This window comes from Ranitomeya imitator, chromosome 3, assembly GCF_032444005.1.
Source record: "Ranitomeya imitator isolate aRanImi1 chromosome 3, aRanImi1.pri, whole genome shotgun sequence".
Lineage (NCBI taxonomy): Eukaryota > Metazoa > Chordata > Amphibia > Anura > Dendrobatidae > Ranitomeya > Ranitomeya imitator.
The window spans coordinates 824655932-824728020 of NC_091284.1; the positions used below are offsets into that span (position 1 = coordinate 824655932).

A 72089-nucleotide genomic window follows, 5' to 3' on the forward strand; every position below is an offset into this window, starting at 1 on the left:
CATCCACAGTTCCCGCCAAACAGTGTCATCCACAGTGCCCTACAAACTGTCATCCAGAGTGCCCGCCAAACAGTGTCATGAACAATGTACCCAATAACAGTGCCATCCACAGTGCCCACCAAACAGTGCCATCCACTGTGCCTGCCAAACAGTGTTATCCACAGTGCCCGCCAGTGTCATCCACAGTGCCCGCCAAACAGTGTCATCCACGGTGCCCGCCAAACAGTGTCATCCACAGTGCCCGCCAAACAGTGCCATCCATGGTGCCTGCCAAACAGTGTCATCCATGGTGCCCGCCAGTGCCATCCACAGTGCCCTCCAAACAGTGTCATCCAGAGTGCCCGCCAAACTGTGTCATGAACAATGTACCCAATAACAGTGCCATCCACAGTGCCCACCAAACAGTGCCATCCACGGTGCCTGCCAAACAGTGCCATCCACAGTTCCCAAACAGTGCCATCCACAGTGCCCACGAAACAGTGTCATCCACAGTGCCCACCAGTGTCATCCACAGTGCTCGCCAAACAGTGCCATCCATGGTGCCCGTCAGTGCCATCCACAGTGCCCTCCAAACAGTGTCATCCAGAGTGCCTGCCAAACAGTGTCATGAACAATGTACCCAATAACAGTGCCATCCACGGTGCCTGCTAAACAGTGTTATCCACAGTGCCCGCCAAACAGTGCCATCCATGGTGCCCGTCAGTGCCATCCACAGTGCCCTCCAAACAGTGTCATCCAGAGTGCCTGCCAAACAGTGTCATGAACAATGTACCCAATAACAGTGCCATCTACAATATACCCGATAACAGTGCCATCCACAGTTCCCGACAATGTTATCCACAGTGCCCGCCAGTGCCATCCATGGTGCCCGCCAAACAGTGCCCTCCATGGTGCCCACCAAACAGTGCCATCCACAGTGCCCACCATTGTCATCCACAGTGCTCACCAAACAGTACCCTCCATGGTGCCCACCAAACACGGGTTCATTACAAGTGGTGGCAGCGGTGGGATTCTGCGTGATCTCTCAGCCTTCACAGTCCAACCATTGAACCCATAACATGCCAGCAGCAGCACAGACCCCCATGTAGAGGCAGCCCGGACCCCACATACAGCGCCCGCCATATCTAGCAAGCTGCGCCAATGTGGTATAACGTGCGGCATACAGACACATTATATCATCATTATTACATGATGATGCATTATATTATTACTACATCAGGGCCAGAAAGGGCCCCCGCTGCGCCATGAAGGGGTCGCATTCATCTCCCCACCCTGCGGTTCTCTGCACAGAGTGGCCCCTTGTTCTCGACGCCGTCCTGTGGGAAATTCAGAGGGGCTGCGCTACATCACCAACTCCACTCTGCTACACCGCGCAGCCTCGGCTCTGCTGCACCAGGATATCTGCGTTCCAACTTCAGCTTTTCAACTTTTGACAAACTCAGCTCTGCTACATTTAAGCAGTGGCGTAACATGAAGCTCATTAGCGCCAATGCAAACTCCCCACCAGGGCCCGAATATCATGAGTCTTTAATAGTATTGGTTCTCATGTCTCCAATGGGACCTATCGGGCCCCCAGACACCGGGGCCCCAGTGTGACCGCAACCCCTGCACCCACGATAGTTACACCCCTCTGTACTGGATCTTACAGTCTTGGCCCTGCAACATGCGACCACTTCAGCTCCCCCAAATCCTATATTGCATCTATCAAACTCGGCTCTGCTGCATCTGACAATCACAGCCTGGCATTCTCATAAAGCCTATGTGCCCTTTAATCAAACTCAGCTCTGCTGCATCTCGCTGACTCTTCTCTGGCATGGTACAGGCCCAGCTCTGCTACATCTTACAGCTTCTTCTCCTGCATTTTACAACCCCAGCTCTGCTACATCTTACTATTCTCTTGCATCTAACAATCTCAGCTCTGCTACATCTCATGGATTATTTTCCTGCGTCTTACAGCTCCAGATCTGCTTTATATTCTCACTTCTTTTGCATCAGTTATAATTTAGATACATGTTACAACCTCAGCTCCACTATATCTGACATACTCTGCTCTGCTACATCTATCGTTTTGGTTCATTTTCAAATATAATCTTGCATTTTACAGAAACAAATACAAATGATCATTTTGCTTCTTTTCCTGAGTTCAGACAAAGTTTTTTGGCATCTGGAAGGAGGAGGAGGAGAATTTCGAGGGCTCTGCTGCTTCCCCCTCCAAGCAGAGACGACATGGCAATGTGGGGGGAGGAAAGGCCAAAACTTCTAGAATGTGTCCTCAATCCCAGGGGGAGGGCAGTGAATGATGAAATCTCCTGCACTCACAGATGTAGCAGAGCTGAGATTGTCAGATGTACAGTACTAGACCATCTTTTCATCTTCAACATGGTATTGACACTGCAAAATGTAGCAGAGCTGAGTGGCAGATGGAGCAGAGTTGGCTTTGTCATGTGTTGCAAGGATTATATTGTTGAATATCTGAGATATTTAGAAATACCGAGATAATAACAATAATTTTATTTCACATAACACTGCAGGATCCGGTCAACCGGCTGCTATGTGTATAAGAACAAATATTAAGTGCATGGATGGAATGTGGAGATTGTATTTCAGATGTAGCAGAGCTCAGTATGTTACATCTATTAGATACGGGATCATGGGGCTTATTCCTTCATCTCCATTGTCCCCAGTATATAACTTCGGCACTCCACCATGCCCTCTGCCAGGGGTATAATGACCACGGTCGCAGAGGTCGTAACCACGACTGAGCCCCTGAGGGTCCCGCCGACACCAGCACAAAACTCAACTGGATGTGTATCCTCGGACGCACATTCAGCTGAAGTGTATTGCTGCGTAGAGACCCATCGGGTCCATGCTCGGCAATAATACGCGCTGACGGCGTGCACGTGACTGCGGGCGAATAGCACTGACATCATGCGCTCCCATCACATGCCAAAGTCAAGTCCGCTATCGGCTTCAGAATGCGGGGGAGCCGAGGGTAGGTGAGTAAAATGGCTTATTTTTTCTATGCATTATAGAACAGCGGCAGAATGTGGATATACCTGTATGGAGCTCAGGATAAGGGACATATATGCAGAGCTGCCTCTAGGAATTTCGGGGCTCCATACTGGCAACATTTTTTGGGCCCCTTGAGACTCCACCCAGGCTCCACCCCAGCCCCGCCTCCAGGCCCCACCCCTCGAACTGTCCACAGTCCCACCGCTCTCTCTTGGAAAAACTCCACTTCTCACTAATCACACATTAACAGCTCCCATCACCAGATCACACATATAGCCGGCAGCATTTATTTTGGTCAAAAGATTTTTTTAAGCCGCCACCACGACAAGGTAGACTCTTTTGGACGAGCATTACTCTAGCCTATTAGACATTTGTTAAATTATACAATACAATTTAGGTATATTTTTTATTTATTTTTAAATTTTTAAAACGACCAATAATATCACATACAAGGGACAAATACCGCCACACCATGACCAGACAACATATTACCACCACATAGTGACCTGTAATACCACATACAAGGAACAAGTACCGCCACACCATGACCAGACAACATATTACCACCACATAGTGACCTGTAATACCACATACAAGGAACAAATACCACCACACCATGACCAGACCTCATATTACCACCACATAGTGACCTGTAATACCACATACAAGGAACAAATACCACCACACCATGACCAGACCACATATTACCACCACATAGTGACCTGTAATACCACATACAAGGAACAAATACCACCACACCATGACCAGACCACATATTACCACCACATATTACCACCACATAGTGACTGAATACTACAATACTGATCATTAATAAAAACGCAATACTAATATCACCTTAAGTTCCATTATACGCAGGGGATCTGTACAGGTAATACAGTGATCACTGGTGACATTATACACAGGAGCTCTGTAATATAGTGTATAGTGCAAGTGTACAGGTAATAAATGTTACCCTATACATCTATAGTGCCTGTATAGGGCCAGGTGTCAGCTGTGTTACCCTATATGTCTATAGTGCCTGTATAGGGTCAGGTGTCGGCCATGTTACCCTTTATGTCTATAGTGCCTGTATAGGGCAGGTGTCGGCCATGTTATCCTATACGTCTATAGTGCCAGTATAGGGTCAGGTGTCGGCCATGTTATCCTATACATCTATAGTGCCAGTATAGGGTCAGGTGTCGGCCATGTTACCCTATAGGTCTACAGTGCCTGTACAGGGCAGGTGTCGGCCATGTTACCCTATACGTCTATAGTGCCTGTACAGGGCAGGTGTCGGCCATGTTACTCTATATGTCTATAGTGCCTGTATAGAGCAGGTGTTGGCCATGTTACCCTATACGTCTATAGTGTCAGTATAGGGTCAGGTGTCGGCCATGTTACTCTATACGTCTATAGTGCCTGTATAGGGCAGGTGTCGGCCATGTTACTCTGTACGTCTATAGTGCCTGTATAGGGCAGGTGTCGGCCATGTTACCCTATACGTCTATAGTGCCTGTATAGGGCAGGTGTCGGCCATGTTACTCTATATGTCTATAGTGCCTGTATAGGACCAGCTGTCGGCCATGTTACCCTATACGTCTATAGTGCCTGTATAGGGCAGGTGTCGGCCATGTTACCCTATACGTCTATAGTGCCTGTATAGGGTCAGGTGTCGGCCATGTTATCCTATACGTCTATAGTGCCTGTATAGGGCAGGTGTCGGCCATGTTACCCTATACGTCTATAGTGCCTGTATAGGGCCAGGTGTCGGCCATGTTACCCTATACGTCTATAGTGCCTGTATAGGGCAGGTGTCAGCCATGTTACCCTGTACGTCTATAGTGCCTGTATAAGGCCAGCTGTCGGCCATGTTACCCTATACGTCTATAGTGCCAGTATAGGGTCAGGTGTCGGCCATGTTATCCTATACGTCTATAGTGCCTGTATAGGGCAGGTGTCGGCCATGTTACCCTATACGTCTATAGTGCCTGTATAGGCCAGGTGTCGGCCATGTTACCCTATACGTCCATAGTGCCTGTATAGGGCAGGTGTCGGCCATGTTATCCTATACGTCTATAGTGCCTGTATAGGGCAGGTGTCGGCCATGTTACCCTATACGTCCATAGTGCCTGTATAGGCCAGGTGTCGGCCATGTTACCCTATACGTCTATAGTGCCTGTATAGGCCAGGTGTCGGCCATGTTACCCTATACGTCTATAGTGCCTGTATAGGGCAGGTGTCAGCCATGTTACCCTGTACGTCTATAGTGCCTGTATAAGGCCAGCTGTCGGCCATGTTACCCTATACGTCTATAGTGCCTGTATAGGGCAGGTGTCGGCCATGTTACCCTATACGTCTATAGCGCCTGTATAGGGCAGTTGTCGGCCATGTTATCCTATATGTCTATAGTGCCGGTATAGGGTCAGGTGTCGGCCATGTTACTCTATATGTCTATAGTGCCTGTATAGGGCAGGTGTCGGCCATGTTACTCTATATGTCTATAGTGCCTGTATAGGGCAGGTGTCGGCCATGTTACTCTATATGTCTATAGTGCCTGTATAGGGCAGGTGTCGGCCATGTTACCCTATACGTCTATAGTGCCTGTATAGGGCAGGTGTCGGCCATGTTACTCTATACGTCTATAGTGCCTGTATAGGGCAGGTGTCGGCCATGTTACCCTATACGTCTATAGTGCCTGTATATAGGGCAGGTGTCGTCCATGTTATCCTATACGTCTATAGTGCCTGTATATAGGGCAGGTGTCGGCCATGTTACCCTATATTTCTATAGTGCCAGTATAGGGCAGGTGTCGGCCATGTTACCCTATACGTCTATAGTGCCAGTATAGTGCAGGTGTCGGCCATGTTACCCTATACGTCTATAGTGCCTGTATAGGGCAGGTGTCAGCCATGTTATTCTATACGTCTATAGTGCCTGTATAGGGCAGGTGTCGGCCATGCTACCCTATACGTCTATAGTGCCTGTATAGGGCAGGTGTCAGCCATGTTACCCTGTACGTCTATAGTGCCTGTATAGGGCAGGTGTCAGCCATGTTATCCTATACGTCTATAGTGCCAGTATAGGGCAGGTGTCGGCCATGTTATCCTATACGTCTATAGTGCCTGTATAGGGCAGGTGTCAGCCATGTTACCCTGTACGTCTATAGTGCCTGTATAGGGCCAGGTGTCGGCCATGTTATCCTATACGTCTATAGTGCCAGTATAGGGCAGGTGTCGGCCATGTTATCCTATACGTCTATAGTGCCTGTATAGGGCCAGGTGTCGGCCATGTTATCCTATACGTCTATAGTGCCAGTATAGGGCAGGTGTCGGCCATGTTACCCTATACGTCTATAGTGCCTGTATAGGGCAGGTGTCAGCCATGTTACCCTGTACGTCTATAGTGCCTGTATAGGGCAGGTGTCGGCCATGTTACCCTATACGTCTATAGTGCCTGTATAAGGCCAGGTGTCGGCCATGTTACTCCATACATTTATGCCCGGTGCTGCGCCTCATAATTATTATGTAATATTACATCATTATTTCATTGATACATTTTTTCGGGATTTCCATATTCATCTCCAGTCCTGGGGGGAGTTCTCAGTGTCAGTGGGAAGTCCTGAGTTTTCCACGTCCCCCGTGTTCTGCCCCAGGGGGTAACGCACAGACATCTAGAATATTCTCCTGGACCTGGAGAGGCATCAGGTGGGCCTGAGCAGGACCTGGCCGCTATCTGTAGTGCCCATAGTACAGTGGTGCGTGACTCTTAAATAACCAGTAAGCCTGCAGTCTATTTCTTCCATGCAATCTATTGTTCCCTGTTATCAGCCATTTCAGGGACATATTTTGTATCGATTACACTGGTTTCCTGGGATCAGTTTTGGGGGCCGTCATGTGCAGCGCTGTCCTGTGGCAGAGGGGTCTTATGTCCTGTCAGACAGAAGGACCAGGGGGTCACTGCATCCTCTGCACCCCCACAGCTATGGCCTGTGATAGCTCGTATCTGAGCACCCGCCATATCTCAGCCACTTCCAAGCTCCAGGATGCTGGGATACATGGCGCGGTTTGTTAGGTTCCTAATGCTGGGGGCGAATTTGATTGAAATGCAGAAATGATCTGATCTTGATCAGATTGTGGATGAACTCAGCAGCAAGTGTTCGATTCCCCTGCAGCGCCTCCACAGGAGAAGGGGAGCATTACACACCCTCATTATAATGATATGCAGGGGCGGGCATATCATTGGGGCAACCTGCGGTGCCCAAGAGGTACTGAGGTAATGAGTTATTGGGCTGCAAAAGGCCCCTATACTGTTCTTGAACAGAGGCCCCTTCTGTCTGTGTCCACCGGGGTCTTCATGGCCCCTCAAACACTGGATTTGACGCGTTCCTGCTCCTCCTGTAGCTATTACCCGTGATGCCAGGGCCACACATGACCAGGTCTGGGCGAATGCCCACTCAGCACAGAACAGCCCTGTGGTGCCACATTGTCAGGGATGAGGCGGAGGGAGCGGAGGAATGTGAGGGGCTGTCTCAAGCAGGAGGGAGGGGGGCATCAAACTTCCCTCCTTTAAATAAACTTTTTTCAAACTTCCAGAACTTTCCTCTGCTGGATATATAGGGGGAGCAGTGCAGAGAGGAGGGCAGCAGAAGAATAAGACCCTGGTAGAGTGAGAAGACGCCAAACGCCTCCTGATAAGGTGGGTCCAACTCTGCGACAAGTGAGGGCTATATATGAACATGGGACAGGAGACCCCATAGTGGTGTAGCTATACTGGCTACGGGGGTCTCAAGCCGCACAAAAGGTCCCATGATACCAAGACTCATGATAGTTGGGGGTCCTGTTGGAGATTTTGCAGGTTACGCCGTTGATTTGCGCCTAGTGCATGTAATAAAGGCGAGATGCAACAATGTATCATCATATATCACATCTATGCACTGCAACATGTCATATGTAACGTCAATATATGATGTTTACCCTCCTGTCTGCAGCGTATCTATTGTAATGTAACAATGTCGCTGTGAAGGTTCCATGGGGAATATATGATCTGCTCCGTATAGAATTGTAACAATGTAGTTATCACGTTTCCATGGAGAACGTGTGACAGACGCCAAGTCTTCTGCATTGCTACAATGTATCATTAACGTTCCCATGCCGCAATGTTACAGTCTGAGGAATGATACAACATTCTTATTATTATTAATATTTATTTATATAGCACCATTAATTCCGTGGCGCTGTACATGAGAAGGGGTCACATACAGGGTTATAGATATCATTTACAGTAAGCAGGTTTACAGTGACAGACCGGTACAGAGGGGCGAGGACCCCGTCCTTGCGGACTTACATTCTATGGGATTGTCATTAACCCTAAAGTTATCAGGTCCAAGTTTTTTCATAAAGAAAATAAAACGACACACAGGATGGCAAAGGAAGTTGGGAAGTGCGGTAATGTCCTTTCCCCAAAGCCCAGGGGTGGACACAGGATGACATTTCCCATCTAGTACAATGGCTTATAAATAGGAGGCCGTTTTGTCGGGTCTCGTAGCCATAATAAAGTTCCTGATACATTGTGACAAATTCTTCTTAGCGTTTAAATACAATAAAAAGGGATCGGAATCTGCAGGGAAAATGCAAATATGGAATGAGCAGGGCCAGGGATTACATTTCCTGCCACATCAGCATCCTCCCCACCCCCCATCAGGAGCACAACCCCCACATTTCAGGGCATAGCGCAATAGGCTGCATTCGATTTCATATGTTTCCTCTGGATTTTCGCTTCATGTGTCTGTCTCTTTCAGAATGAAAATTGCAAACCTTGAACTCACTATGAAACTCTTTACAGGTATCTGAACCTTCTGATCTCTCAATATTCAGTGTATGATTCCCCCCGAGGCCGAGACCTTGTGCAAGGCCAGAAATCTGCAATCTCCGCTTATTACTAGGGTTCACTTACTTACTGCAAGAACCTCCGCTTATTACTAGGGTTCACTTACTTACTGCAAGAACCTCCGCTTATTACTAGGGTTCACTTACTTACTGCAAGAACCTCCGCTTATTACTAGGGTTCACTTACTTACTGCAAGAACCTTAGCTCCAGGCCACAGACTTTGTTCTGCGTCTGGGTGGAGCTGTTGGATTTCATCCAATAACCAAGTTAGGGTATTTTTTATTCTACAACAATCACAGCTTTATAATTCAGACCTGGTTTAGAATTAATTTTTATTTTCTTTACATTCTGTAGTTTTCAATAGAGTAGAATTTTTCTATATATTATAATTTATTTTCACGTATATAACTTATAATATATATATATAATATATATAATATATATATATATATATATATACAGAACTTATTTTAGTTATTTTTATATATATATATATATATATATATATATATGAAAATAACTAAAATCTAAAATAAGTTCTGTATATATATATATATATATATATATATATATATATATATATATATATATATATATATACACATGTTGTATATTACCTGTGTCCTTTTATAGGGATATATATTTTTCAGTGTTTTCAAAGTAGCAGATTTTTTTATCACTTATTTTCCTATTTTAACATTTTTCTACTTTATTTCTTTAATTATTTTAATTTATATATCTATTTTTATTATTTATTGCTTCCTTTTTAGGCATCCACTTTTCATAGTTTTCAGTGGAGTAGATTTTTTTTTATTTGTATTTTTAGAAAAAAAAATTTTAAGAATTTTTTTTATTTCTTGAATCATTTTAATTTATTTTTTTATTATTTACATTTTAAGGTTTTCATTTTTTCAGAGTTTTCAATGGTGTATTCTTTTTTTCTTTCATTTGCATTTTTAGACCTATCTTCTAATATTTTAATATATTTCTATTGTTAATATATATATATATATATATATATATATATATGTATATGTATATATATACATATATATATTATATATTTTTTTTGCTTTCTAAGGCATCCACTTTTCAATGGAGTTGAATTTAATTTATATTTTTTTAGAATTTTTTTAATATATTTTTTTCTATTTTATTTAATTATTTTAATTTATATATTTTGCATTCTTATTTATTGTTTCCTTTATCAGGCATCAACTTTTCAGATTTTTCAATGGAGTAGCATTTTTGTAATTTGTATTTTTAGAATTATTTTCTCATTTTTATATTTTTCAATTTTATTTCTTTAAATATTTTAATCTGAATATTTTTTTCCCTTTTTGTTTCCCTTTTTAGGCATCCAAGTTTTCAATGGTGTATTTTTTTCTTTAACTTATATTTTTATTTATTTTCTTTTCTATATATTTGATATATTGTAATACATATATATATATATATATATATATATATATATATATATATATATATATATATTATTATTATTTATATAGCACCATTGATTCCATGTTCTCTACATGAGAAGGGGTTACATCAAAATACGAATACCACTTACAGTAAACTAACAATGACAGACTGGTACAGAGGGGCGAGGACCCTGCCCTGTAAGGGGCTTACATTCTACAGGATTATGGGGAAGGAGACAGGAGGTCAGAGGTTGCAGTAGCTCCGATGGTGCTGAGGTGGCCGTGTGGTCATTATAGGTTGTAATATATATATTCTATAAAAAATTCATGCATTTTGCAGAGCATTTAGTGTTATGGATTTTTTTTATATTTTCTATTTTTTTATTATGTATATTCATTTTTTTATATATATTTTTATTTCTTTCATTACTTCAAATTAGATATTTCATTTATTTTATAGTCCTTTTCCATTCTTCCATCCTGCAGAGTTTTCAATGGGATACATTTTTTGTAATTTGTATTTTTTTTATTATTATTTTCCTTTTTCATTTATTTTTATATTATCATTACTCTATTTACTGTGATTGTAAGTTGTTTTCTATTACATTAGGGGTTTTTTTTTGCATCTGTTTAGCAGATCATTAACCACAGCTTGAGCGCTGTTCTGCATGACTGCACCTTCACACTTATTTTTGGCCTCAACTTCGTAAACCCTGACAATAATTTGTCCCCTCAGGCAGTGATAGGACCAGACTTGTCTGCAGGGAGGAGCGACACATCAGGGTTGGGCACCAGTGATATGTTATTGTCAGCATCATAGCCGCCGGCTACACTTCTGTAATGTTTCACAAGTATAGACCCATATGAGGAGACTCAGACATTATTATACTTGCAATTATTTAAAAACTAAAGAAAAAAATAGAAAAAAAAAAACATCCAAAATTCAAAAACTTTCCACCTTTGACCAATTTTGAATGCTGGTAGTTTTTAGGTCCCGTGCTCACTGGGCGTTCTTCTGTTCTCTCGTAGAATCACATTGTCGCTTCCTACTTTTGGTGCCACCATGTGGATGATAAAGTTCTTGGCTCTTGGCCTCCTGTTTGCGGTGGATGCAGCAGTTAATAAGAAAGCGGTGGAGAAAGCGGCCAAAGAGGCTCCAGTAGAGAAGAAGATTAGTGAACAGGCCAACACCCTGGCCGATAAGAGTGCGGGTCTCGCCTTCAACCTCTACCAAACCATGGCCAAAGATAAGAAGGTGGAAAACATCCTACTTTCACCAGTGGTGGTGGCTTCTTCTCTCGGTCTGGTCAACCTGGCTGGTAAAGCCAGCACTGCCGCCCAGGCCAAGGCTGTCCTGAGTGTCGACAAACTGAGTGATGACCACATCCATGCAGGGCTCTCCGAGCTTCTCAATGAAGTCAGCAACTCCACGGCTCGCAATGTCACCTGGAAGATTGGAAATCGGCTCTACGGACCAAGCTCTATCAGCTTCTCTGATGACTTTGTGAAGAACAGCAAGAAACATTACAACTACGAACACTCCAAGATCAACTTCCGAGACAAAAGAAGTGCCCTAAAGTCCATAAATGAGTGGGCGGCACAGACCACAGACGGCAAGCTTCCTGAGGTGACCAGCGAGGTGGAGAAGACTGATGGTGCCCTTATTGTCAACGCCATGTTCTTCAAACGTAAGTAATCCCAGCACGTGACCATGATTGATGTAATGTGCCATGATACAAAGATTCAACCCAACTGATATGTGTTGTCTCCCTTCACAGCCCACTGGGATGAAAAATTCCACCACAAGATGGTCGATAACCGAGGCTTCATGGTGTCCCGTTCCTTCACTGTCTCTGTCCCCATGATGCACCGTACAGGTAAGTCACTTCAGGGTACAGAGATGTTGTTTCCACTCAGTTTCCCTTATCTGATACTTACCACTATAATGTTTATTTTCAGGAATGTACAACTATTATGAGGATGAGGTCAACACCCTCCAAATCTTAGAGATGCCTCTGGCCCACAAGCTGTCCAGCATGATCATCATTATGCCCTACCATGTGGAGCCTTTGGAGAGAGTGGATAAACTCCTGACCAGAGAGCAGGTGAAGACCTGGATTGGAAAGATGCAGAAGAGAGCAGTTGCCGTGTCTCTGCCCAAAATCAGTATGGAAGTCAGCCATGATCTTCAGGTAGGAACCATCACAGTATAATGTATGGCCAAGACGCCACCCTTGCTGTGTTTGAGTGGGTGCTGTGTGAACCAGGTCCAAGATAGCGTGCTGCGTTGGGGTTATGTGTCGCTTTAGTCCATGCGAAGGTACAAAGGCATCTCGAATGCGATCAGTTCGTGCTTGTATACTTGCCAAAACGGCAACATTTCGGCACATGGCCATCCTTAAAGAGTCTTGTTGTCTAAGCGTAAATTCCAGACTACAACTAAACCAGACCCACCTAAGGGATTACCTTAAGATGATACAGTAGATCTAGAGAACTTGAGATAGACTATTGAAATTCCCAAAAGCATTTTGGTCATAGACGATATCTACGGAGTTGGGTAGATAAGTCATCAGATGATATCTACGGAGTTGGGTAGATGAGTCATCAGATGATATCTTCAGTGTTGGGTAGATGAGTCATTGGATGATTTGGATTGAATTACTCTAGCTTCATCTTGTGATCTTGAACATCTTCTTTTCCTTTTAGAAACATTTAGGAGAACTTGGTCTCACAGAAGCCATCGACAAATCCAAAGCAGACTTTTCCAAGATCTCCGGAAAGAAAGACCTCTACTTGTCCAACCTCTTCCATGCTGCCGCCCTTGAATGGGACACGGAAGGGAACCCATTTGATTCTGACCTGTACGCCAGAGAGGAGCTGAGGAGCCCGAAGCTTTTCTACACAGATCATCCCTTCGTCTTCCTGATCAAGGACAACAAGACGGACTCTATCTTGTTCATCGGTAGATTGATTAGGCCAAAGGGGGAGAAGATGCGTGATGAATTATAGTCCCGAGAAGTGAAGGAGGTTGGGGGGAGGGTTGGGTAGTTATAAAAAATTATGTTGTTCATTGAAAGGAACATGTTGATGACCATTCCACCAAAGCGATGGTTGTTCCATGGGAGTTCTCGATGTAGGATCTTTGCTAGTCTCTCCGACATTAAAGGGTTCAGCCAATATTAATATGCGTTAAGGCCATGTAGACCTCATGAGGTAGACCGAGACTTCACATAGCAGTAAGGGGACCAACGGCATTACCTCAAGGACTACTGTACATAGGGAGTTGAGGGCTCCAAGATGGTGCTAAGTTTTACATGTCCTTGGAGAGTCATTAAATACCTCTTCACCCATGGACCTCCAAGTACCCACCCACCACCATAGCCTCCATAATTTGGCTTGAATTTTCTATCAGATGCAGAAAAAAGGGTCTTCATTCCACCATTTCAGGGGATTTAAGTCTGTTAATCCATCTGAAATGCATGTGTCATGGGCCACCGACAACTATCAATAACTCCTTACACCGCGTGTGCATTTTTTTTTTTATGTTTAAGGATTTGCATTTGTGGGATAAGATGGAGGGAGGTAAAAAAAAAGAACAATTTATTTAACAAAAAAAAAAAATCTAAAAAAAAAAAGTAAAGGGGATTTTGAATTACTTTCACAATGTGGATTCACAAAATCTTTATTTTGTAAGTTACAAACGGTTTGATTGATGAGCGCGTGTTTAATTTAGCAATAAACAGGAAAAAAAACGTTATTATTTTCTTAATGATCCATTTTCCTATTGCCTCCTCTATCATGTGCACACATTAGTAACAACCACATAATAACCTCCATGCCTTCTGGACATTCGTGCAAATGTCTTTATTTAAAAATAAAGACTGTCACATTAGCGCCACCTCAAAATTCAGTCCTGGAGAGGTATTACAATGGATATATATATACTTATTTATGCTGCATTATTTTTGATGGTTTACTGATTTCTACTCTTTTGCATTCCCGCCAATATTCTGTTCTAATTTCTCTTTATTGCAATCACAGTTCAGCTTATCGGACACAAATATCTAAATCTCCTGCCTAGATGTAAATGATTCAATTTTTTTCTGCAGCCACTAGAGGGAGCACAAGAGCTTATTGAACATCCATTGATCTCAATAAGCATGTATGCAGTCAGCTCAGGAGCTCCATCTAGTGGTGGCTGCAGGTAAACACTATTTTATCCTATGACATCGGGTTGACATTCCCCGGTTTCTACAGTGACACATTGTTAATTTCTATCAAGAATAGATATATTATATTTCCAGAGGTTATCACTTCTCTTTCCTCATTTGCACAGTCCATTATTGATGGAAGAGAATAAAAATAAGGGGTTAAGCAGAATTCAGTTTATAAAAGAATCTTCACCAGTCTTGTCAGTATCTCTGGAGACGTCCTTATAATTACCACGGTGGAGAAGAAACCGGAGATCCTGCAGGAAATCCCCATAGACACCAGCTCAGAGCCTATAAATAAAGTGCCCGCAGCGGTCTGTGTGTATTTATATACCCGGTTGGTGTAGATATTTCTGCTGCCTTCCGCTCATGCATTATAACACCCACAGGTCACATGATCAGAGTATATACCCGCGGATCAGGGCCGTAATCAGGGCATTACTGGCGTATAGGGACCGATGACCATAGGGCGCCCGCATCAGCCCCATCTCTTCTGATCATCGGGCCCCGGCGGCCGGTGCACAAACTGAACCTGCGTCCGAGATGCAGATTCAGTTAAACTCTATTGCTGTACGGGCCTGGGCCCCCACGGCAATAGATAAAAGCCGCCAGCCAATCGGAGGCTGGCAGCTGACGTCAGCGCACACGTCACCGGTGTATGACGTCATTGTCATTCGCAGGCAAGTGCGCGCTTCAACTGCGTGGAGAGAACTCTGCACAGGAAAGCGGCACTGTAAGGAGAAAGATGTTTTTATTGAAAGCGGCAGGATGGGAGACACAGGGGGCAAGAATGAAGACACGGGGCAAGAACGGAGACACGGGCAAGAATGGAGACACGGGCAGGAGACACGGGGAAGAATCGAGACACGGGGAAGAATGGAGACACGGGTCTAGAATGGAGACACGGAGTGAGAATAGCGACACAGGGGGCAAGCATGGAGACACGGGGCAAGAATGGAGACACGGGGCAAGAATGGAGACACGGGGCAAGAATGGAGACACAGGGGCAAGAATGGAGACACAGGGGCAAGAATGGAGACACGGGGGAAGAATGGAGACACGGGGCAAGAATGGAGACACGGGGCAAGAATGGAGACACGGGGCAAGAATGGAAACACGGGCAAGAATGGAGACACAGGGGCAAGAATGGAGACACGGGGCAAGAATGGAGACACGGGGGAAGAATGGAGACACGGGGGAAGAATGGAGACACGGGGGAAGAATGGAGACACGGGGCAAGAATGGAGACACGGGGCAAGAATGGAAACACGGGCAAGAATGGAGACACGGGCAAGAATGGAGACACGGGGGAAGAATGGAGACACGGGGGAAGAATGGAGACACGGGGCAGGATTGGAGATACTGGGCAAGAATGGAGACATGGGGCAAGAATGGAGACACGGGCAAGAATGGAGTAACGGGGCAAGAATGGAGACACGGGGGGCAGGCTGGGAGATACGGGGCAAGAATGGAAACACGGAGTGAGAATGGAGACACGCGGCAAGAATGGAGACACGGGCAGGAGACACGGGGAAGAAAGGAGACACGGGGAAGAATGGAGAGACACGGGGCAGGATGGGAGATACGGGGCAAGAATGGAGACACGGAGTGAGAATAGAGACACGGGGGAAGAATGGAGACACGGGGAAGAATGGAGACACGGGGGCAAGAATGGAGACACAGGGGGCAGGATGGGAGATACAGGGCAAGAATGGAGACACGGCAAGAATGGAGATACAGGGGCAAGAATGGAGACACGGGGGCAGGAAGGGAGATACGGGGCAAGAATGGAGACACGAAGTGAGAATGGAGACACGGGGCAAGAATGGAGACACGGGCAGGAGACACGGGGAAGAAAGGAGACACGGGGAAGAGTAGAGACACGGGGAAGAATGGAGACACGGGGCATGATGGGAGATACGGGGCAAGAATGGAGACACGGAGTGAGAATGGAGACACAGGGGAAGAATGGAGACACGGGGGAAGAATGGAGACACGGGGGCAAGAATGGAGACACGGGGGAAGAATGGAGACACGGGCAGGAGACACGGGGAAGAAAGGAGACACGGGGAAGAGTAGAGACACGGGGAAGAATGGAGACACGGGGCAGGATGGGAGATACGGGGCAAGAATGGAGACACGGAGTGAGAATGGAGACACAGGGGAAGAATGGAGACACGGGGGAAGAATGGAGACACGGGGGCAAGAATGGAGACACAGGGGGCAGGATGGGAGATACGGGGCAAGAATGGAGACACGGCAAGAATGGAGTAACAGGGGACAAGAATGGAGACACGGGGGCAGGAAGGGAGATACGGGGCAAGAATGGAGACACGAAGTGAGAATGGCGAAACGGGGCAAGAATGGAGACACAGGGGGCAAGAATGGAGACACGGGGCAAGAATGGAGACACAGGGACAAGAATGGAGTAACGGGGGCAAGAATGGAGACATGGGGAAGAGTAGAGACACGGGGAAGAATGGAGACACGGGGCAGGATGGGAGATACGGGGCAAGAATGGAGACACGGAGTGAGAATGGAGACACGGGGCAAGAATGGAGACATGGGCAGGAGACACGGGGAAGAAAAGAGACACGGGGAAGAATCGAGACACGGGGAAGAATGGAGACACGGGTCTAGAATGGAGACACGGAGTGAGAATAGCGACACAGGGGGAAAGCATGGAGACACGGGGTAAGAATGGAGACACGGGGCAAGAATGGAGACACGGGGCAAGAATGGAGACACGGGGCAAGAATGGAGACACAGGGGGCAAGAATGGAGACACGGGGGAAGAATGGAGACACGGGGCAGGATTGGAGATACTGGGCAAGAATGGAGACACGGGGCAAGAATGGAGACACAGGGGCAAGAATGGAGTAACGGGGCAAGAATGGAGACACAGGGGGCAGGATGGGAGATATGGGGCAAGAATGGAGACACGGCAAGAATGGAGATACAGGGGCAAGAATGGAGTAACGGGACAAGAATGGAGACACGGGGGCAGGAAGGGAGATACGGGGCAAGAATGGAGACACGAAGTGAGAATGGCGACACAGGGGGCAAGAATGGAGACACGGGGCAAGAATGGAGACACAGGGGCAAGAATGGAGTAACAGGGGGCAAGAATGGAGACACGGGGGGGCAGGATGGGAGATACGGGGCAAGAATGGAGACACGGACTGAGAATGGAGACACGGGGCAAGAATGGAGACACGGACTGAGAATGGAGACACGGGGCAAGAATGGAGACACGGACTGAGAATGGAGACACGGGGCAAGAATGGAGACACGGGCAGGAGACACGGGGAAGAAAGGAGACACGGGGAAGAATGGAGACACGGGGCAGGATGGGAGATACGGGGGAAGAATGGAGACACGGAGTGAGAATGGAGACACAGGGCAAGAATGGAGACACGGGGGCAAGAATGGAGACACAGGGGGCAGGATGGGAGATACGGGGCAAGAATGGAGACACGGCAAGAATGGAGATACAGGGGCAAGAATGGAGTAACAGGGGGCAAGAATGGAGACACGGGGGGCAGGATGGGAGATACGGGGCAAGAATGGAGACACGGACTGAGAATGGAGACACGGGGCAAGAATGGAGACACGGGCAGGAGACACGGGGAAGAAAGGAGACACGGGGAAGAGTAGAGATATAGAAGATGCTAAGCACAGCCTAAATAGGGGAGGTGCACAGTCATAGGTGCCCAAACCTGAACGTATACAATATAAAGTGACTAGCACACTCCAGGGTGTTGTGATGCAAAAAAGTGGGGATTTATTACATACAGTAAATCACAAACGTTTCGGTCGATACTGGACCTTCATCAGTGTGCTAGGTATAATTGTATACTTGTATGGCCCCAAAAACAATAGACTACTCGGATTTGCATCAATCAGACATGCTGGAAAAAAAGCAACAAGCCGGGAAGAAACAGAACCAGGCTGGTCAACTGACGGTGAGTCAGAATAATGGGTGGCGCTGAGGCTCAAAAGAGCTGTCAGTACGCCAGGACACTAGGGATAAATGCGGTATCCACCGCTAATAGAGTGTGTGCACACTTGTTGCTTTTTTTCCAGCATGTCTGATTGATGCAAATCCGAGTAGTCTATTGTTTTTGGGGCCATACAAGTATACAATTATACCTAGCACACTGATGAAGGTCCAGTATCGACCGAAACGTTTGTGATTTACTGTATGTAATAAATCCCCACTTTTTTGCATCACAACACCCTGGAGTGTGCTAGTCACTTTATATTGTATACGGGGAAGAGTAGAGACACGGGGAAGAATGGAGACACGGGGCAGGATGGGAGATACGGGGGAAGAATGGAGACACGGAGTGAGAATGGAGACACGGCAAGAATGGAGACACGGGGGAAGAATGGAGACACGGGGGCAAGAATGGAGACACAGGGGGCAGGATGGGAGATACGGGGCAAGAATGGAGACACGGCAAGAATGGAGATACAGGGGCAAGAATGGAGTAACGGGGCAAGAATGGAGACACGGGGGGCAGGATGGGAGATACGGGGCAAGAATGGAGACACGGAGTGAGAATGGAGACACGGGGCAAGAATGGAGACACGGGCAGGAGACACGGGGAAGAGTAGATACACGGGGAAGAATGGAGACACGGGGCAGGATGGGAGATACGGGGCAAGAATGGAGACACGGAGTGAGAATGGAGACACGGGGGAAGAATGGAGACACGAGGGAAGAATGGAGACACGGGGGCAAGAATGGAGACACAGGGGGCAGGATGGGAGATACGGGGCAAGAATGGAGACACGGCAAGAATGGAGTAACAGGGGCATCCAATAAAAGGACGAAAGTTTATAGGATAATGTTCGTGACGCCACCTGTGGTATTCGGTCAGGGTGACCGACGCTGCTGTAAGGGGTCCGCTGGGGTGATGTTATGGCAGCTAGATAGTATACCTTCCCACAGGTGAAGTGTATCCCCAGGGCTTCCCAGTGTGTAGATGGTGGATGGTGAGAGGCGCAGTGAAGAACGAGGACACAAGGTTGCAGTCTCTTTACCTTTACTGAAGGCTTCAGCGTCCACAGTCCAGAGCACAGACCACAGGGCAGGCAGGGTCCGGCCGGTCTGAAGGCAAATCCAGAGTCCCCTTATCCAGGTGGAAATCAGTAGCCTTCCTCTAGCGCCTGAGTGTTGTAGTCCCTCCCTGCTGAGCTTCTCTGTAAGGGTACGTTCACATTTGCGGTTTGCGCCGCAGCGTCGCCGCCGCAACAAAACGCATGCGTCGTGCGGCCCTATCTTTAACATTGGCGCCGCATGGGGCCGCATGTGCATGCGTTGTGTTGCGTTTTACGCCGCATGCGGCGTTAGGGCGCACCTGTCTTGGCGCGGCAAACGCAACATGTTGGATTTTTTGTGCGGCGCCGACCTTTTAAAAAACGCATGCGTCGTGCGGCCCTATCTTTAACATTGGCGCCGCATGGGGCCGCATGTGCATGCGTTTTGCTGCGTTATTGTTTGCGTTGTGCGTTGCGGCGACGACGCTGCGGCGCACAACGCAAATGTGAACTTAGTCTTAGGTCCTCAGAACTGATGTTGGTGTTCTAGATGTTCTGTCTCTTTCTCTCTGTCCCCCAGATGGTATGGATAGGACAAACCCGTATGACTGATGGCCTGAGGCTTTTTACAGGGACCCTACGATGCCCCAGCCCCCACAAGTTGCCACCATGCCTCCTGGGTATGGGTCGGGCAACTAATATGGAATTTGGAGACGATTGCTCCCTCGGTGTTCTGGCTACCGGCTTCTGCGCCTCAGAATGAGGCAGCCTTTTACAGGGCAGAACTTCTGGTTTTCTCTCCTTTCGCTATGACTTCGTTTCTCACTCTCAGCAACTCCCTTCATGTCCTTTCTTAGGATGCTGCTGCACATGGGGCAGGCGCAGCTCCGTGGCCCCGTGGCTCCGTGATCCCACCCCTGTCAGGGACCTTTCTGTCTGCAATGGTTTGATGTTCCTCCTTTCCCCTGTCTGCCTGACAGGTGCTGCCTGGGTGAAGCCCAGTCAGCTTCTGACTCGGTCAATCCCCAGCCAGCTTCTGCCTAACTTCCTATCCAGACCACCAGTTTTACCCAATTGTGAGGAGTGCCCTAATAGATAGGAGCATAGCTCCCCCTGGTGGACTGGAGTGTGAAGTGTGTTGTGTGGTTTGTGATACCTGGTAAGGTGATCTCCTTTATTGCCATCAGACGTAACATCACTCCCCCTGGTGGAAGAATGACATTACTGCAACGACCAGGACCCTGGAGCGCTGCAATCACATGGGAGCAGAATGGATATTGATGAGGGCAGGATGGGAGAACATATGGCTGGAGCCAGGAATGAGACACATGGGGGCCAGGATGGGGGATATTATTACCATAGGGGCTAATTGAGGGATATTATTACTGCAGTCATGTATTTATTTTATTTTTTGATGATACTGTTTTAAATGCGGTCCTGTTACTGATGTTACTGAGCAGAGCGATACTATGTCGCATTTTCTTTCTTTATCTGGTGTAATGTAGAAGTTGAGAAAAAATCAAGTAATGTGTTCTGCAAGTGGAGCTCTAGATAACTTTTATTTCCTGCAGAGACCAGCCCTGGCTGGAAGAAGTGATGGCGGTCTGTGCAGGATGAAGATGAAAAGCAAAGATGAAGGACTTCACCTGGAGATGTCACTGGTGAGTCAGTGTGTTACCTGTACACTGACACTATACACTGTATACTATAAATAGGGATCCTGTGTACAATGTCACCAGTGATCTCTGTATTACCTTTACACTGACACTATAAACAGAGCTCCTATGTATAATGTCATTGATCACTGTATAACCTGTACAATATATGCAGTGCTCATGTGCATAATGTCACTGTTGATTACTGTATTACCTGTACACTATATACAGAGCTCCTGTGTATAATGTCACCGTTAATCACTGTATTACCTGCACACAGACACTGCATATTAAGTACAGATCTCCTGTGTATAATGGCACTTATAGTGATATTAGTATTGTTTTTCTTTTATTAATGATCAGTATTGTAGTATTCAGTCACTATGTGGTGGTAATACGTTGTCAGGCCATGGTATGGCGGTATTTGTTTCTTGTATGTGCTGTTATTTGGTCACTATATGGTGGTAATATATGGTCTGGTCATGGTGTGGTGGTATTTGTTCCTTGTTTGTGATATCATTTAATAATAATAAATAATAATAATCTTTATTTTTATATAGCGCTAACATATTCCGCAGCGCTTTACATTTTTTGCACACATTATCATCACTGTCCCCAATGGGGCTCACAATCTAAATTCCCTATTAGTATGTCTTTGGAATGTGGGAGGAAACCGGAGAACCCGGAGGAACCCACACAAACACAGAGAGAACATACAAACTCTTTGCAGATGTTGTCCTTGGTGGGGTTCGAACCCAGGACTCCAGCGCTGCAAGGCTGCAGTGCTAACCACTGCGCCACCGTGCCGCCCTTTGATCACTGTGGTGGTAATGTGTTCTGGACATGGTGTGGCAGTATTTGTATTTTGTATGTGCTGTTATTTGGTCACTTTGTGGTGGTAATATGTAGTCTGGACATGGTGTGACTGTATATGTTCCTTGCATGTGCTGTTGTTTGGTCACTATGTGGTGGTAATATGTAGTCTGGTCATGGTGTGGTGGTATATGCTCCTTGTGTATGCTGTTATTTGGTCACTATGTGGTGGTAATATGTGGTCTGGACATGGTGTGGTTGTATTTGTTCCTTGTATGCGCTGTTGTTTGGTCACTAGGTGGTGGTAATATGGTGCCTGGTCATGGTGCGGTGGTGTTTCTTCCTTGTATGTGGTATTATAGGTCATTTTAAAAATAAATAAAAAATATACCTAAATTGTATTGGATATTTTATCAAATGATTGATAGGATAGAGCAGGGGTCCCCAACCTGTAGCTCGGGAGCCACATGTGGCTCGCAGTCCCATGAATTGTGGCTCGCGGCTGTCTGTCAGCTTTGTGAATTAGCTCCAGCTCTAGCAAACAGGTATGAAGAGCAAATCTGAAAATGGTGAATTTTGTGAGCAGCCCTGCACAGAAGAGCAGATCTGGACGCACATATCCGGGCCTTAGGGGTTTTGAGATGATTGAAGTATGGTACGCTGGAGACAAGATGACCCCACCTGTCAGAGGAGATGTTTGAAGCTGGATGTGACAGTGTCTTGGGAGTGCTTTATAGGAGAATACTGAAGGGGGTATTGTGGGAACCCCTGGATCTTAGTATACTGCTTTGGCGTGATTTTTGTGGAAATGCTTTGGTTAACCATTATGCCTGTAATGGGGGCTTTGGTTGCCACTATTGTGGAAGGGGGGGGGGGGGGACGGGAGCTGAATGTAGCTCGCGACCCTCTCTGAGCTGAATGTGGCTCTCAAGGTCAGAAACGTTGGGGACCTCTGGGATAGAGTATCTATCGGTAGCGCTCAGCCAAAAGAGTCTACCTTGCCTTAAAAAATCTTTTGGCCAAAACAAAAGCTGCTGGCTGGGTGTGTGATCTGGTGATGGGGCTGTGGACAGTTCGAGGGGTGGAGCCTGGGCTGAGTCTCAAGGGGGCCCTGAAAATGTTGCCAGTATGGAGCTCTGAAATTCCTAGTGGCAGCTCTGCCACGGATATCTTACATTTTGCAGCCACCACCGCTAATAACATAATGATCATTGCTACTGAGCTTGTCCATAGTCAGTGCTGTCACCTGCTGGTCAAATAAGGAATTGCATGTCTCACTTTCATTGTGGATAACAACTGCCCCTCCCTAATACAAGACCTCCTGTATTGCAGGAGCTCCTGATCATTTCCATCCCCCTGCAGCTGTGGGGTGGATGAGATGTACTGTGCTACTCGTGCACAAAAAAAACCTCAAAAACTTGTATTTGCAAATGATTTTTTTATTTATTCTATTGCAGTGACCAATAGATCAGAGGATTTATTAGCAGACTTTGTCCTGTTTAATATGCTGGGAATTGTAGTTCTTTATTTGGTAAGTAAATAAAAAACTGTAGGCGGCTTTATTCCTATTGAAGTCGTGCAGATGTAGCAGAGCTAGAAGTGTCAATGAAATATTTTGTACATTGAAATTGCCACACAAAGAAAGACATTACTGGTCCGCAAATGATGAAAATATGGTTAAAAAAAATCTCTTTAGTATTGCTGGAGTTTGCTGGCAGCTCCTGTGTAATCACCGACCAATGATGTCCAGATCTGCTCGATGGGAGACAAGTCCGAAGACGCTGCAGCCATGGGAGCCAAATCCGAAGACGCTGCAGCCATGGGAGCCAAATCTGAAGAGGCTGCAGCCATGGGAGCCAAGTCTGAAGAGGCTGCAGCCATGGGAGCCAGGTCCGGAGACGTTGCAGCCATGGGAGCCAAGTCTGAAGAGGCTGCAGCCATGGGAGCCAAATCTGGAGACGCTGCTGCCATGGGAGCCAGGTCCGAAGACGTTGCAGCCATGGGAGCCAAGTCTGGAAACGCCGGCAGCCATGGGACACAAGTGCGGAGATGCCGGCAGCCATGGGAGACAAGTCTGGAGATGCCGGCAGCCATGGGAGACAAGTCTGGAGATGCCGGCAACCAATGGAGACAAGTCCGGGGACACTGCAGCCATGGTAGACAAGTCTGAAGACACTGTAGCCATGAGAGACAAGTCCGAAGACACTGCAGCCATGGGAGACAAGTTCAGAGATCCTGCAGCCATGGGAGACAAGTCTGGAAACGCCGGCAGCCATGGGAGACAAGTCCGGAGACACTGCAGCCATGGGAGACAAGTCTGGAGATGCCGGCAGCCATGGGAGACAAGTCCGGAGACTCTGCAGCCATGGGGGACAAGTCCGGAGATGTTGCAGCCATGGGAGACAAGTCCGGAGACTCTGCAGCCATGGGAGACAAGTCTGGAGACACTGCAGCCATTAGAGACAATTCCAGAGACACTGAAGCCTTGGGAGACAAGTCAAAAGATGCTGCAGCCATGGGAGACAAGTCTGGAGATGCTGCAGCCATGGGAAACAAGTCTGGAGACTCTGCAGCCATGGGAGCCAAGTTGGGAGACACTACAGCCATGGGAGACAAGTCCGAAGACACTGCAGCCATGGGAGACAAGTCCGGAGATTCTGCAGCCATGGGAGACAAGTCTGGAGACTCTGCAGCCATGGGAGACAAGTTCAGAGACTCTACAGCCATGGGAGACAAGTCCAGAGACTCTGCAGCCATGGGAGACAAGTCCGGAGATGCCGGCAGCCATGGGAGACAAGTCCGGAGATGCTGCAGCCATGGGAGACAAGTCTGGAGACACTGCAGCCATTAGAGACAATTCCAGAGACACTGAAACCTTGGGAGACAAGTCCAAAGATGCTGCAGCCATGGGAGACAAGTCTGGAGATGCTGCAGCCATGGGAAACAAGTCCGGAGACTCTGCAGCTATGGGAGCCAAGTCGGGAGACACTGCAGCCATGGGAGACAAGTCCGAAGACACTGCAGCCATGGGAGACAAGTCTGGAGATTCTGCAGCCATGGGAGAAAAGTCTGGAGACTCTGCAGCCATGGGAGCCAAGTTGGGAGACTCTGCAGCCATGGGAGACAAGTCCGGAGATTCTGCAGCCATGGTAGACAAGTCCAGAGACTCTGCAGCCATGGGAGACAAGTCGGGAGACACTGCAGCCATGGGAGACAAGTCCGAAGACACTGCAGCCATGGGAGACAAGTCCGGAGATTCTGCAGCCATGGGAGACAAGTCCAGAGACGCTGCAGCCATGGGAGACAAATCCGGAGACACTGCAGCCATGAGAGACAAGTCCAGAGACACTGCAGCCATGGGAGACAAGTCCAGAGACACTGCAGCCATGAGAGACAAGTCCAGAGACACTGCAGCCATGGGAGACAAGTTCAGAGATCCTGCAGCCATGGGAGACAAGTCTGGAAACGCCGGCAGCCATGGGAGACAAGTCCGGAGACACTGCAGCCATGGGAGACAAGTCTGGAGATGCCGGCAGCCATGGGAGACAAGTCCGGAGACTCTGCAGCCATGGGGGACAAGTCCGGAGATGTTGCAGCCATGGGAGACAAGTCCGGAGACTCTGCAGCCATGGGAGACAAGTCTGGAGACACTGCAGCCATTAGAGACAATTCCAGAGACACTGAAGCCTTGGGAGACAAGTCAAAAGATGCTGCAGCCATGGGAGACAAGTCTGGAGATGCTGCAGCCATGGGAAACAAGTCTGGAGACTCTGCAGCCATGGGAGCCAAGTTGGGAGACACTACAGCCATGGGAGACAAGTCCGAAGACACTGCAGCCATGGGAGACAAGTCCGGAGATTCTGCAGCCATGGGAGACAAGTCTGGAGACTCTGCAGCCATGGGAGACAAGTTCAGAGACTCTACAGCCATGGGAGACAAGTCCAGAGACTCTGCAGCCATGGGAGACAAGTCCGGAGATGCCGGCAGCCATGGGAGACAAGTCCGGAGATGCTGCAGCCATGGGAGACAAGTCTGGAGACACTGCAGCCATTAGAGACAATTCCAGAGACACTGAAACCTTGGGAGACAAGTCCAAAGATGCTGCAGCCATGGGAGACAAGTCTGGAGATGCTGCAGCCATGGGAAACAAGTCCGGAGACTCTGCAGCTATGGGAGCCAAGTCGGGAGACACTGCAGCCATGGGAGACAAGTCCGAAGACACTGCAGCCATGGGAGACAAGTCTGGAGATTCTGCAGCCATGGGAGAAAAGTCTGGAGACTCTGCAGCCATGGGAGCCAAGTTGGGAGACTCTGCAGCCATGGGAGACAAGTCCGGAGATTCTGCAGCCATGGTAGACAAGTCCAGAGACTCTGCAGCCATGGGAGACAAGTCGGGAGACACTGCAGCCATGGGAGACAAGTCCGAAGACACTGCAGCCATGGGAGACAAGTCCGGAGATTCTGCAGCCATGGGAGACAAGTCCAGAGACGCTGCAGCCATGGGAGACAAATCCGGAGACACTGCAGCCATGAGAGACAAGTCCAGAGACACTGCAGCCATGGGAGACAAGTCCAGAGACACTGCAGCCATGAGAGACAAGTCCAGAGACACTGCAGCCATGGGAGACAAGTCCGAAGACACTGCAGCCATAGGAGACAAGTCCGGAGACACTTGTTATGAACTGGTGATTCAGAACCACAATGGACCTGGTGGTTAAGAGCACACAAAGTGACCTGATAGTTACTAATAACATAGGACGAGCTCTGAGACGTGGGAACTCTGCTGACCGCAATCCCTAATCCTATCACACCACACTAGAGGTAGCCGTGGAGCGCTCCTGACCAGACCTAGGCGCCTCGGGCACAGCCTGAGAAACTAGCTAGCCCTGAAGATAGAAAAATAAGCCTACCTTGCCTCAGAGAAAATCCCCAAAGGAAAAGGCAGCCCTCCACATATAATGACTGTGAGTGAAGATGAAAATACAAACACAGAGATGAAATAGATTTTAGCAAAGTGAGGCCCGACTTACTGAATAGACCGAGGATAGGAAAGATAGCTTTGCGATCAGCACAAAAACCTACAAACAACCACGCAGAGGGCGCAAAAAGACCCTCCGCACCGACTAACGGTACGGAGGTGCTTCCTCTGCGTCCCAGAGCTTCCAGCAAGCAAGACAAACCAATATAGCAAGCTGGACAGAAAAAATAGCAACAAAAGTAACACAAGCAGAACTTAGCTAATGCATGGCAGACAGGCCACAAGAACGATCCAGGAGAGAGCAAGACCAATACTGGAACATTGACTGGAGGCCAGGAACAAAGAACTAGGTGGAGTTAAATAGAGCAGCACCTAACGACTTAACCTCGTCACCTGAGGAAGGAAACTCAGAAGCCGCAGCCCCACTCACATCCACCAGAGGAAGCTCATGGACAGAACCAGTCGAATTACCACTCATGACCACAGGAAGGAGCTTGACCACAGAATTCACAACAGTACCCCCACTTGAGGAGGGGTCACCGAACCCTCACCAGAGCCCCCAGGCCGACCAGGATGAGCCAAATGAAAGGCACGAACCAGATCGGCAGCATGAACATCAGAGGCAAAATCCCAGGAATTATCTTCCTGACCATAACCCTTCCACTTAACCAGGTACTGGAGTTTCCGTCTCGAAATACGAGAATCCAAAATCTTCTCCACTATATACTCCAACTCCCCCTCAACCAAAACCGGGGCAGGAGGATCAACGGATGGAACCACAGGTGCCACGTATCTCCGCAACAATGACCTATGGAATACATTATGGATGGAAAAAGAAGCTGGAAGGGTCAAACGAAAAGACACAGGATTAAGAACCTCAGAAATCCTATACGGACCAATGAAACGAGGCTTAAACTTAAGAGAGGAAACTTTCATAGGAATATAACGAGACGACAACCAAACCAAATCCCCAACACGAAGTCGGGGACCCACACAGCGCCTGCGGTTAGCGAAACGTTGAGCCTTCTCCTGGGACAATGTCAAATTGTCCACTACATGAGTCCAAATCTGCTGCAACCTATCCACCACAGTATCCACACCAGGACAGTCCGAAGACTCAACCTGCCCTGAAGAGAAACGAGGATGGAAACCAGAATTGCAGAAAAACGGCGAAACCAAAGTAGCCGAGCTGGCCCGATTATTAAGGGCGAACTCAGCCAAAGGCAAAAAGGACACCCAATCATCCTGATCAGCAGAAACAAAGCATCTCAGATATGTTTCCAAGGTCTGATTGGTTCGTTCAGTTTGGCCATTTGTCTGAGGATGGAAAGCCGAGGAAAAAGACAAATCAATGCCCATCCTAGCACAAAAGGCTCGCCAAAACCTCGAAAAACTGGGAACCTCTGTCAGAAACGATGTTCTCCGGAATGCCATGTAAACGAACCACATGTTGGAAAAACAATGGCACCAAATCAGAGGAGGAAGGCAATTTAGACAAGGGTACCAAATGGACCATCTTAGAGAAGCGATCACAAACCACCCAAATGACCGACATCTTTTGAGAGACGGGGAGATCCGAAATAAAATCCATAGAGATATGTGTCCAGGGCCTCTTCGGGACCGGCAAGGGCAAAAGCAACCCACTGGCACGAGAACAGCAGGGCTTAGCCCGAGCACAAATCCCCCAGGACTGCACAAACGAACGCACATCCCGCGACAGAGACGGCCACCAAAAGGATCTAGCCACCAAATCTCTGGTACCAAAGATTCCAGGATGACCAGCCAACACCGAACAATGAACCTCAGAGATAACTCTACTCGTCCATTTATCAGGGACAAACAGTTTCTCCGCTGGGCAACGGTCAGGTCTATTAGCCTGAAATTTTTGCAGCACCCGCCGCAAATCAGGGGAGATGGCCGACAAAATTACCCCCTCTTTGAGAATACCCGCCGGCTCAGGCAAACCCGGAGAGTCGGGCACAAAACTCCTAGAAAGGGCATCCGCCTTCACATTCTTAGAGCCCGGAAGGTACGAAACCACAAAGTCAAAACGGGAGAAAAACAGTGACCAACGAGCCTGTCTAGGATTCAACCGTTTGGCAGACTCGAGATAAGTCAAGTTCTTGTGATCAGTCAAGACCACCACGCGATGCTTAGCTCCTTCAAGCCAATGACGCCACTCCTCGAATGCCCACTTCATGACCAGCAACTTTCGATTGCCAACATCATAATTACGCTCAGCAGGCGAAAACTTCCTGGAAAAGAAGGCACATGGTTTCATCACCGAGCCATCAGAACTTCTTTGCGACAAAACAGCCCCTGCTCCAATCTCAAAAGCATCAACCTCGACCTGGAACGGGAGCGAAACATCTGGCTGGCACAACACAGGGGTAGAAGAAAAACGACGCTTCAACTCCTGAAAAGCTTCCACAGCAGCAGAAGACCAATTGACCACATCAGCACCCTTCTTGGTTAAATCAGTCAATGGTTTAGCAATACTAGAAAAATTTTGATGAAGCAACGATCATCACTGTCCCCGATGGGGCTCACAATCTAAATTCCCTATTAGTATGTCTTTGGAATGTGGGAGGAAACCGGAGAACCCGGAGGAAACCCACACAAAGAGAACATACAAACTCTTTGCAGATGTTGTCCTTGGTGGGGTTCGAACCCAGGACTCCAGCGCTGCAAGGCTGCAGTGCTAACCACTGCGCCACCGTGCCGCCCTTTGATCACTGTGGTGGTAATATGTGATCTGGACATGGTGTGGTGGTATTTGTTCCTTGTATGTGATATTATTTGATCAATGTGGTGGTAATGTGTTCTGGACATGGTGTGGCAGTATTTGCATTTTGTATGTGCTGTTATTTGGTCACTTTGTGGTGGTAATATGTAGTCTGGACATGGTGTGACTGTATATGTTCCTTGCATGTGCTGTTGTTTGGTCACTATGTGGTGGTAATATGTAGTCTGGTCATGGTGTGGTGGTATATGCTCCTTGTGTATGCTGTTATTTGGTCACTATGTGGTGGTAATATGTGGTCTGGACATGGTGTGGTTGTATTTGTTCCTTTTATGCGCTGTTTGGTCACTAGGTGGTGGTAATATGGTGCCTGGTCATGGTGCGGTGGTGTTTCTTCCTTGTATGTGGTATTATAGGTCATTTTAGAAATAAATAAAAAATATACCTAAATTGTATTGGATATTTTATCAAATGATTGTTAGGATAGAGCAGGGGTCCCCAACCTGTAGCTCGGGAGCCACATGTGGCTCGCAGTCCCATGAATTGTGGCTCGCGGCTGTCTGTCAGCTTTGTGAATTAGCTCCAGCTCTAGCAAACAGGTATGAAGAGCAAATCTGAAAACGGTGAATTTTGTGAGCAGCCCTGCACAGAAGAGCAGATCTGGACGCACATATCCGGGTCTTAGGGGTTTTGAGATGATTGAAGTATGGTACGCTGGAGACAAGATGACCCCACCTGTCAGAGGAGATGTTTGAAGCTGGATGTGACAGTGTCTTGGGAGTGCTTTATAGGAGAATACTGAAGGGGGTATTGTGGGAACCCCTGGATCTTAGTATACTGCTTTGGCGTGATTTTTGTGGAAATGCTTTGGTTAACCATTATGCCTGTAATGGGGGCTTTGGTTGCCACTATTGTGGAAGGGGGGGGGCGGGAGCTGAATGTGGCTCGCGACCCTCTCTGAGCTGAATGTGGCTCTCAAGGTCAGAAACGTTGGGGACCTCTGGGATAGAGTATCGGTAGCGCTCAGCCAAAAGAGTCTACCTTGCCTTAAAAAAATCTTTTGGCCAAAACAAAAGCTGCTGGCTGGGTGTGTGATCTGGTGATGGGGCTGTGGACAGTTCGAGGGGTGGAGCCTGGGCTGAGTCTCAAGGGCGCCCTGAAAATGTTGCCAGTATGGAGCTCTGAAATTCCTAGTGGCAGCTCTGCCACGGATATCTTACATTTTGCAGCCACCACCGCTAATAACTAGTGTTGAGCATTCCGATACCGCAAGTATCGGGTATCGGCCGATACTTGCGGTATCGGAATTCCGATACCGAGATCCGATACTTTTGTGGTATCGGATACATAGAGATGTGTAAAATAAAGAATTAAAATAAAAAATATTGATATATTTACCTCTCCGGCGGCCCCTGGTGAGTCCGCGGGTAACCGGCAGGCTTCGTTGTTCAAAATCAGCGCTTTTAGGACCTGAGAAACACGTCCCGGCTTCTGATTGGTCGCGGGCCGCCCATGTGACCGCCACGCGACCAATCACAAGCCGCGACGTCACCGCAAGCTATTAGCGCGCTCATTTTTGAAAAATGAGCGCGTTAATGACTTTCAAAGACGTAGCGGCTTGTGATTGGTCGCGGCCACGCGACCAATCACAAGCCGCTATGTCTTTCAAAGCCATTAACGCGCTCATTTTTAAAAATGAGCGTCAATAGCTTGCGGTGACGTCGCGGCTTGTGATTGGTCGCGGCCACGCGACCAATCACAACCCGCTACGTCTTTGAAAGCCATTAACGCGCTCATTTTTAAAAATGAGCGCGCTAATAGCTTGCGGTGACGTCGCGGCTTGTGATTGGTCGCATGGCGGTCACATGGGCGGCCCGCGACCAATCAGAAGCCGGGACGTGTTTCTCAGGTCCTAAAAGCGCTGATTTTGAACAAAGAAGCCTGCCGGTTACCCGCGCTGAGTTCAGGGGCCGCCGGAGAGGTAAATATATCAATATTTTTTATTTTTATTCTTTATTTTACACCTCCCTATGGATCCCAGGGCCTGAAGGAGAGTTTCCTCTCCTTCAGACCCTGGGAACCATGAGAATACCTTCCGATACTTGATGTCCCATTGACTTGTATTGGTATCGGATATCGGTATCGGCGATATCCGATATTTTTCGGGTATCGGCCGATACTATCCGATACCGATACTTTCAAGTATCGGACGGTATCGCTCAACACTACTAATAACATAATGATCATTGCTACTGAGCTTGTCCATAGTCAGTGCTGTCACCTGCTGGTCAAATAAGGAATTGCATGTCTCACTTTCATTGTGGATAACAACTGCCCCTCCCTAATACAAGACCTCCTGTATTGCAGGAGCTCCTGATCATTTCCATCCCCCTGCAGCTGTGGGGTGGATGAGATGTACTGTGCTACTCGTGCACAAAAAAAACCTCAAAAACTTGTATTTGCAAATGATTTTTTTATTTATTCTATTGCAGTGACCAATAGATCAGAGGATTTATTAGCAGACTTTGTCCTGTTTAATATGCTGGGAATTGTAGTTCTTTATTTGGTAAGTAAATAAAAAACTGTAGGCGGCTTTATTCCTATTGAAGTCGTGCAGATGTAGCAGAGCTAGAAGTGTCAATGAAATATTTTGTACATTGAAATTGCCACACAAAGAAAGACATTACTGGTCCGCAAATGATGAAAATATGGTTAAAAAAAATCTCTTTAGTATGGCTGGAGTTTGCTGGCAGCTCCTGTGTAATCACCGACCAATGATGTCCAGATCTGCTCGATGGGAGACAAGTCCGAAGACGCTGCAGCCATGGGAGCCAAATCCGAAAACGCTGCAGCCATGGGAGCCAAATCCGAAGACGCTGCAGCCATGGGAGCCAAATCTGAAGAGGCTGCAGCCATGGGAGCCAAATCTGAAGAGGCTGCAGCCATGGGAGCCAAGTCTGGAGACACTGCAGCCATGGGAGCCAAATCCGAAGACGCTGCAGCCATGGGAGCCAAATATGAAGAGGCTGCAGCCATGGGAGCCAAGTCTGGAGACGTTGCAGCCATGGGAGCCAGGTCCGGAGATGCTGCAGCTATGGGAGCCAAGTCTGAAGAGGCTGCAGCCATGGGAGCCAAGTCTGGAGATGCTGCTGCCATGGGAGACAAGTCTGAAGAGTCTGCAGCCATGGGAGCCAAGTCTGGAGACGCTGCTGCCATGGGAGCCAGGTCCGGAGATGCTGCAGCTATGGGAGCCAAGTCTGAAGAGGCTGCAGCCATGGGAGCCAAGTCTGGAGATGCTGCTGCCATGGGAGACAAGTCTGGAGATGCCAGCAACCAATGGAGACAAGTCTGGAGATGCTGCAGCCATGGGAGACAAGTCTGAAGACACTGTAGCCATGAGAGACAAGTCCGAAGACACTGCAGTCATGGGAGACAAGTTCGGAGATCCTGCAGCCATGGGAGACAAGTCCAGAGACTCTGCAGCCATGGGAGACAAGTCGGGAGACACTGCAGCCATGGGAGACAAGTCCGAAGACACTGCAGCAATGGGAGACAAGTCGGGAGACACTGCAGCCATGGGAGCCAAGTCGGGAGACACTGCAGCCATGGGAGACAAGTCCAAAGACACTGCAGCCATGGGAGACAAATCCGGAGGCACTGCAGTCATGAGAGACAAGTCCAGAGACACTGCAGCCATGGTAGACAAGTCCGGAGACACTGCAGCCATGGGAGCCGAGTCGGGAGATACTGCAGCCATGGGAGACAAGTCCGAAGACACTGCAGCCATGAGAGACAAGTCCGGAGACTCTACAGCCATGGGAGACAAATCCGGAGACACTGCAGCCATGAGAGACAAGTCCAGAGACACTGCAGCCATTGGAGACAAGTCCGGAGACACTGCAGCCATGAGAGACAAGTCCGGAGACACTGCAGCCATGAGAGACAAGTCCAGAGACACTGCAGCCATGGGAGACAAATCCGGAGACACTGCAGCCATGAGAGACAAGTCCAGAGACACTGCAGCCATGGGAGACAAGTCCGGAGACACTGCAGCCATGAGAGACACGTCCGGAGACTCTACAGCCATGGGAGACAAGTCCAAAGATGCTGCAGCCATGAGTTACAAGTCTGGAAATGCTGGCAGCCATAGGAGACAAGTCTGGAGATGATGCAGCCATGGGAGACAAGCAGGGCCGGATTTAAGAGGTGTGTGGCCCGGGGCCCATTTTCGAGGGAGGCCCATTTTTCAAGGTGCTGCAATATGTAATGCAAAAACACAAAATGAAACTAACGCAAGTTTATTTACAAAAATCATTTACGCAGTAATTCAGGTAAAATCGTTCATTTTTTACAATCCAGGCACTTTCCTTGATTTTCGTGCTGCAAAATCACTAATGATGTCACTAAAGTCCAATTTACACAGTAGATCTGACTCAATGCTCATGATGGCCAAATTTACAAGTCGTTCCTGCTTCATGGATGTCCTTAACAGGTTTTCAACTAATTTGAGTTTTGGGAAGGAACACTCACCACTGCAGTTTGTTACCATCAAAATTAGATATATCCTTAGAGCTATCTCAATATTTGGGAAAGTGTCCTGCACACCCGTTTCCATGATAAGCTTGTACATGAAAATTTCAGTGCTGATATCTTTTGGCTTCCTCGAAGGTAGCCGAACAAACTCTCATGTGATCTAATCCGAGTGAGCGATCATATAGCTGTACAGGTAGCGCCTAGAAGCTTCTGTTGAGATCGGAGAAGGCTGCCGCATGCCATAAGCTAAGCATAAGGTACAGGGAGGGTACTAAGGAAGTCTGGCTAGCCAGGTCAGTGGATGCTGAGCCATGACTGCCGCTCTGCGTCAGCCACTGAGATGTAGGACCGTAGCCAGGTCCCTACACTTTCAATAGTTTCTCTTTTGTTAAATGTTCCTGATCATTAGAAACGGTTCACAGCAAAGAGACGTGTAATTTACATGTTTTGAGATATTTATCCCTATATTGGTGGGAGGCCCTCGCTTGGTGGGTGGCCCAGGGTCTGGGGCCCCTTGGGCCCCCCTAAATCCAGGCCTAGAGACAACTCGGGAGACACTGCAGCCATGGGAGACAAGTCCGGAGATGCCGGCAGCCATGGGAGAAAAGTCCGGAGATGCTGCAGCCATGGGAGAAAAGTCCGGAGATGCTGCAGCCATGGGAGAAAAGTCCGGAGATGCTGCAGCCATGGGAGAAAAGTCCGGAGATGCTGCAGCCATGGGAGACAAGTCCGGAGATGCTGCAGCCATGGGAGACAAGTCAGGAAATGCTGCAGCCATGGGAGACAAGTCTGGAGATGCTGCAGCCATGGGAGACAAGTCCGGAGATGCTGCAGCCATGGGAGACAAGTCTGGAGATGCCGGCAGCCATGGGAGACAAGTCCAGAGATGCTGCAGCCATGGGAGACAAGTCTGGAGATGCTGCAGCCATGGGAGACAAGTCAGGAGATGCTGCAGCCATGGGAGACAAGTCAGGAGATGCTGCAGCCATAGCAGACAAGTCCAGAGACTCTGCAGCTGTGGGAGCATGAGCAGCATTCATCCTGGTGAAGCCGTGTGGACAAACGGCTTTTAAGACACTTTAGGAAAATGGCGGCAACACTGGGTACAGATGGACACCAGGTGAGCAGTAGATAAGGTGCTCACTCGACTTCTATGGGGGCCGGACGGACTGGAGAATTCCAATCGTCAAGTAGAAGATAATCAGCCTTACTCAGAGGATTGCAATAGTGTTTCTTATTATTTTAACATGGATATTATAACAAGCGATGATGAGTGAAGAATTGGTGCATCTAATAGATGTGCCTTTTTCGGCAGTTGCGAGCTGCTATATCTAGGCTGGGGGTGGTTCAATATCTATGGACCTCTTACCTGCCTGAGAATACAAGCCCCCAGCTATCTGATTTATCAAGGCTGGTTGGCAAAAATGAGGGAGACCACACATTTTTTAAAATTACCTAAATAATGAAAAAAACAGCATGGGGACCCCTCTATTCCTGATCACCAACTTTGCTGAAACTGACATTTGCAGCACCCAGTTGCAAGTTTAGCCTGGCTGGTTATCAAAAATAGAGGGGAACCCAAGCCGTTTTTTTTTTAAAATTATTATTTATTTACAGTGCAGGCGTCGGCTGATGAATACTCCCATCCGCTGCTTCTGCTCTCACTGTTATTAGCGGCAGCAGGCGGCGGCTGATGGGAGCAGTAGTCCCATCAGCCGAAAACCAGTGTCTGGAGGTAAACTTTATACCTCTGTTCATAGCTGCGGTCTCACACTATTTTGACACCGTGGGAACCGCAGCTGTCTGACACGCGGTGATAATTTTCCTGCCAACCAGAAGCAGTGTTTGCCACGCTGCCATGCACATGACAATGCAACATACACTCGCTGTTCAGGGGTCCAAACCCGTACAGTAACAAGGACTTATCGGTGAAGTCAGTGTTTGATGTCCGTGTACAAACAGTAGGTGTTCAGTATGGACATTGAACTTTACTGTTCGTGTACGTCCATCTCTATAGAGGGAATGTAAAAAAGAGGGGACGGAGGGGTAGTAAAGGACATCAGCAAAATATCATGGAACTACCCGCTGTCCAGTTATGCCAGATATATAGGGTAAGTGAGCGCTGACCACGGTAGTGTGGCTTCCCAGATGACTGTAGGCGATAAGTCTCATAAACGGCTAAGATACAGACTGGCAGGAAAAAAAAAGGGGACTATGAAAGTATTACTGACTGTAAGGCAGAGCGCCAGAGTGACGGGGAGTAGAGCGCAGAGTGCGCCGTCTGTGGTGATGTGGCATCATTGGGGTCAGTGGCTGCTTAAATGGGCACTTAGAGCAGTCCTTCACCAGAAGTGACGCAGGTATTAAAGGGAACCTGTCACCCCGTTTTTTCAGTACGAGATAAAAATACTGTTAAATAGGGCCTGAGCTGTGCGTTACAATAGTGTATTTTGTGTACCCTGATTCCCCACCTATGCTGCTGAAATACCTTACCAAAGTCGCCGTTTTCGCCTGTCAATCAGGCTGGTCAGGTCATATGGGCGTGGCGACATCACTGTTTCTTCCCCCAGATCTTGCATATATTTCCGTTGGTGGCGTAGTGGTTTGCGCATGCCCATCTTCTGAATCCACTGGGCAGGAGAAGAAAAAACGCGCGATCGGCGCTATTTCCCTGGTGATCTGTGGGGGCGGCCATCTTCCTGAGGACGCGCGTGCACAAATGGAGTCCTCTGCTGCCCGGGGCTTCAGGAAAATGGCCGCGGTATGCCGCGCGTGCGCAGATGGAGATCGCGGCGGCCATTTACTATAGTAACGCACAGCTCAGGCCCTATTTAACAGTATTTTTATCTCGTACTGAAAAAACGGGGTGACAGGTTCCCTTTAATGTCAAAATTAGGTCTGGAGTGCGGGGGATGCTGATGCACAGAAAATGTCCTGTAGGATGGGTACTCAGTGGAATAGGCGAGTAGAGAAGGTTCTGAAGGAGAAGAAGAGTGGAAAGGGGTGACAAGATGGGGTAAAATGTCCAGATAGGGACAACGATCATATAGAGATTGGAATGTTTAAATGAAAAATAAAAAAATATTATGGGGTCATTGTAGACTGTATGGAGCAATATAAGGATTTATTTAATATTGTAGGAGTTTTTCCTCTTTTTGTGGTTTACTATAATACTGCCCCCTTAAGTATGTCAGTCACGAGCAGTGTTATGTTACTCGGTTGATTGTATGTCGATCAATAGGGATATTATTTAGACCCTATAAGCCTGTGATGTGTTGCATTCTCTGTTGGGAGTTAAAAAAAAAAAAATATGCCCTCACATGGCCATATTGACGGAAAAATAAAAAGTTATGGCTCTGGGAAGAAGGGAAAACAAATGCAAACCAAAAAAGGGTTCCGTCGTGAAGGAGTTAAGATTACATTTTAATTTTTAGACTTTTGCAAATCCATCTTTGGCTTTCAGCATGGCCCGAGTCCTCTTGTGCAGCCATCAGATTCAATAATGTCTCAACCAAATCTGATCTCAGGTCTCTTCTACGTGTTCCCCATGTTGGTGCACACTGGTCGCCTCACTTGGTCAGTATACTGCTGTTTTTTTCATTTCTACCCACAAGTGTTGATTGGGTTGAGGTCTGGGGAGTGTGGGGCCAACCCAGCCCCTCTACTTCATTGTTATTGAACCATTTCTCCGCCAATCTCGGCGTATTATTCGGGTCGTTTTCCTGCAGGCACACTATGCCGTCCTTTTCATACCCATAGTACTCGAGTGATCGTAGTAATTTGTCTTGTAGGATTCTCACATATAGGTCGGCATTGACACCATCGATCCTGGTCAAATACCCAACGCCTTTGGCTGTGAAACCCCGTATCATCAGGCTTCTTCCACCAAACAGGATATTTCCCTTAATTTCTCGATCCATTAGCACTTTTTCCCTCAGACCCATTTGCACCCAGTGCCTCGTCTAGTGACTTTCGTCTCATCGCTCCAAATAACCTTCATTCCAATCTTCTTCTGTCCACTTTTCGCACTTTTTTTGCAAACTCGAGCTGATGCTTCTTATGATGATACTGAAGTCAAGGCTCCTTCACGGTTTTCATCTCGCATGGGAAGCCACTATGTCACTGTATAGAGAAGAAACTTAAAGAGGAACAGCCCTCCTTAAGGGATGACATTAAAGGCCTGGCTTCCCTCTCCCAACCAATACCTGCTCCCAGCGCCTCTCCAGCCACCAAGAGAAGATCGATCTATCAGGACGAAGATTCAGATTCCCAGGAATCCATGCCAGAAGAGCTGACAGACCCTGTAATGAACCAACTTGTTGACCCCGATATTTTTCCTGGATGTCCACCTTCTGGCTTCCTGCATGGATTGACGGACTGCATGTCATATACTTCCAGCTGTCATGGCGCTCATATGATGCAGTTTGGCAATTTTCTTGGCTGGGAGACCGCCATCGATGAGCTGAATGATGAGTTTTCCCTTTTCTCGGAAGGCTTCTTCATGGCAGGGCAGCACGGTGGCTCAGTGGTTAGCACTGCAGCCTTGCAGCACTGGGGTCCTGGGTTCAAAACCGACCACGAGCAACATCTCACTGTGGGTTTCCTCCCACACTCCAAAGAAATACTGATAGGAGCTCACAATCTTAATTCTTTAACCCCTTTCTGCCATTAGACGTACTATTCCGTCCATGTGGGGTGGGCTTTACTTCCCAAGGACGGAATAGTACGTCATAGGCGATCGGCTGCGCTCACGGGGGGAGAGCGGCCGATCGCGGCCGGGTGTCAGCTGCTTATCGCAGCTGACATCCGGCACTATGTGCCAGGAGCGGTCATGGACCGCCCCCGGCACATTACCCCCCGGCACACCGCGATCAAACATGATCACGGTGTGCCAGCGGTGCAGGGAAGCATCGCGCAGGGAGGGGGCTCCCTGCGGGCTCCCCTGAGACCCCCGCAGCAACGCGATGTGATCGCGTTGCTCCGGGGGTCTCCCACCTCCTTCCTGCAGCAAGTCCCGGATCCAAAATGGCCACGGATCCGGGTCCTGCAGGGAGGGAGGTGGCTTACCAAGTGCCTGCTCAGAGCAGGTACTTGGTAACGCTGCACTGCTCTCAGACAGATCGGTGATCTGTCAGAGTGCTATGCAAACTGGCAGATCACCGATCTGTATTGTCCCCCCCCCTGGGACAAAGTTAAAAAAATTTTTTACAAGTGTGTAAAAAAAAAAAAAAAAACTAAATAATGAAAAAAAAAAAAATATTATTCCCATAAATACATTTCTTTATCTAAATAAAAAAAACAAAAAAAAACAATAAAAGTACACATATTTAGTATCGCCGCGTCCGTAACAACCCGACCTATAAAACTGTCCCACTAGTTAACCCCTTCAGTAAACACCGTAAGAAAAAAAAAAAAACGAGACAAAAAACAACGCTTTATTATCATACCGCCGAACAAAAAGTGGAATAACAGGCGATCAAAAAGACGGATATAAATATCCATGGTACCGCTGAAAGAGTCATCTTGTCCTGCAAAAAACGAGCTGCCATACAGCATCATCAGCGAAAAAATAAAAAAGTTATAGTCCTGAGAATAAAGCAATGCAAAAACAATTATTTTTTCTATAAAATAGTTTTTATCGTATAAAAGCGCCAAAACATAAAAAAAATGATATAAATGAGGTATCGCTGTAATCGTACTGACCCGAAGAATAAAACTTCTTTATCAAATTTACCAAACGCGGAACGGTATAAACGCCTCCCCCAAAAGAAATTCATGAATAGCTGGTTTTTGGTAATTCTGCCTCACAAAAATCGGAATAAAAAGCGATCAAAAAATGTCATGTGCCCGAAAATGTTACCAATAAAAACGTCAACTCGTCCCGCAAAAAACAAGACCTCAGATGACTCTGTGGACCAAAATATGGAAAAATTATCTCTCAAAATGTGGTAACGCAAAAAATATTTTTTGCAATAAAAAGCATCTTTCAGTGTGTGACGGCTGCCAATCATAAAAATCCGCTAAAAAACCCGCTATAAAAGTAAATCAAACCCCCCTTCATCACCCCTTTAGTTAGAGAAAAATAAAAAAATTAAAAAAATGTATTTATTTCCATTAGGGTTAGGGCTAGGGTTAGGGCTAGGGTTAAGGCTACAGTTAGGGTTGGGGCTAAAGTTAGGGTTAGGGTTTGGATTACATTTGCGGTTGGGAATAGGGTTGGGATTAGGGTTAGGAGTGTGTCAGGGTTAGGGGTGTGGTTAGGGTTACCATTGGGATTAGGGTTAGGGGTGTGTTTGGATTAGGGTTTCAGTTATAATTGGGGGTTTCCACTGTTTAGACACATCAGGGGCTCTCCAAATGCGACATGGCGTCCGATCTCAATTCCAGCCAATTCTGCGTTGAAAAAGTAAAACAGTGCTCCTTCCCTTCCGAGCTCTCCCGTGTGTCCAAACAGGAGTTTACCCCAACATATGGGGTATCAGCGTACTCAAGACAAATTGGACAACAACTTTTGGGGTCCAATTTCTCCTGTTACCCTTGGGAAAATACAAAACTGGGGGCTAAAAAATAATTTTGGGGGGAATTTTTTTTTTTTTTTTCACGGCTCTGCGTTAGAAACTGTAGTGAAACACTTGGGGGTTCAAAGTTCTCACAACACATCTAGATAAGTTCCTTGGGGGGGTCTAGTTTCCAATATGGGGTCACTTGTGGGGGGTTTCTACTGTTTAGGTACATTAGGGGCTCTGCAAACGCAATGTGACGCCTGCAGATCATTCCATCTAAGTCTATATTCCAAATGGCGCTCCTTCCCTTCCGAGCCCTCCCATGCGCCCAAACGGTGGTTCCCCCCCACATATGGGGTATCAGCGCACTCAGGACAAATTGCACAACAACTTTTGGGGTCCAATTTCTCCTGTTACCCTCGGGAAAATACAAAACTGGGGACTAAAAAAATAATTTTTGTGGGAAAAAAACAGTAATTAGACCTACTGGTAATTGTATTTCCAGGAATCGATCCTGACAGCACACTGGAGGACGTCCTTCTTATCCTTGATGGGACAGGAACACGAGAGGTTAAAAGGACCCTCCCCCTACCACCCTTCAGTGCTTTTCAAAAGTAACACATCTGGATGGATGCAAAAACACAGGTTTATTCCGACAACATAATCAATCATACAAATGTTACATCACATGAGTATAAAGATCATACATTAGGGAGGGAACTAATAGTGCTGTCAGGATGGATTCCTGGAAATACAATTACCAGTAGGCCTAATTACTGTTTTCCAGTTCACCACCTGACAGCACACTGGAGAAATACCAAAGGAGAATGGTATTTAGGGTGGGACTACTGCTTGAAGTACCTTCCTACCAAAAGCCAACTGAGGCGATACTACATCTAACTTGTAGTGCTTCGAAAAGGTACTAAGGCTAGACCATGATGCAGCTCTGCAGATCTGATCTGCCGTCGCCCCCCCTTTCTCTGCCCATGACGTGGCCATGGCTCTAGATGAATGGGCTTTGATGCTGACCGGGGAATTTTGCCTGCTAGCTCTATAGGCTAAGTTGATCGTGGATTTTATCCACCGTGCGAGTCGCTTTAGACGCTTTCCTACCTTTATTTGGACCCCTGAACTGGACAAACAAATTGTTGTCCTGTCTCCAGGGTCTGGATATTTCAAGGTACCTGAGCACCGAGACCCTTACGTCTAAGTTATGATAAAATCTTTCTTTCTGATTTTTAGGGGACTGGGAAAATGATGGTAAGACAATTTCCTGATTCATATTGGAATCTGACACAACTTTAGGGAGAAACGCCGGATCGAGTCTGAATACTAGTTTATCCTCGAATATCTGCAAGTATGGATTCTGCACCGACAGGGCCTGTAGTTCCCCCAATCTTTTTGCCGACGTGATTGCAACTAAAAATGCGGTTTTGAGAGAGAGTTTATCTACTTCTATATCCCCCGATACATCCCACACCGGTTTACATAGGAAATTCAGAACCAAGTTCAGATCCCACGGCGGGACAGAACGTCTAATCAGTGGTTTTAGCCTCTGGACGGCTTTAGAGAAACGGCTAATCCAGGGATGAGCAGAAAGGGAAGAGTCAAAGAATACACTTAGGGCCGCTATCTGGACCCTCAATGTGCTTGGTCTAAGACCTTTTTGAAACCCTGACTGCAAAAAATCAAGAATTTTGGGGATATTTGGGTAGTCAGTATCAACTGTCGTCTCTCCGCAAAACCCACAGAATCTCTTCCATATTTTAAAATAAATAGCCGATGTTACCGGCTTCCTGCTCGCTTGAAGGGTAGAGATGACATCATCCGAGAGGCCTTTTGCTCTCAAGACCTTCCGTTCAGGATCCAGGCCGCCAGCTGAAGTGCTCCTGGATTCTGGTGTAGAACTGGTCCTTGTAGAAGAAGATCCTCTCTCTCCGGCAACAGGAGGGGTTCTTCTACTGATAGTTTTCTCAACAATGGGAACCAACTGCGTTTCGGCCAGTGAGGAGCTATGAGAATGACCTTGGCCTCGTCCTCGCAGATTTTCCTGAGTGTCTTCGGAATCATCGCTAGAGGAGGAAATGCATACAGGAGACCGTGATTCCAGGGTTGTGAAGGCATCGATCGCGGCTGGACTCTCCCAAGGGTTTAGGGAGTAGAAGGTCCTGAGCTTTGCGTTTCCCTTTGAAGCGAATAGGTCCACCGTCGGCATTCCCCAATGATGACACAGGTCTTTGAACACCTCGTTGTTCAGTTCCCACTCCGTGGGGGATACGCTTTTCCTGCTGAGGAAATCTGCCAACTGGTTCTTGGAGCCCTCCAGGTGAATTGCCGTGATTGACAGAACCGACCTTTCTGCCCACTTGAATATCCATTCCGCCAGGTCTTGCAATGCCGGATGTCTTGGACCCCCTTGATGTCGCAGGAATGCTACCGTTGTCGTGTTGTCTGAAAAGACCTTCACGTTTGTTCTGTAGCAGATGTTGTGCTGCAGTCAGGACCTCCCAAACCGCTTGTAGTTCCCTGTGGTTTGATGACTGGTTGCAGTCTGCCTCTTTCCAGCGACCTTGAAAATATCTTCCCAGTACATGACCTCCCCAACCGAGCTGACTGGCGTCTGTTGTAACTGAAACGCTTGGTGTTTGAAGCCATGGTACCCCCAGTCGGAGGTTCCTGGGAAGAGTCCACCAACCCAGAGATCTTTTGATCTGCGGAGTAAGGTTCAGAGTTCGGTTCAGCGAGTTTTGTCTTCTGTTCCAGCTTCTCAGGACTCCCCTCTGAAGCTGTCGAGAATGAAACTGGCTCCATCTTACACAGGGAATACACGCCGTCATCAGACCTAGTATCTTCATCCCATCTCTGATCGTATTCCGACCTCGGGAAAAGTGACGGATCTTCTGTATTATGCCCTTCAGCCTGTCCTCCGAAGGAAGGACATTCTTGTTTGTGAATCGAGCATGACTCCCAAGAATTTTATTTTGGGTTTTGGGATTAGGTCTGATTTTTGCCAATTTACAATCCATCCTAGATTCTCTAGAGTTGAGATGAGGGACCGACAGTTGATCCTGAGTTGGACTTCTGAGTCTGCTGCTATTAGGAAGTCGTTCAAATAGGGGACCACCATTATATCCTGATTCCTCAGGAAAGCAACTACTTCTACAATAAGTTTTGTAAAAACTCTGGGAGCGGAGGCCAGGCCGAAGGGGAGACAGCGGAATTGGAAATGGAAGATCTTTCCTTCCAAGACTACCGCGAACCGCAGGAACCTCTGATGGTTTAGATAGATGGGAACATGGTAATATGCACTCTTTAAATCTAGAGTGCACATGACCATGCCTTTTCCCAACAGGGGAATGGTGGACCGAATCGACTCCATCTTGAACCTTTTGTAAATGACCCAATTGTTCAGATGTTTTAAATTTATAATGGTTCTCGATTCTCCCGATGGTTTTGTTACCGAGAAGAGATTGGAGTAATGACCCCTGCCTTCTTCCTGAGGGGGTACTGGGACAATGGCCGCCATTTTTAGAAGGTCCTGAATATCTGACCACATGGGGGATGACAGTTTTAGGTGGGAGCTGGATACCAGGAATCTTTCGGAAGAGATGTGAATTCTATTTTGTACCCCTGGGATACTATCTGTAAGACCCATGGACTTGACGTGATCTCCCTCCAACCTTCCAGAAAACCTGTCAGACGACCCCCTACTCTGATGGCGTCATTTTCTGCAGTAACTGGAACCCTGTCCAGAGTAGCTTGTTTCTTTATTTTTAGGACTGTTATCCCCCCCTTTTTGGTAGCTCCATCTACCCTGCTTTCCCTTACCCCTATAATCGGGTTTTTGATTATAGCGGGGCCTCCGAAAGGGCTGGAATTTTTTAGGTTTCTCCTCCGGAAAACCTTTAACATCTGCAGCTTTCTCTAAAATATCGTCGAGGACTGGTCCGAAGACCTTGCCCCCGGAAAAGGGAATAGCACACAATTTATTCTTAGAATGCATGTCCCCTGACCAACTCTTAAGCCAGATGGCTCTACGGGCTGCATTCGATAGCGACTGGCCCCTAGCTGCGAACCTAACCGATTCTGCAGATGCGTCTGCTAAGAAGGTAGTTGCTAGCTTTAGCAAGGGTAGGGATTTTAGAATATTATCTCTGGACGTTTTAGCTATTAATTGATCCTTAAGATCATCTAGCCAAAGGTCCATGGAGCGGGCTACTGATGTCGCTGCAATATTAGCCCCAATAATTGCCGAGGAACTTTCCCAGGCCCTTTTTTCTGTCCATGGGTTCTTTCAAGTTGGATGAATCTTCAAACGGAATCGCCGTCCTTTTGGAGACTTTAGCCAAGGGTATGTCAATTTTTGGTACATCAACCCACTCCTTGACTTCCTCTGGGTTAAACGGCAAGCGGAGTCTGAAGTCCTTAGGAATAGTCAGTCTCTTCTCGGCTTCCTCCCATTCCTCCAGAATCATAGATCTGATATGGGAGTTAACAGGGAACACTTTGGATGTCTGTGAGCGCAAGCCTCCAAACATTTCGTCCTGAACGGAGCAAGATGGCTGCGGCTCCTCCACCTGCATGGTGTGCCGCACTGCTTCCAACAGCTCTCCAGTGTCCGCAGCAGAGAACAGATATCTTCTCCCTTTCTCCGGGGGATCTCTACTCTCATCTTCCTCCTCTACCTCCGACCCACAGGATGATGAGTCTATGGAAGAGTACTCGACCCTTGGTCTTTTCCTCGGCCTCTCCGAAGGTGAGGGTGAGACTTGAGGGCGTACCAGACTTGAGCCTGAACTTCCTCCCTTATCATGGCTCTCATATTAGACATGAGACGCCTGCTCCTCTCCTATGACTTTGCAGGTGCATGCTTCACATAGGGGTTTCTGCCAGGAATCCTTTAGCTTAACCGCACAGATAGGACACTTCTTATTCCTACTGGGTTTATTTACCGATTTCTCAGATAGGGAGGCTGCCTATGGAGACATCTATCTATCTATATATATAGCAAACACTAGCGGTTTTTTTTTTTTTGGCCTCTACTTACTAGTGCTGCTGACTCCTGACCCTCTGCTCTAGCTGCGTCCTCCATGATGCTCTAGAGATCACTACTGCCCCTGCACATACCTTTTTATTCTGTTCCTCACTCAAAAAATGACGCTCCACCGCTCTTTCCTCTGCACTTCCTGTAGCAGAGACGCCGTCCGTCCCCCTCAGCCGCAAACCGGAAGTGACATGCGGCCGGAAAGAGAGGAAGGTGCGGCGTTGAACTGGTTCCCCCAGCGGCCGCATGGAGACGCCGACGCCAGCAGAGGCCGCCGCTGAGCCTGCACACACCAGGGGACGGACGGATCGAGAGCCCCTGCCAGGAGGAAGCGATCCCCAACCCAGGAGCAGCGCTACACTGGTAGGCTGAGGGACCCTTCGGGCGGGTGTCAGCCAACGGGAGTCACAGGAGGGAAGGGTGAGGCTGAGCCCCCCCGATCCACATCACCCCCCCCCCCCCGATCCTCATCATCCCCCCCCCCCCCCGATCCACATCATCCCCCCCCCGATCCACATCATCCCCCCCCCCCCCCCGCACAGAACGGCAGATCCTCTCCTCCGTTCAGGAAAAAAACACTGAAGGGTGGTAGGGGGAGGGTCCTTTTAACCTCTCGTGTTCCTGTCCCATCAAGGATAAGAAGGACGTCCTCCAGTGTGTTGTCAGGTGGTGAACTGGAAATTTTTGTTTTATTTTTACAGCTCTGCATTATAAACTTCTGTGAAGCTCTTGGTGGGTCAAAGTGCTCACCACACATCTAGATAAGCTCCTTAGGGGGTCTACTTTCCAAAATGGTGTCACTTGTGGGGGATTTCAATGTTTAGGCACATCAGTGGCTCTTCAAACGCAACATGGCGTCCCATCTCAATTTCTGTCAATTTTGCATTGAAAGGTCAAACGGCGCTCCTTCCCTTCCGATCTCTCCCATGCGCCCAAACAGTGGTTTACCCCCACATATGGGGTATCAGAGTACTCAGGACAAATTGTTCAACAACTTTTTGGTTCCAATTTCTTCTCTTACCATTGGGAAAATAAAAAATTGGGGGCGAAAAGATAATTTTTAATGATTTTTTATTTTTACGGTTCTGCATTATAAACTTCTATGAAGCACTTGGTGGGTCAAAGTGCTCACCACACATCTAGATAAGTTCCTTAGGGGGTCTACTTTCCAAAATGGTGTCACTTGTGGGGGGATTCAATGTTTAGGCACATCAGTGGCTCTCCAAACGCAACATGGCGTCCCATCTCAATTCCAGTCAATTTTGCATTGAGAAGTCAAATGGCGCTCCTTCGCTTCCAAGCTCTGTCATGCGCCCAAACAGTGGTTTACCTCCACTTATGGGGTATCGGCGTACTCAGGACAAATTTTACAACAAGGTTTGGGGTCCAATTTCTCCTGTAACCCTTGGTAAAATAAAACAAATTGGAGCTGAAGTAAATTTTTTGTGAAAAAAAGTTAAATGTTCATTTTTATTTAAACATTCCAAAAATTCCTGTGAAACACCTGAAGGGTTAATAAACTTCTTGAATGTGGTTTTCAGCACCTTGAGGGGTGCAGTTTTTAGAATGGTGTCACACTTGGGTATTTTCTATCATATAGACCCCTCAAAATGACTTCAAATGTGATGTGGTCCCTAAAATAAAATGGTGTTGTAAAAACGAGAAATTGCTGGTCAACTTTTAACCATTATAACTCCCTAACAAATAAAAATTTTGGTTCCAAAATTGTGTTGATGTGAAGTAGACATGTGGGAAATGTTACTTATTAAGTATTTTGTGTGACATATCTCTGTGATTTAATTGCATAAAAATTCAAAGTTGGAAAATTGCGAAATTTTCAAAATTTTCGCCATATTTCCGTTTTTTTCACAAATAAACGCAGGTAATATCAAAGAAAATTTACCACTATCATGAAGTACAATATATCACGAGAAAACAATATCAGAATCACCGGGATCCGTTGAAGCGTTCCAGAGTTATAACCTCATAAAGGGACAGTGGTCAGAATTGTAAAAATTGGCCCGGTCCATAACGTGCAAACCACCCTTGGGGGTAAAGGGGACAGTCATGATTATTAGAGTATGTAAAGCACTGCGGAATTGGACAGCGCTATATAAGCAAAAGCATAAGTGACCTGGGAATAAGCCCAATAGCACTGAGCCATTAGAGAACGTGAGAACAGGTTGGAGTTTACAGGAAGGATTTCCCACCACCAGGAGCAAAACCTGTTGTGAATTCTGTGGCAGAGCTCCCTCCTGTGGTCACAAGTGGTACTTCGGCTGATTCTCTCTGAGCTTCCGTTGGTGGAGGAGAGTGGTACTGCGGCTTCTGAGTTTCCTTCCTCAGGTGATGTGGTGAAGTCGTTAGGTGCTGCTCTATTTAACTCCACCTAGTGCTTTGATCCTGGCCTCCAGTCAATGTTCTAGTATTGGACCTGTTTCCTCCTGGATCGTTCCTGTGGCCTGCTGCTCTGCATAGCTAAGTTCCGCTTTGCTTTTTTGTTTGCTGTTTTTTTCTGTCCAGCTTGCTTATTTGTTTTTTCTTGCTTGCTGGAAGCTCTGGGACGCAGAGGGTGTACCTCCGTGCCGTTAGTTCGGTACGGAGGGTCTTTTTGCCCCCTTTGCGTGGTTGTTTGTAGGGTTTTGTGTTGACCGCAAAGTTACCTTTCCTATCCTCGCTCTGTTCAGAAAGTCGGGCCTCACTTTGCTAAATCTATTTCATCTCTACGTTTGTCTTTTCATCTTATCTCACAGTCATTATATGTGGGGGCTGCCTTTTCCTTTGGGGTATTTCTCTGAGGCAAGGTAGGCTTATTTTCTATCTTCAGGCTAGCTAGTTTCTCAGGCTGTGCCGAGTTGCATAGGGAGCGTTAGGCGCAATCCACGGCTGCCTCTAGTGTGGTTGGAGAGGATTAGGGATTGCGGTCAGCAGAGTTCCCACGTCTCAGAGCTCGTTCTATGTTTTTGGGTTATAGTCAGGTCACTGTATGTGCTCTGACTTCTATGTCCATTGTGGTACTGAATTACCTTATAACAAAAACCGTAACATCACGAGAATCTGCATAACTAATCATATGCTAAATAGTCACAAGTCACATTTATGTACGAGATAGAAAAAATGATTGTCTATAAAATGATGGTGGTCTCACGATCCAAGCAGGAGTGGATGTTAGATATGGAGCCTGAAAGTCAGAAGGTAAAAACATTGTTACACACTGCTCATCAGTGCACTATAATGGAGGGAGGACACAAGACCCCCGAGACCTCAGGATCTCTTCTTGTTCTGCACAAGTAATGGGATCCTGTTTGGATCGCTTCTCCAGGGATCACCACCTGGCCTAAATGCCACAGGAACATTCAGGGAATGTCTCAAAAAAATTTACAGCAACACAAGCCAGGTAAGTTTTTTTGGTGTTTTTTTATTTTACAGTTGTGAGCCGTATGCAAAAATCTTCACGTCCCAGAATTCAGCATCCTGTGGAGAGAGAAATGGGGGAAAAAAAAGTCAGAACCAAAATACATCACAAGTCGGTGCCGCCCCCATCAGGTCATTCACAGCTGTAAGTTGCAAAAGTACCGTGGGCAGTCACCCGGCGGATCCTGCCCCAAGGGGAACGTGTAAGTAGACTGGTGGCACAAAGCCACGTGTGATAAGGATACAGGCACGAGTACGAGCCCCAACCACAAGACTGTAAAAAAGGGGCAAAGTGAAGCAAAATAGCATAATATTGTAATTCTGCCATTTTATTTTATGGCATTTATAGTGCTTTAATGTTGCTCTTTACTTAAATTACCTTATGGGTTAAATAATTTTGCTCTTTTAGGGAACCGTTGTTCTAGGACTTTGCTTTCACACTGGGTAGAGGGGCGGTGATTACACCCTCCTTGTTAGGTCTTGGACCGGGAAGATTGTAATAGTCCGCTGTATATTGTTTTAGGGGTACAAGAGATCTAGTTGGGAACATTTGGGGCATATAGTCCATTGATATCACCCATACATAAATATGTATTTTTTTTTCACAGAGGAGTCTCTGGGAGACCCGGCCGCTATGACCACAATCCTTGTATTCAGTGTCTAGAACCTTCTCAGACAAATGCCTCAAAGACATCAAGTGATGGGCGGTCCTCATGCTAATGAGCGGACGCCGGCAGCACAGAACGTGCCGCAGACAGAGCCCAGAAGGAGAGGACTCGCCCTGTCAGACTCGTCATCGGATCATCACTGAAGGCTCAGAGACTCTGCGTCAGCTCCGTACTTACCCATTAGGCGGTGGGCACAGGCTGAGGCATGGCCGGGGGCTGCGCCTGCTGCTCTGGCTTGGCTCCTTTCTGCTCGGAGATAGGGGTTGTTGGCAGGATTTCTTCTTTGGGCTCCACGATGCTGACATGGTCGGGCAGGGGCTTCTTGGGGCCAATCTTTCCACTCGGATCCCATGGGAGCATGATCTTCACCTTGATGCCCAGAACACCTGCAGCGTAAGTCCATCATTGGTCAGTACAGGTACATCAGAGCCCCCCGTATTCCCTGGCCGCCCCTCGTGCCCTTCTCAGACAAATGCCTCGAAATCAATCAGTAGGTGGGACGCGTCTCATGTGGAGATCACCCAAACACAGAGACACAAAACGTGGCTCTGCACCGGGCCCTCCGCAGACACGGTCCCCATCTGACTCGTCATCGGATCATCACTGAAGGGTGGAAGCAGACAGCAGTCATCTACAACCGCCGAATCTCACCTTGTCGGAGCAGGACATGGCGCACGGCGGTGTCCACATAGTAGTTCACGGGGTCTCCGCTGTGAATCATCAGTCCATCCACAAATTTCATGGACTTGGCTCTCTGTCCTCGCAGTTTGCCGGACACCACGACCTCACAACCCTTAGCTCCACTCTCCATGATGAAGCGCAGGACACCATAGCAGGCTCTATGGGGGAAAACACATTCAACACAGTGAAGTCAACACACAAATGCCACAGCTCACTATTAACCCCTCGCCTACACAGTTCTGGGCTTTTAGATGTTATTTTTAGTAGAACAGGATTCATTTTACCATATAATATGCAGAGGGGGGAAAAAAAATTGCAAAACTTTGAGCCAGTCCAAAGCCACTGGACGAGAGCCCCGAGTACCACCGCTCCTGCCTCCCGACATTCCTCCTCTTGATGGTGGCCGTCAGGGCTCCTATCTAGCGGGTACGGACTTGACATTTCCAATGAACCAGGCTTCAGACAGTCGATTCTTAACTGTAATTTTGATAGATTGAACCTTAATGATTGCGGCAATTCCAAAAAGGTTTATTCAGGTTCTTATATTTGTTTTCATTGTAGCAGCTTGGTGCACGCAGAATCTGACAGCATCGGCCTGAGTGCAGGTAATATACCTCCTACATGCCAGAGATAACAGGGGGTCTATAATAATGGAAACCACAGAATAAATCCAAATCTGTATCACATCTCACATGTTTTACGTCATGATCTGTGGATTTATTTCTGCCGATTGGGATGAGTTTTGGCCACTTCACTGGTGCCTTGTGCACTGTAAAGATTTCATACACGACAAACCACACAGTCTGCCACATGTGAACATTCCCTTGGCCTAGGTTCGCATCACGTTAGTGCCATCTGTTTAATGGATCCGTTAAACAGATGCAGCAACGCGTTAAAGCATGGTACCATTGGGTCGGCATGCATTAGTAATGGAGGTCTATGCACAGCAAACGCGTCCGTTCGCTGTGCGTTAGACCTAACGTGCCCAAAAACGTGGTAGACCGTGTTCGAAGGTGCCTCACGAAGTAACGGACCATCGCTAATGCATGCCAATTTTGACATGTGTTACGATAATGGATCCGTCATGCGTTGGTGCCGCTTAGTAATGGATCCATTAAACGGATGGCACGAACGCGATGTGAACCTAGCATTATAGTGATAAATATGGCTCAGATTGATGAGTTTTTCGGGGATGGGCGTGAAAGCCCTGCACCCCATCACCACTGCACTTTGTGGATGCGACAATTCACTTTTGCAAACATTTTACAGACAGATTGCTTTAGAAAGAAAGAAAGACGCGAATTGTCAGGCGTAAGACAATCGAAAGGACAAGAGGGGTTCCTATAAATAAATATACCCCATCTCCTGAGCCGAGCGATATGCAGTCTATATGGGAAACCTCCATTAGGAACATCCCCTCCAACTCCAGGATTTCACTTCTCAGACAAATGCCTCGTAACTTGTCTTCATCCATCACCCAGCCTGTGTCAGGGCAGAAGAGGCAGCGAGCAGAACGCCGAACCCCCCGCTACCCAGGCACATAGGAATGAGGTTAGACTCGTCATCGAAATCATCACCGAAGCAAAAACCTGTGGGTCGGACAGCCGAGACTAAACCCCGGCCTCACCTCCTCACCGCCAGGCCTCCCAGGAGCTTGTAGCGCAGAGACTCTGCTTGGGCGATGGCGCACAGACCTCTTGTGGCAACTTTCTCAGCGTACAGCTGTAAGACACAATTAACGGATTAAATGGCTGGGAAAGAAAAAAAGGCTTTATATAAAACCCATGAAGCACAAAGACGGACAAGGGCATTTAATGGGATGCTCGGTGCTGCTCATTTAATGATGAACGCTGGGACAGAACAGCATGGAGTTCTCACAGGGTGAAGAGGTCTCAAATATTCTCAGAGAAGGTGAACGGCCGCCAGACATCAGTTTATAAGTGTAAACCCAGTTGTGTTCTGCTGTGCAGATGTGGTGCTGCGAACCGGTGCCGTAAGCGCTGAACTTACCTCAACGCTGCCCTCAGGAAAGCCGAATCTCTTCTGTACCACCGCAGTCAGCTCACGGATACGGCGCCCCTTCTCACCGAGGACGTTCTGGGTCCTGGACGAAGATTCGCAAAATGGTTACTGATCCAAGGCCGATACTAAACAGCACCCCGATATAGCAGCCAGCATCGCCCATAAACTATCACATGTGCACAATCGTCTGGTACTGAGAAGGGGCATGATAGGAAGTGATGTCATCAGTGGCAGAAAACCCCTTTAAGGCAACGTTCACATTAGCGTTTCCCGACGCAGCGTCGGGAAACGCAGCGGGGACGCATGCGTCATGCGCCTCTATATTTAACATGGGGGACGCATGGACATGCGTTGTGCGACGCATGCGTTTTTTTGGCCGCAAGCGTCGGGCGCAGAAAATGCAACAAGTTGCATTTTTCTTGCGTCTAAATTTCGGCAAAAAACGACGCATGCGTCGCAAAACTCAGCGTTTTTGCGTGCGTTTTTATTTGCGTTGTGCGTTGCGTCGCCGACGCAGCGGCGCACAACACAAATGTGAACGTAGCCTAAGGATGCAGTCTCCTAACCAATGCAACTTTCACATCCCTTGATGATTAAGTTCTCAATCACTGACAGTAATATCTCTGCTGGGCTGTCAGCAAATGAAACCAGAACCAGTGGAAACAGAACTGCTCACACAGCTGAGGTTTTGTTACCATGTACGAGGGTAGGGGTTATTACACCCATCCCAATAAATGGGAGTCCTCTGCGTCAGTTGTGCGCACAAATTCAGGAGGGGCTCATAGTACCAACCAACTTGGGTAGATCAGAACGAGGGCAGTGGGCGATTACCTGGTGGCAAGAATGATGATTTCCGTCCTGGTCGGGGTGACTCGGACCTCCACACCGGAGTAGCCATCTTCTGCCAGCTCCCGGGTCAGGAACTCGTTCAGTTCAGCCTTGAAGATGCCATCAGCGACAAACTACAGACAGAAGAGAAGTAAGGACCACTGATGGCCAACAGCGCAGAGCGCAAGGCTGCCGTACATGGCTGACAACTGTCCTGACACCCCACACACTCGGGTAGGAAGACGTCGCTGCTCGACTCCTCTGGCTGCTGATCCCCAACAGAACTGAGCAAGTGAGATTCAGCACTGCGTACCGGATACATCAGTAGAGGGGCTCAGGGGTCTACAAAGCATTTTGAGCATCTCTAAAAAGCCCCCTTTTCGCCCCACTATCAAAGGTAAACACTGCACCTGGTTAACAAATTACATTACAAATTTCACTAATAAAGTGGGGCCGGATTATAATGAGCCCCATACACCAATATATGGGGGGCAAAATTATAGGGGACCTCAATAAACCGCTATACTGGGGTAGGATTATAAAGGACCCCCATACACCGGCTCTACAGGGGGCCGGATTAAAGGCGACCACCATACACTGCTATATGGTAGGGTCAAATTACAGAGGACCACTATACGGCTGCAGGATTATAGATGACCTCTATACACCAGCTATACACGGGGGCAGGATAATAGAGGACCACCATACACTTCTACAGGGGGCTGATTTAGAGAAGGACACCCACACAGCTATACAGGGGGGAGGATTATACAGGACCCCCATACAGAGGACAGGATAAGAGAGGACCCCCATACACTCCTATACAGGGGGTAAGATAATAGAGGACCCCCATACAGCGCTATACAGAGGACAGGATAATAGAGGACCCCCATAGACACCTATACATGGGTGTAGGATTATACAGGACCACCATACACATACAGGGGGTAGGATAACAGAGGACCACCATACACTTATACAGGGGGGCAGGATAATAGAGGACCCCCATACACAGCTATACAGGGGGGCAGGATAACAGGACCACCATACACATACAGGGAGGCAGGATGATAGAGGACCCCCATACACAGCTATACAGGGGAGTAGGATAATAGAGGACCCCCATACACAGCTATACAGGGGAGTAGGATAATAGAGGACCCCCATACACAGCTATACAGGGGAGTAGGATAATAGAGGACCCCCATACACAGCTATACAGGGGAGTAGGATAATAGACGTCCCCCCATACACAGCTATACAGGTGGGCAGGATAACAGAGGACCCCCATACACAGCTATAAACGGGGGCAGGATAATAGAGGACCCTCATACACCTATACAGGGGGTAGGATAATAGAGGACCCCTATACACAGCTATACAGGGGGCAGGATAATAGAGGACCCCCATACACACCTATACAGGGGGCAGGATAATAGAGGATCCCCATACACCTATACAGGGGGCAGGATAATAGAGGACCCCCATACACCGCTATACAGGGGGCAGGATAATAGAGGATCCCCATACACCGCTATACAGGGGGCAGGATAATAGAGGATCCCCATACACACCTATACAGGGGGCAGGATAATAGAGGATCCCCATACACCGCTATACAGGGGGCAGGATAATAGAGGACCCCCATACACACCTATACAGGGAGTAGGATAATAGAGGATCCCCATACACACCTATACAGGGGGTAGGATAATAGAGGACCCCCATACACACCTATACAGGGGGTAGGATAATAGAGGATCCCCATACACCGCTATACAGGGGGCAGGATAATAGAGGATCCCCATACACCGCTATACAGGGGGCAGGATAATAGAGGATCCCCATACACACCTATACAGTGGGTAGGATAATAGAGGATCCCCATACACACCTATACAGGGGGCAGGATAATAGAGGATCCCCATACACACCTATACAGGGGGTAGGATAATAGAGGATCCCCATACACCGCTATACAGGGGGCAGGATAATAGAGGATCCCCATACACACCTATACAGGGGGTAGGATGATAGCGGACCCCCATACACACCTATACAGGGGGCAGGATAATAGAGGATCCCCATACACACCTATACAGGGGGCAGGATAATAGAGGATCCCCATACACCGCTATACAGGGGGCGGGATAATAGAGGATCCCCATACACACCTATACAGGGGGTAGGATAATAGAGGATCCCCATACACACCTATACAGGGGGCAGGATAATAGAGGATCCCCATACACACCTATACAGGGGGTAGGATAATAGAGGATCCCCATACACCGCTATACAGGGGGCAGGATAATAGAGGATCCCCATACACACCTATACAGGGGGTAGGATGATAGCGGACCCCATACACACCTATACAGGGGGCAGGATAATAGAGGATCCCCATACACACCTATACAGGGGGTAGGATAATAGAGGATCCCCATACACACCTATACAGGGGGTAGGATAATATAGGATCCCCATACACCGCTATACAGGGGGGCAGGATAATAGAGGATCCCCATACACACCTATACAGGGGGTAGGATAATATAGGATCCCCATACACACCTATACAGGGGGCAGGATAATAGAGGATCCCCATACACACCTATACAGGGGGCAGGATAATAGAGGATCCCCATACAATTATACAGAGGGCAGGATGATAAGAGGACCCCCCCATACAGCGCTATACGGGGGCGGGATAAGTCTACGTTCACATTAGCGTTTTGCGTGTTTGCGTCGGGCGACGCATGCGTCATGCGCCCCTATATTTAACATGGGGAACGCATGGACATGCGTTGTGCTGCGTTGTGCGACTCATGCGTTTTTTTTGCCGCAAGCGTCGGGCGCAGAAAACGCAAGTTGCATTTTTCTTGCGTCCAAATTTCGGCAAAAACGAGGCATGCGTCGCAAAACGCAACATTTTTGCGTGCGTTTTTATTTGCGTTGCGCCGCCGATGCAGCGGCGCACAACGCAAATGTGAACGTAGCCTAATAGAGGACCCCCATACACACCTACACAGGGGGCAGGATAATAGAGGACCCCCCCATACAGCGCTATACGGGGGCAGGATAATAGAGGACCCCCCCATACAGCGCTATACGGGGTCAGGATAATAGAGGACCGCCCATACACAGCTATACACAGGGGCAGGATAACAGGACCACCATACACATACAGGGAGGCAGGATGATAGAGGACCCCCATACACAGCTATAGAGGGGGGTAGGATAATAGAGGACCCCCATTCACAGCTAATACACGGGGGCAGGATAATAGAGGACCCCCATACAGCGCTATACGGGGTCAGGATAATAGAGGACCCCCCATACACCTATACACGGGGGCAGGATAATAAATAATAATAATAATAATCTTTATTTATATAGCGCCAACATATTCCGCAGCGCTTTACAGTTTAACAGTTTCAAACACAAAAGTCATAAGTAACAACATTAACAATACAATAATTAAAGCAAAATAAGACGACCCTGCTCGTGAGAGCTTACAATCTACAATGAGGTGGGGGAGATGCAAAGTACAGGTGTGTATTTACAATGATGTATTTACAATCATGGTCCAGCCATCTTCAGGGGTTGGGGAATAGATGGGGATAGTGAATGGGCTACACACACACAAACATAACATAACTTTGATTAGTGAACGTGATAGGCCGCTCTGAACAAATGTGTTTTGAGCGAGCGCCTAAAACTATGCAAATTATGGATGGTCCTAGGATAATAGAGGACCCCCCATACAGCGCTATACGGGGTCAGGATAATAGAGGACCCCCATACACCTATACACGGGGGCAGGATAATAGAGGACCCCCCATACACCGCTATACGGGGTCAGGATAATAGAGGACCCCCATACACCTATACACGGGGGCAGGATTATTATTATTATTATTATTTATTATTATAGCGCCATTTATTCCATGGCGCTTTACATGTGAGGAGGGGTATACATAATAAAACAAGTACAATAATCTTGAAAAATACAAGTCACAACTGGTACAGGAGGAGAGAGGACCCTGCCCGCGAGGGCTCACAATCTACAAGGATAATAGAGGACCCCCATACAGCGCTATACGGGGTCAGGATAATAGAGGACCCCCCATACACACCTATACACGGGGGCAGGATAATAGAGGACCCCCATATAGCGCTATACGGGGGTAAGATTATAACCACCATACACTACTACTTTTCATCACAGTAACCCACAATACAGTCTGTATAATAATCCTCAGAAAAGACCTAATAGAATTCATCGTACATGACAGGCTGGGAGTAGTAGTACTCCAGGGCAGCACATCGCCCTCCGGGGGCTGCTAGGTACACAGGTCCAGGACCCCACAACCACCGGCCCGGCTCTATGTCCGCCGGGAGCACAGGCCGCAAACAATCCGCCCTAATCCGTGTCCATTACCTGGTCATCATCGCCCAACACACCGTCACCACAACTAGGGAGACCCCGGGGATCACACCGCCCCGATATTAATGGGGTCGCCCCCTCACATCGTCCGGGAGTCGCTTACCTTCCTCTTCTTCGAGATCTGCACCGCCATCTTTCTCCGCGCTGCTGAAAGGAAAGGGAAAGCACTTCCGGCGGAAGTCTCTATATAGTGTCAACCGGAAGCGGAAAGTGATGAGGGCGCATCGCGAAGCTTGCCGGGAGGTGTAGTTCTGCGGACGTGTCCTGGTGACTGGCACATTGGGGCCGGTCATTATCGGGTTCCCTTCTTTGGCTTTTCTGAGGTTTATGAGAAGAATTCTCCTTCTGCCAGAAATCTGACGTATAATGACGTATAGCGACCTGTGATGACGTATAATAGCGTATAGCGACCTGTGATGACGTATAATGACGTATAGCGACCTGTGATGACGTATAGCGACCTGTGATGACGTATAGCGACCTGTGATGACGTATAATGACGTATAGCGACCTGTGATGACGTATAATGACGTATAGCGACCTGTGATGATGTATAATGACGTATAGCGACCTGTGATGACGGATAATGACGTATAGCGACCTGTGATGACGTATAATGACGTATAGCGACCTGTGATGACGTATAATGACGTATAGCGACCTGTGATGACGTATAATGGCGTATAGCGACCTGTGATGACGTATAATGACGTATAGCGACCTGTGACGACGTATAATGACGTATAGCGACCTGTGATGACGTATAATGGCGTATAGCGACCTGTGATGATGTATAATGACGTATAGCGACCTGTGATGACGGATAATGACGTATAGCGACCTGTGATGACGTATAATGACGTATAGCGACCTGTGATGACGTATAATGACGTATAGCGACCTGTGATGATGTATAATGACGTATAGCGACCTGTGATGACGTATAATGACGTATAGCGACCTGTGATGACGTATAATAGCGTATAGCGACCTGTGATGATGTATAATGACGTATAGCGACCTGTGATGACGTATAATGACGTATAGCGACCTGTGATGACGTATAATGACGTATAGCGACCTGTGATGACGTATAATGACGTATAGCGACCTGTGATGACGTATGATGACGTATAGCGACCTGTGATGACGTATAATAGCGTATAGCGACCTGTGATGACGTATAATGACGTATAGCGACCTGTGATGACATATAATGACGTATAGTGACCTGTGATGACGTATAGCGACCTGTGATGACGTATAATGACGTATAGCGACCTGTGATGACGCATAATGGCGTATAGCGACCTGTGATGACGTATAATGACGTATAGCGACCTGTGATGACGTATAATAGCGTATAGCGACCTGTGATGACGTATAATAGCGTATAGCGACCTGTGATGACGTATAATGACGTATAGCGACCTGTGATGACGTATAATAGCGTATAGCGACCTGTGATGATGTATAATGACGTATAGCGACCTGTGATGACGTATAATGACGTATAGCGACCTGTGATGATGTATAATGACGTATAGCGACCTGTGATGAGGTATAATGACGTATAGCGACCTGTGATGAGGTATAATGACGTATAGCGACCTGTGATGACGTATAATAGCGTATAGCGACCTGTGATGACGGATAATGACGTATAGCGACCTGTGATGATGTATAATGACGTATAGCGACCTGTGATGAGGTATAATGACGTATAGCGACCTGTGATGAGGTATAATGACGTATAGCGACCTGTGATGACGTATAATAGCGTATAGCGACCTGTGATGACGTATAATGACGTATAGCGACCTGTGATGACGTATAATGACGTATAGCGACCTGTGATGACGTATAATGGCGTATAGCGACCTGTGATGACGTATAATGACGTATAGCGACCTGTGATGACGTATAATGGCGTATAGCGACCTGTGATGACGTATAACGACGTATAGCGACCTGTGATGACGTATAACGACGTATAGCGACCTGTGATGACGTATAACGACGTATAGCGACCTGTGATGATGTATAACGACGTATAGCGACCTGTGATGACGTATAATGACGTATAGCGACCTGTGATGACGTATAATAGCGTATAGCGACCTGTGATGAGGTATAATGACGTATAGCGACCTGTGATGAGGTATAATGACGTATAGCGACCTGTGATGAGGTATAATGACGTATAGCGACCTGTGATGACGTATAATAGCGTATAGCGACCTGTGATGAGGTATAATGACGTATAACGACCTGTGATGACGTATAATAGCGTATAGCGACCTGTGATGACGTATAATGGCGTATAGCGACCTGTGATGACGTATAATGACGTATAGCGACCTGTGATGACGTATAATGGCGTATAGCGACCTGTGATGACGTATAATGACGTATAGCGACCTGTGATGACGTATAATGGCGTATAGCGACCTGTGATGATGTATAATGACGTATAGCGACCTGTGATGACGTATAACGACGTATAGCGACCTGTGATGATGTATAATGACGTATAGCGACCTGTGATGACGTATAATGACGTATAGCGACCTGTGATGATGTATAATGGCGTATAGCGACCTGTGATGACGGATAATGACGTATAGCGACCTGTGATGACGGATAATGACGTATAGCGACCTGTGATGACGTATAATGACGTATAGCGACCTGTGATGACGTATAATGACGTATAGCGACCTGTGATGACGTATAATGACGTATAGCGACCTGTGATGACGGATAATGACGTATAGCGACCTGTGATGACGGATAATGACGTATAGCGACCTGTGATGAAGTATAATGACGTATAGCGACCTGTGATGACGTATAATGACGTATAGCGACCTGTGATGACGTATAATGACGTATAGCGACCTGTGATGACGTATAATGACGTATAGCGACCTGTGATGACGTATAATGACGTATAGCGACCTGTGATGAAGTATAATGACGTATAGCGACCTGTGATGACGTATAATGACGTATAGCGACCTGTGATGACGTATAATGATGTATAGCGACCTGTGATGACGTATAATGACGTATAGCGACCTGTGATGACGTATAATGGCGTATAGCGACCTGTGATGACGTATAATGGCGTATAGCGACCTGTGATGACGTATAATGGCGTATAGCGACCTGTGATGACGTATAATGGCGTATAGCGACCTGTGATGACGTATAATGACGTATAGCGACCTGTGATGACGTATAATGGCGTATAGCGACCTGTGATGACGTATAATGACGTATAGCGACCTGTGATGACGTATAATGGCGTATAGCGACCTGTGATGACGTATAATGGCGTATAGAGACCTGTGATGACGTATAATGACGTATAGCGACCTGTGATGACGTATAATGGCGTATAGCGACCTGTGATGACGTATAATGGCGTATAGAGACCTGTGATGACGGATAATGACGTATAGCGACCTGTGATGACGTATAATGGCGTATAGCGACCTGTGATGATGTATAATGGCGTATAGCGACCTGTGATGACGTATAATGGCGTATAGTGACCTGTGATGACGTATAATGACGTATAGCGACCTGTGATGACGTATAATGACGTATAGCGACCTGTGATGACGTATAATGGCATATAGCGACCTGTGATGACGTATAATGGCGTATAGCGACCTGTGATGACGTATAGCGACCTGTGATGACGTATAATGACGTATAGCGACCTGTGATGACGTATAATGGCGTATAGCGACCTGTGATGATGTATAATGGCGTATAGCGACCTGTGATGACGTATATAGCGACCTGTGATGACGTATAATGGCGTATAGCGACCTGTGATGACGTATAATGGCGTATAGCGACCTGTGATGACGTATAATGGCGTATAGCGACCTGTGATGACGTATAATGACGTATAGCGACCTGTGATGACGTATAATGGCATATAGCGACCTGTGATGACGTATAATGGCGTATAGCGACCTGTGATGACGTATAATGGCGTATAGCGACCTGTGATGACGTATAATGACGCCCACCTTGTTATTAGGCTATGTGCACACGTTGTGGATTAGCCTTAGGAATTTCTGGTGCGGATTCTGCCTCTCCTGGCAGAAAACGCACCTGCGGATTTGTCGCGTTTTTCATGCGGTTCCGCAGCATTTTTTGTGCGTTTTTGCTGCGGTTTTCTTGCGGATTTGCTGCGGTTTTTACCCCTGCGGTTTTCTATAATGGAATGGGTACAAAAACGCTGCAGATTCACAAAAAAGAAGTGACATGCTACTTCTTTTAAACCGCAGCATTTCCGCAGCGGATTTTCCGCAAAGTGTGCACAGCATTTTTTTTACTCAATGATTTATATTGTACTGTAAATCAATTGCGGATCTACAGCGTTTCTGCACCTCAAAAAACGCTGCAGATCCGCAGAGAATCCGCAACGTGTGCACATAGCCTTAGGGAGTGGACTTTGTTGATGACTTTTTGTGACATTTGTGTCAGTAAAAAAATTCATAAAATTCTCTGTGCGCCAAATGCTCCTGTTCTGATGGGACATATTGTGATGCGTAAGCCACAAAACGCAAATGTGAAAAAAAGCAGACAGAAAATATCACGTCTGGTCCGGGGTCTGTATCTATCTGCAGGGTCCGGTCTGGGGTCTGTATTTCTCTGCAGGGTCTGGTCTGGGGTCTGTATTTATCTGCAGGGTCCCGTCTGGGGTCTGTATTTATCTACAGCGTCTGGTCTGGGGTCTGTATTTATCTGCGGGGTCCGGTCTGGGGTCTGTATTTATCTGCAGGGTCCGGTCCGGGGTCTGTATTTATCTGCGGGGTCCGGTCTGGGGTCTGTATTTATCTGCGGGGTCCGGTCTGGGGTCTGTATTTATCTGCAGGGTCCGGTCCGGGGTCTGTATTTATCTGCGGGGTCCGGTCTGGGGTCTGTATTTATCTGCGGGGTCCGGTCTGGGGTCTGTATTTATCTGCAGGGTCCGGTCTGGGGTCTGTATTTATCTGCAGGGTCCCGTCTGGGGTCTGTATTTATCTGCAGGGTCCAGTCTGGGTTCTGTATTTATCTGCAGGGTCCCGTCTGGGGTCTGTATTTATCTACAGCGTCTGGTCTGGGGTCTGTATTTATCTGCGGGGTCCGGTCTGGGGTCTGTATTTATCTGCAGGGTCCGGGGTCTGTATTTATCTGCGGGGTCCGGTCTGGGGTCTGAATTTATCTGCGGGGTCCGGTCTGGGGTCTGTATTTATCTGCAGGGTCCGGTCTGGGGTCTGTATTTATCTGCAGGGTCCCGTCTGGGGTCTGTATTTATCTGCAGGGTCCAGTCTGGGTTCTGTATTTATCTGCAGGGTCCAGTCTGGGGTCTATATTTATCTGCAGGGTCCGGTCCGGGGTCTGTATTTATCTGCAGGGTCCGGTCTGGGGTCTGTATTTATCTGCAGGGTCCGGTCCGGGGTCTGTATTTATCTGCGGGGTTCGGTCCGGGGTCTGTATTTATCTGCAGGGTCTGGTCTGGGGTCTGTATTTATCTGCAGGGTCCCGTCTGGGGTCTGTATTTATCTACAGCGTCTGGTCTGGGGTCTGTATTTATCTGCGGGGTCCGGTCTGGGGTCTGTATTTATCTGCGGGGTCCGGTCTGGGGTCTGTATTTATCTGCAGGGTCCGGTCTGGGGTCTGTATTTATCTGCAGGGTCCCGTCTGGGGTCTGTATTTATCTGCAGGGTCCAGTCTGGGGTCTGTATTTATCTCCAGGGTCCGGTCTGGGGTCTGTATTTATCTACAGCGTCTGGTCTGGGGTCTGTATCTATCTGCGGGGTCCGGTCTGGGGTCTGTATTTATCTGCGGAGTCCGGTCTGGGGTCTGTATTTATCTGCAGGGTCTGGTCTGGGGTCTGTATTTATCTGCAGGGTCCAGTCTGGGTTCTGTATTTATCTGCAGGGTCCGGTCTGGGGTCTGTATTTATCTGCAGGGTCTGGTCTGGGGTCTGTATTTATCTGCAGGGTCCCGTCTGGGGTCTGTATTTATCTGCGGGGTCCGGTCTGGGGTCTGTATTTATCTGCGGGGTCCGGTCTGGGGTTTGTATTTATCTGCGGGGTCCGGTCTGGGGTCTGTATTTATCTGCAGGGTCCGGTCTGGGGTCTGTATTTATCTGCAGGGTCCGGTCTGGGGTCTGTATTTATCTGCAGGGTCCGGTCTGGGGTCTGTATTTATCTGCGGGGTCCGGTCTGGGGTCTGTATTTATCTACAGGGTCTGGTCTGGGGTCTATATTTATCTGCATTGTCTGGTCTGGGGTCTGTATTTATCTACAGGGTCTGTATTTATCTGCAGGGTCTGGTCTGGGGTCTGTATTTATCTGCGGGGTCCGGTCTGGGGTGTGTATTTATCTGCGGGGTCCGGTCTGGGGTCTGTATTTATCTGCAGGGTCCGGTCTGAGGTCTGTATTTATCTGCAGGGTCCGGTCTGGGGTCTGTATTTATCTACAGGGTCCGGTCTGGGGTCTGTATTTATCTGCAGGGTCCGGTCTGGGGTGTGTATTTATCTGCAGGGTCCGGTCTGGGGTCTGTATTTATCTGCAGGGTCTGGTCTGGGGTCTGTATTTATCTGCAGGGTCCAATCTGGGGTCTGTATTTATCTGCAGGGTCCGGTCCGGGGTCTGTATTTATCTGCAGGGTCCGGTCCGGGGTCTGTATTTATCTGCAGGGTCCGGTTTGGGGTCTGTATCTGCAGGGTCCGGTCTGGGGTCTATATTTATCTGCAGGGTCCGGTCTGGGGTCTGTATTTATCTGCAGGGTCCGGTCTGGGGTCTGTATTTATCTGCAGGGTCCGGTTTGGGGTCTGTATTTATCTGCAGGGTCCGGTCTGGGGTCTGTAATTATATGCAGGGTCCGGTCTGGGGTCTGTATTTATCTGCAGGGTCCGGTCTGGGGTCTATATTTATCTGCAGGGTTCAGTCCGGGGTCTGTATTTATCTGCAGGGTCCGGTCTGGGGTCTGTATTTATCTGCGGGGTCCGGGGTCTGTATTTATCTGCAGTGTCCGGTGTGGGGTCTGTATTTATCTGCAGTGTCCGGTCTGGGGTCTGTATTTATCTGCGGGGTCCGGGGTCTGTATCTATATGCGGGGTCCAGTCCGGGGTCTGTATCTATCTGCAGGGTCCGGTCCGGGGTCTGTATTTATCTGCAGGGTCCGGTCTGGGGTCTGTATTTATCTGAAGGGTCCGGTCTGGGGTCTGTATTTATCTCCAGGGTCCGGTCTGGGGTCTATATTTATCTGCAGGGTCCAGTCTGGGGTCTGTATTTATCTGCAGGGTCCGGTCTGGGGTCTGTATTTATCTGCAGGGTCCGGTCTGGGGTCTGTATTTATCTGCAGAGTCTGGTCTGGGGTCTGTATTTATCTGCAGGGTCCGGTCTGGGGTCTGTATTTATCTGCAGGGTCTGGTCTGGGGTCTGTATTTATCTGCAGGGTCCGGTCTGGGGTCTGTATTTATCTGCAGGGTCCGGTCCGGGGCCTGTATTTATCTGCAGGGTCCGGTCCGGGGTCTGTATTTATCTGCAGGGTCCGGTCTGGGGTCTGTATCTGCAGGGTCCGGTCTGGGGTCTATATTTATCTGCAGGGTCCAGTCTGGGGTCTGTATTTATCTGCAGGGTCCGGTTTGGGGTCTGTATTTATCTGCAGGGTCCGGTCTGGGGTCTGTATTTATCTGCAGGGTCCGGTTTGGGGTCTGTAATTATATGCAGGGTCCGGTCTGGGGTCTGTATTTATCTGCAGGGTCCGGTCTGGGGTCTATATTTATCTGCAGGGTTCAGTCCGGGGTCTGTATTTATCTGCAGGGTCCGGTCCGGGGTCTGTATTTATCTGCAGTGTCCGGTGTGGGGTCTGTATTTATCTGCGGGGTCCGGGGTCTGTATCTATATGCGGGGTCCAGTCCGGGGTCTGTATCTATCTGCAGGGTCCGGTCTGGGGTCTGTATTTACAGTACAGACCAAAAGTTTGGACACACCTTCTCATTTAAAGATTTTTCTGTATTTTCATGACTATGAAAATTGTACATTCACACTGAAGGCATCAAAACTATGAATTATCACATGTGGAATTATATACTTAACAAAAAAGTATGAAACAACTGAAATTATGTCTTATATTCTAGGTTCTTCAAAGTAGCCACCTTTTGCTCTGATGACTGCTTTGCACACTCTTGGCATTCTCTTGATGAGCTTCAAGAGGTAGTCACCGGGAATGGTCTTCCAACAATCTTGAAGGAGTTCCCAGAGATGCTTAGCACTTGTTGGCCTTTTTGCCTTCGCTCTGCGGTCCAGCTCACCCCAAACCATCTCGATTGGGTTCAGGTCTGGTGACTGTGGAGGCCAGGTCATCTGGTGTAGACCCCCATCACTCTCCTTCTTGGTCAAATAGCCCTTACACAGCCTGGAGGTGTGTTTGGGGTCATTGTCCTGTTGAAAAATAAATGATGGTCCAACTAAACGCAAACTGGATGGAATAGCATGCCGCTGCAAGATGCTGTGGTAGCCATGCTGGTTCAGTATGCCTTCAATTTTGAATAAAAATTTCAAAAAACTGACCGTCACATCCAAGCATAGAGTAAGTGTGAACAGGTGCTGAACCTAGAGTCACCAACTCATATACAGTCAAATAAATAAGGCAGCACACTGCGGCGCCAAAACCTGTAAACATGAAAATTGAACTGCATTACTGTCACAGCTTGATAAAGATCTTAGTTGATCGAAACGCGTTGCTTATACCTTTCTTTTTCGCTGCCTATGCATCCATGATGTACAAGGATTCTTTGATAATTATGAAGTTTTAACTTGGAAAATAAAGACTTTGAATTTTAAGGAGCTGGAACTACCACTTCATTCCATATTCTGTATTTATCTGCGGGGTCCGGTCCGGGGTCTGTATTTATATCAGGGGGTCTGAATTTACTTCTGTACTTTCGGCTTTAGGCAACCATGAGAGGTGGCCCGTTTTCCCGTGGCTCCTGTATTGCCTCAGTTTTTTTTTGTTTTTTGTTTTTTTTTGTTTCAGATTTGGAAAATTTGTAAAAAGAAAAATCCCCTTTCCTTGTATCATCATATTCAAGACCTGTAATCTCTTCACTTCTCCGTTGGTGGAGTTGTGTAAGTGCTTGTTATTTGCGTGATGGTTGGATGTTTTTATTGTTACTATTATGGGGTAAATTTAATGTTTTCATTGCTTGTTATTGTAATGTTTACATACAGGTGCTTCTCACAAAATTCAAATATCATCAAAAAGTTAATTTCAGTTCTTCAATGCAAAAAGTAAAACTCGTATAGAGTCATTACACACAGAGTGATCTATTTCACATGTTTATTTCTGTTAATGTTGATGATTATGGCTTACAGCCAATGAGAACCCAAAAGTCGTTATCTCAGTAAATTAAAATTATTAACAAAACACACCTGCAAAGGCTCCTAAGTGTTTATAAAGGTCTCTTAGTCTGTTTCAGTAGCTCCACAATCATGGGGAAGACTGCTGACCTGACAGATGTCCAGAAAGCGTCACTGACACACTCCACAAGGAGGGGAAGACAGTAAAGGTCATTAGTAAAGAAGCCGGCTGTTCACAGAGTGCTGTATCCAAGTATATTAGTGGAAAGTTGAGTGGATGGAAAAAATGTGGTAGAGAAAGGTGCACAAGCAACCGGGATAACCGCAGCCTGGAAAGGATTGTTAAGAAAAGGCCATTCAGTAATGTGGGGGAGATTCACAAGGAGTGGACGCTGCTGGAGTCATTGCTTCACCACACACAGACGTATCCAGGACATGGGCTACATGTGTCACATTCCTTGTGTCAGCCGCTCATGACCAATAGACAACGCCAAAAGCGTCTTACCTGGGCCAAGTAGAAAAGACCCGGACTGTTGTCAGTGGTCCAAGGTGTTGTGTTCAGATGAAAGTAAATTTTGCATTTCATTTGGAAAATCCAGGTCCCAGAGTCTGGAGGAAGAGTGGAGAGGCCACAATCCAAGCTGCTGGAGGTCTGGTGTGAAGTCTCCACAATCAGTGATGGTTTGGGGAGCCATAAATCAAGGAAAAGAGACAGCATCCAAACCAGGTGAATCGTATCCAAAAAGCGGTCTTTATTCGGCCATAAAACAGATGCAACGTTTCGGCCACATTGGCCTTTGTCAAGCATACAAAACATCACTGGTGGCCATCTTAAATAGTGTGGAGCCTAAAAAGGAACCAATCACCATCCAGAAGCGGCCTTTATTAAGTTGCTTTAAAATCACAAAATATACCAAAACATTCTGTGCCACACATAAAACATCAGTCATACAAGACTGATCACAAATAGCTATTCCCAAAATAACATCATAACGCAAGAAAAAATAGAGGATAGAAATATCAAAGCTATAACCCAATCATTGCTCAAGCTGTCCGGTTACCATGGTAATGTGTCCTCCAATCACTATTGTAGTTGACGTACACACGTCCATATACCCAATCACCTTCCGTACCGCAGAAGGTCTATCAGCTGGTCCTGATAATGAATAACATACCCGCATGTTAGTGTCAGTCCACCTGTGAACGCCGGCGCCTGCGCACAGCGCACACCATAACAGCGGTCACATGACCGCCACCTGGTGTGACGCGCGGCGCCCGCGACCGGCGTCACAGGATAAGCAATACCCCTCGTCTCCACGGGCAGCCGGACGCGACCACGTGACCGGCCAGGAGGAGCCATGACGCAACAGCGCCCACACCTCCGGCACGCCCACATGCCGCACCACGTCTGTACATAAGAGAAGACGAGACACATAGCCAAATACCATGGCACCCGTATTAAATTACCTGATACACTAAGCGGATAATAACCTCAAGCAATTAAGCAGATTTGGCAAACAAGGGTCAAAAGGAGGAAAAAAATCTACACATAATCACCAAAACATACAAAAAAAGGGACAATTAATTTATATGAAAAAAGGATTATTTTTTACAAAAAACAAAAAAATGTGAACAACATATTTCTTAATATCCTCCATAAACACCCTGGATAGCCAATCCTGCATCAACTGTAAATAAACAAAAATAATAACAATTAAAAACATGTAACACTACAAATAAAGGATATTAACAGAACTTAAAAACGTACACAGAGTCAGATGTATACATCAGAAGAGGTCAAGGATATACAGATAACAACTTTATATGTACATAAAATGAACATACAAGAAAGAGGGGAGGGCCATCACCAATATAGTCCATCCCCTTTAGGACATACAAATATGCAGATTGTAATCAATATTCAACCCTTTGGGTTGTAAGGTCTCTAGGACCGAAATCCACCTCAATTCCTTCTGTTTAAGTTTTAATATCCTATCCCCACCTCTCCTCCAAGCTGGGACCCCGTCAATCACCCTAAAGCGTAGTTGATTTATAGAGTGTCTACACTCACTGAAATGTTTCGGTATAGGGAGTTCATGTAAATTCGTTCTTATTGTGCTCTTATGTTTCGTAATTCTAGTTTTAACTGCCGTTGTTGTCTCGCCAACATACATAAGTCCACATGGACATACTATTAAATAAATCACAAATTTCGATGTGCATGTGTACTGATCATTAATCATAAATTGCTTGCCAGTCTGGGGATGATGGAAGCTATCCCCCTTAAGCATATTCCCACAACATGCACAGCTGAGGCAGGGAAAATTGCCCATCCGTGGAGGACATAATGTCCGCTGGATGGCAACCCTACCACCACCAACATCTGACCTCACCAAATGGTCTTTCAAATTCCGCCCTCGTCTATAAGATAAAATGGGCCGTGACCGGAAGTCCTGAATATGTGGTAGACCTTTTTGTAATAGCCCCCAGTGTCTATTCAAAATATTGGATAGACCACTGCTGGCCGGGCAGTATGTAGAAACAAATGGTATGCGTTTCTGTTTAGCCTTCCTATCATGGGTCAAAAGCTCTCCCTCAATTGATCTGGTGACTTTTTCCTTATGTCCCAACACCATCTCCCTTGGATACCCTCTACGCACAAATTTGGCACACATCTCTGTCAATCTCCTATCACAAACTACGTCATCTTTAACAATTCTCCGTACCCTAACCAACTGGCTCCAAGGTAATGAATTCATCATTCTTTTAGGATGGTAGCTGTCGTAGCACAAAAGGCTATTCCTATCAGTCATTTTTATAAATAGGTCCGTCCAAAGATTATCACCTTGCTTGTATACCATGGTATCTAGGAATTGGACCTTCTCTGCCGAGTACGTCATGGTGAACTTTAACTCTGGATGTAAGTTATTCAATTCATTCAAAAAGGTCATCCTCAGACCCCTCCCATATACAAAAAATATCATCGATGTAGCGCCACCAGGCCCGGACATGGCACCAGAAGCTGGATCTGTACACATGCTGGTCCTCGAGCACCGCCATATAGATGTTAGCATACGTGGGGGCCACATTGGACCCCATGGCGGTACCCCGTAACTGCTGGTAGTAATCATCCCCAAAGAGGAAAAAATTCCTCCCGAGGATGAACTCCAGCAGTGTGAGGACCAACTGTGCACAATCCGGAGCCACGTCCGAGCCTGACAGCGCCACACCGACAGCGTGTAGACCTCTTTCATGTTCAATCGACGTGTACAAAGATACTACATCGAAAGACACCAGAAAGGTTGAAGCACTCACAGGGATAGTGCTCACTTTTGCCAAAAAATCACTTGTGTCCCTAATGTAAGAACGAGCAGAAGTAGAGAAAACACGAAGAATCTTATCTAAAAAAATGGCAACTTTGTTACACATAGAACCTCTCCCCGATACGATAGGACGCCCGGGGGGGTTATCTAAGTCCTTATGTATTTTCGGTAATGTGTATAGGACCGGAACAATTGGCGCACTCACAAATAGAAACTCAGCCAACTTCTGATCGATGAGTCCATTATGTAAGGAGTCATCGATCAGAAGTTGTAACTCCCTCTGAAACACACTAGTGGGATCACAATCAAGTTTCTTATACACTGCAACATCCGACAGTTGTCTCAAAATTTCTGCTTTATACTTAACAGTGTCCATAATAACGACTGCTCCGCCTTTATCAGCCGGCTTGATTGTAAGTTCAGTATTATTAGACAGACGATCTAGGGCCTGTCGTTCTATGTTGGACAGATTATTGTATCCAACATCACGAAACCTTTCTTTATATTGTTTGACATCCCTCTCCACCAATGTAATGTAAGACTCAACAAAGTTATTTTTCACCTGGGGTTGGAAAGTGCTCTTATTGAACAAACCAGTCTCTTTCAGAGTAAACCCCCCTGTCTTATCACCCGTGGATTCGTCATTTTTCAAATCCGTCTCTGCAAAGAAAGAGGTTAGTCGAAGTCTCCTATAAAATGCGAATAGATCACACTCAATTTGAAACCAGTCAGGGTGGTTCTTGGGACAAAAAGAAAGTCCTTTAGACAAAACACGACATTCAATGTCCGATAGTTGTGTAGATGAAATATTTACCACTAGTTCGTTGTGATTCAGTTCACCTTCCGTCGGTCGTCCATATTCCGTGTGCGCATAGGGGACCTTTGCATCTTCCTCCTCTCTCTGTTCATACCGTCTCCTCTTATGTTTCCTACCGCCTCTGCGGTTCCTCCTTTTGCTGTTAATGCTTCCGGTTGCTTTGTTCCTAAAAAACTCAAGGAAGAAGAAGAAGAAGTACCCGGATTTGACTCATCCGTAGAATCAGATTCTGCCGTTGTAAACCCAAACTTATGCACATCCCTCTCCTGTGGTCTCCTGTGTTGTTTCTGTTGGGAGGATTTAAATCTCTTTCTCTGAAGTGCCCCTTGAGCACCAGGGTGCCATGAAAACACACGGCCCGATCTATAGTCCTCCATATCGCGGAACCACTTGGCTCTCTTAGTTTTTTCAATGTCTGCACGGAATTTCGCAAGATTCTCGTTTATTTTAGATTTATAGGTGTCAAGTTCATGTGCTGATAACAGCGTAGTCAATTGTTGCTCCAAATCCAACACAGTTGTTTTCACCAGCTCCATCTCCTTCCGGAGAAACTCAATGTTCAAGAGCATTAAATCAAAGGAAAACTTATTCGTGATGGACTCGAACCTATTACAAAAAAGGACATTATCTGCCAACAGAGTTGGACGCAAATGAGGGC

The 72089-nt window shown here is 47.3% G+C and overlaps 3 protein-coding genes and 2 non-coding genes across 6 annotated transcripts; 2 read left to right on the forward strand and 3 right to left on the reverse strand.

The window, feature by feature from the left end:
* Positions 1 to 7529: 7529 nt before the first annotated feature.
* On the forward strand, positions 7530 to 14079 carry SERPINH1 (serpin family H member 1). 2 transcript variants are annotated; one of them, XM_069759412.1, is made up of 6 exons: positions 7602 to 7707; positions 8810 to 8853; positions 11352 to 12010; positions 12101 to 12199; positions 12282 to 12514; positions 13029 to 14079. In XM_069759412.1, exons 3-6 carry the CDS (start codon positions 11386 to 11388, stop codon positions 13329 to 13331), a joined length of 1260 nt encoding a protein of 419 aa, XP_069615513.1. In that variant the 5' UTR covers positions 7602 to 7707; positions 8810 to 8853; positions 11352 to 11385; the 3' UTR covers positions 13332 to 14079. The 2 variants fall into 2 exon arrangements, with proteins under 2 accessions (XP_069615512.1, XP_069615513.1); XM_069759411.1 differs by lacking the exon at positions 8810 to 8853 and having other exon boundaries at positions 7530 to 7707.
* An 18483-nt stretch (positions 14080 to 32562) lies between these two features.
* Positions 32563 to 33150, forward strand: LOC138671797 (spidroin-1-like). The gene has a single exon (XM_069759932.1). The coding sequence runs from the start codon at positions 32563 to 32565 to the stop codon at positions 33148 to 33150; it is 588 nt and encodes a 195-aa protein (XP_069616033.1).
* A 16096-nt stretch (positions 33151 to 49246) lies between these two features.
* On the reverse strand, positions 49247 to 58097 carry RPS3 (ribosomal protein S3). Its single transcript, XM_069759413.1, has 7 exons — positions 58015 to 58097; positions 53465 to 53595; positions 52622 to 52715; positions 52239 to 52333; positions 50582 to 50769; positions 50108 to 50316; positions 49247 to 49322 (listed from the first exon to the last, which is right to left on the reverse strand). Exons 1-6 carry the CDS (start codon positions 58042 to 58044, stop codon positions 50111 to 50113), a joined length of 744 nt encoding a protein of 247 aa, XP_069615514.1. The 5' UTR covers positions 58045 to 58097; the 3' UTR covers positions 49247 to 49322; positions 50108 to 50110.
* LOC138673231 (small nucleolar RNA SNORD15) lies at positions 49929 to 50075 on the reverse strand. The gene has a single exon (XR_011319889.1). It is a non-coding gene; the product is annotated as a small nucleolar RNA SNORD15 (small nucleolar RNA).
* LOC138673232 (small nucleolar RNA SNORD15) lies at positions 50390 to 50539 on the reverse strand. Its single transcript, XR_011319890.1, has one exon. It is a non-coding gene; the product is annotated as a small nucleolar RNA SNORD15 (small nucleolar RNA).
* Positions 58098 to 72089: the final 13992 nt, after the last annotated feature.

Coding starts and splice junctions, on each gene's coding strand:
- SERPINH1 (XM_069759411.1), top strand. CDS start 11,386: ATGTGGATGATAAAGTTCTTGGCTCTTGGCCTCCTGTTTGCGGTGGAT. Junction 12,200..12,281: donor CCCCATGATGCACCGTACAG/GTAAGTCACTTC, acceptor GTTTATTTTCAG/GAATGTACAACTATTATGAG. Junction 12,515..13,028: donor AAGTCAGCCATGATCTTCAG/GTAGGAACCATC, acceptor TTTTCCTTTTAG/AAACATTTAGGAGAACTTGG.
- LOC138671797 (XM_069759932.1), top strand. CDS start 32,563: ATGGGAGACAAGTCCGAAGACGCTGCAGCCATGGGAGCCAAATCCGAA.
- RPS3 (XM_069759413.1), bottom strand. CDS start 58,044: ATGGCGGTGCAGATCTCGAAGAAGAGGAAG. Junction 53,596..58,014: donor AGATCTCGAAGAAGAGGAAG/GTAAGCGACTCC, acceptor TTCTGTCTGTAG/TTTGTCGCTGATGGCATCTT. Junction 50,770..52,238: donor GGAGGCCTGGCGGTGAGGAG/GTGAGGCCGGGG, acceptor TTTCCCCCATAG/AGCCTGCTATGGTGTCCTGC.